The 72089-nt window shown below is 47.3% G+C and overlaps 2 protein-coding genes and 1 long non-coding RNA gene across 3 annotated transcripts in view; 1 reads left to right on the forward strand and 2 right to left on the reverse strand.

Annotated features, from left to right (window-relative positions):
• The window catches only part of LOC127326525 (uncharacterized), a 1624-nt gene extending 820 nt beyond the window's left edge, over window positions 1-804 (reverse strand). Inside the window, exons 1-2 of the mRNA XM_051353371.1 lie at window positions 352-804; window positions 1-151 (exon numbers count right to left, since the gene is read on the reverse strand). The exon at window positions 1-151 is cut by the window's left edge and continues 77 nt beyond it. Of these exons, the coding sequence (XP_051209331.1) occupies window positions 1-151; window positions 352-804 (604 nt within the window). The remainder of the gene's footprint in view (window positions 152-351) is intronic.
• A 24849-nt stretch (window positions 805-25653) lies between these two features.
• LOC139832058 (uncharacterized) lies at window positions 25654-26307 on the reverse strand. The gene is made up of 2 exons (XR_011746556.1): window positions 26214-26307; window positions 25654-26139 (listed from the first exon to the last, which is right to left on the reverse strand). It is a non-coding gene; the product is annotated as an uncharacterized lncRNA (long non-coding RNA).
• Window positions 26308-44435: 18128 nt separating this feature from the next.
• On the forward strand, window positions 44436-47486 carry LOC127326438 (sugar transport protein MST1). The gene is made up of 3 exons (XM_051353292.2): window positions 44436-44689; window positions 45866-46185; window positions 46302-47486. Exons 1-3 carry the CDS (start codon window positions 44554-44556, stop codon window positions 47382-47384), a joined length of 1539 nt encoding a protein of 512 aa, XP_051209252.1. The 5' UTR covers window positions 44436-44553; the 3' UTR covers window positions 47385-47486.
• Window positions 47487-72089: the final 24603 nt, after the last annotated feature.

A 72089-nucleotide genomic window follows, 5' to 3' on the forward strand; every position in this document is an offset into this window, starting at 1 on the left:
GTTTGATGATGTTCCATCGGCCTTCAAGGGAGCGGTAGGATCTGTCCGCCATGCTCTTCGTGCGAGGCTTCAGCTGGTGGTACAGATTCTCAATGCGCTGCCAATAGCGCTTGCCGCCTTGGTCCACTCCGGTGCATGCATCCATCCCCACCTTGCTCCAAGCACGAACAAGATGGCGTCTTCGATATCGCTGTAGTTCGCCGTGCGTGGCTTCGGCGTCGACGAAGAACCGGCGGCAGCCGGATCAACCTCAACCACCTCCTCCTCGTCACCCTCATCCTCCTCCTCGTCATCAATCTCTTTGACGTTGCACTCCCCATCGAATGCATCGATACCGGTGTCCAAATTCACCGTGGAACCGTTGAGCATGTCCATGTAGGATGTTGTGGACTCAAGATCGAACACCTTGTTTACGTCCATGGTGGGTGGCGGCGGCGCGGGCGGCGCATCGGACGTAACGGAGGGAGGAGAGGGCGTGGCCTTGGAGGGCGGTGGAGGCGCGAGGCCGATGTGGCTGATTGCCTTTGTCCGCACCTTGGCCGGCGCGGTGCCCCTCGGCCCGGCCGCCTTGGTCTTCATCCTGCCCGCCTTCTTGGCAGCCGGCGGGGCTTCGCCCGGCGAAGCTGCCGCCGCCGCAGGAGCTTCGAAGAATTGCTTCGGAAACCTCTTCCTCTTCGATGGGATGGTGGCGGAGATCATGGCCGACACGACGCCGGCGTTCGGCGCACCTCCGACGGGGACATCGACCACCGCGGCCGGAGGAGATGCATCGCCGGCGGTAGGCGGCTCTTGCGGACGATCCATGGCAGCGGGATCCGGCCGGGAAGAGCGCGGCGGAGGAGATCGGGCGGCGGCGGCGGCGGTTGGCTTCAGCGAAACCCTTCGCGCGCAGTGGAGTGGGCGATACCGGTTTGACCCTCTATCCCCGCTCCCACCCCGCACAAGTAGGGGGCGACGACCCGCCCCGTAATCGAAAACAGGAAAAAACGATGCGGGGGCCGTTTTTACGGGGCGTGCTAGACGGCCGGGTAGAGCCGAAACCCGTATATCGGCGATTATTATACGGGTTTGCCCCTTTTAAGGGATCTGTTGGACATGCTCTAAGATACGGAGAAGCATACTTGCCTCGATGGCACGGGGGCTAGACACTTACAGTATCATGATTTTCTATGCTCCGATGTAATGCATGGAACCAGGGAGCGAACCCTGGAGATCTAAAAAATATATTCTATGCTCTACCTAGTTTGCCGTTTTTCTTTGCAATTTTTTATATGAATGCTACCATAGCGATTTAGTTGTGTCCATCTGTATGGAAAGGGCGGGAATAACATTTAGCACAACATACGTCGATATTTTCCAGTTATCTTCTCCTCTGCCTGATCCCTTTCTAGCTGCCCCCCAAAGCAGCGCCCGACAGGTCGCCGGTGCATGCTAGCTACCTTCCAACGTGGTAATCAGTGCTTGGCCGTGCCACTTCTCCTCCAGCTTGATCATGCGGCAAAAACAACAAATCTGACCCTGACACGAAAGTTCAGCACAAAATGAACCCTTTTCGAAAGTTTAGCCGCATCTAACCCTTTTTAGTACCGCTCAACATACAGACGGTAGGGTACACGAGGTACCGCCGTTGTCATCGGCGGTAGCCGTCCAGGTCCATGGTCCGCCAGTGCCGGTTGACCGCGCTGATGTGGCACCGTACCGCCGCGTCAACTGGTGGTATACTGCGTGGGGTACCGCCGCCCACCCTGGCGGTACGCTTCGAAGAATTAAGTTGCCCCCCGGCCCAGCAAGCACGCTGTCAAGACCCGATGGTCTTTGACATGCCGATCTGAGGGAGGAAGGAAGAGGAGCTCCGGTGGCTCAATCTAAGCAACTAAGGATTGTATCTGCGTTAGTCTCCCTTTAGTATATGAATTCGGCCCAAGCCTCCGGCGACGGGCCTCGCTCCGCTCGTCAGAAGTTAGCCTCCCTTTAGTATATGAATTTGGATCACAATATAACAAACTCCACCTTGAGACAAATTCCTTGTAGCATGAACTTCAACAATCACCTGAATCAACAAAGAAAACACTTGCTGGAGCCAATAGCCACTTGGGCTAAACAGTTATACCAACCAAGCTTGAGCAAAGCTCAAACTTGAACACAGGGATAGGGTTAGTTATCATATCAGCGGGATTATCATGAGTACTAATCTTGCATACCTTCACTTTACCTTTTGCAACCACATCTCTGATTGCGTGGTACTTAATATCAATGTGCTTTGTCCTCTCATGGAACATCTGATCTTTAGTAAGATAAATAGCACTTTGACTGTCACTGAACAACTTAATGCAAGAATTATCTCCACAAAGCTCAGCATATAAACCTTTCAGCCAAACAGCCTCTTTACCTGCCTCAGCAATAGCCATGTACTCAGCCTCAGTAGTAGATTGTGCAACAACATCCTGCAAAGTAGCCTTCCAGCTAACAGCACATCCACCAACAGTAAACACATAACCTGTGAGGGACCTTCTCTTATCCAAATCGCCAGCATAATCTGAATCCACATATCCGGCGAGCCCCTCACCAATCCTGCCAAACCTCAAGCAAGCTTTTGATGTGCCGCGAAGGTACCTGAAAATCCACTGAACAACTTTCCAATGTTCTTTACCAGGATTAGCCATGTATCGACTGACCAAACTCATAGCATATGACAGATCAGGACGTGAACAAACCATGGCATACATCAAGGAACCAACATCACTAGAATAGGGAACTCGAGACATGTACTCAATATCATCTTCAGAGCTAGGATATTGCAAAGCTGACAACTTGAAATGAGAAGCAATAGGAGTAGTAACTGACTTTGCATCATGCATATTAAAACGATGAAGAACTTTCTCAATGTACTTTTCCTGACTAAGAAACAACAAACTAGACTTTCTATCCATTTTAATTTCCATGCCTAGTATTTTCTTAGCAGGACCAAGATCCTTCATCTCAAACTCACTACTTAATTGATTCTTTAAAATAGTGATCTCTTTCATGCTCTTGGCAGCAATCAACATATCATCAACATATAGCAGCAAATAAATAGGTGATCCATTAACAAACTTGATATACACACAGCTATCATACTGAGATCTCTCAAAACCATGTGTAAGCATAAATGAATCAAACCTTTTATACCACTGTCGTGGCGACTGTTTCAGACCATAAAGGGACCTCTTTAATTTGCAAACAAGATCCTCCTTACCAGGCACAACATAACCTTCAGGTTGGTCCATATATATCTCCTCCTCCAACTCACCATGCAGAAAAGCAGTCTTTACATCTAGCTGCTCAAGCTCAAGATCATGCATAGCAACAATACCAAAGAAAGCACGAATAGAACTATGCTTCACAACCGGGGAGAATACATCATTATAATCAACACCTGGAATTTGGCTGAAACCTTTTGCTACTAACCTTGCCTTAAACCGCGGAGGCTCATTAGGAGACAAACCTTCCTTTCTTTTAAATATCCACTTTCAGCGGACAGCCTTCTTTTGTTTAGGCAAGTGCACAACATCCCATGTGCCATTATTCTCAAGCGATTGCATCTCTTCTTGCATCGCACCTACCCACTTCTCTTTATCAACCGAAGCAATGGCTTCAATATATGTAGCTGGTTCAATATCATGCTCCACCTGTTCAGCACAACTCAAAGCATAATCAACAATGTCACATTCTTGAATTAATTGGGTAGGAGGTGTAATATTTCTCTTAGGGAGGTCAGCAGCAATAGACCGTCCTTGTCGCTGAACAATAGGTGGTGAAGGTGGAACATCATTATCATCATTGTTGGTTTCAGGAACCATATTTTCATTCTCCTTTGCGTGCTCCACCTGCACGCCAATTCTGTGCTGCTCATCATCAGAAATATCAGGAGAATCAATAGCATCAGAAATATCAGTAGACGGACTATCATTAAACATAACCGCCTCATTAAAAACGACATTCCTGCTCAACACAATTTTCTTAGTTTCAGGATTCCATAATCTATATGCCTTAACTCCTGAACCATAACCAAGGAAGATGCACTTAATAGCCTTGGCTCCAACTTTCCATTATCAACATGAGCGTAAGCAGTGCAACCAAAAACTCTCAAATCTAAATAATCAGCAGGCGAACCAGACCATACCTCAATTGGAGTTTTCTTATCAAGTGGAACAGAAGGTGACCTGTTGATGAGATAACATGCGGTGGAGGCTGCTTCATCCCAAAAACTTCTATGCATCTTTGCATTAGACAACATGCAGCGAGCCCTCGAAATAATGGTCCTGTTCATGCGTTCAGCCACGCCATTCTGTTGAGGGGTGTACGAAATGGTATAATGTCTTACCATCCCATCATTGCTGCAAAACTCATCAAATTCATTTGAACAAAATTCCATACCATTGTCAGTACGGAGTATCTTAACCTTCTTTTCAGTTTGGGTTTCTACCATAACTTTCCACTTCTTAAAAGCATTAAAAACATCAGATTTATGTTTCAGGAAATATGGCCACACTTTCCTTGAGTAATCATCAATAATAGTAAGCATGTAATTAGCACCACAATTAGAAGTTCTACGGGATGGACCCCAAACATCAACGTGTACATAATCTAAAATGCCTTTGGTGGTATGAACGGGAAGCATTAAATTTTACTCTTTTATGCTTACCAAAGATGCAGTGCTCACAGAACTCAAGATTACCTAAATTGCAGCCATCAATTAGCTCTCTCTTTGCCAATTCTTCCATGCCAAGTTCACTCATATGTCCAAGACGCTTATGCCAAAGGTTAGTCTTACTAGTTTCATCAGAACTAACAACAGCAGCAATACCAGGCAAAGTGCTACCTCTAAGGACATATAATTTCCCAGAATTCATATCACCAATCATAATAATGAGAGAACCTGATGATACCTTCAAAAGTTTGTTCCCACCTTTGTACCTGTACCTGTCACAATCAAGGGTACTCAAAGAGATCAAATTCCTCGCCATGGAGGGTATGTGTTTCACTCCTGTCAACGTGCATGTCATCCCATCATGGGTCTTGATCTGAACAGAACCAATGCCAACAATGCTGCACTGGTTGTCATTCCCCACACGCACAAAATCTCCACTCTGCACAGACTCATAAGAACTGAACCAATCTTTGTTACAGCAAATATGAAATGAACATGCAGTATCAAGAATCCATTCATCATCACGTGAAACACATGCAGCCAAGACAGCTAAGCAATCTCCATCAGAACTATCACTACCAGCAACAACAGCAGCCTCACCCTTACCGGTGAAAACGGCAGCCTTACCATTACCATCATTATTTTTCGGTTGGTAAGTTCCGTTCCTTTTCTCCTTGTTCTGCAGCTTCGAACAATCATCAATATTGTGGTTAGATTTCTTACAATACCTGCAGAACTTGTCACGTCCTTTGGACTTTGAGCGACCTCTGTCGCCCTTGCTCTTATCTCTGTTGTTGTGGTAGTAGTTATCTCGCTGCTCAGGCCTGCCACGGACCTCTAATGCCTCCGCCTTGGAGGACGAACTTTCAGCCTGCACCATAGATTTCATTTTCTCCTTTTGTTGGAGAGCATCATAAACTTCCGCGAGAGTTAGTTTGTCGCGGCTCAATAATATGGTGTCACGAAAATTACTGAAAGAATTAGGCAGCGAGCATAAAAGAAGAAGACCTAAATCCTCATCCTCATACTTAACTTCTATAGACTGCAAATCAGAAACAATCTCTTTCCAGGAAGATAGGTGATTCATCACCGAACCCCCCTCTTGCAACTTATGCGAGAACAGCTTCATCTTCACGTGCAATCTTCCCATGAGATCCTTGGACAAACAGATCTCCTCTAGTTTGACCCATAACTCGGCGGTGGTTTTCTCCTGCAGCACTTCCCGCAGAATATTATTGGACAGATGGAGTTGAATCAACGATAAAGCCTTACGGTCTTTTCGCTTCTCCGCATCGGTCCAGGTATCCTTCGCTTTCTCGCCGAAAGCATCGATCGCTTCATCCAGATCTGAAGATTGGGCGAGAATCGCCCTCATCTTCACTTGCCACAAAGCAAATCTCGTGGTGTAGTCCAGCTGCGGTAGATCGAACTTCAGTGACGACATCTTCTAAACCCTAGATCCAAAGAACACGGGCTCTGACACCACTTGTTATAATCGAGATGCACAATAAACGAAGAACGAAAAGTAAAACACTGCAGGGGACACGAGATTTTAACATGGAAAACCCTTGCAACCCACAAGGGAAAAACCACGGGCACCAGCCAGCAAAACTTCACTATTTCGGTGGTGTTTACAAACGCCGTGGATGTACAATGATGCGATAAAACCCTAGCGGTGGCTTACAGGGAATATATATAGACGGTGGCAACGGGCCTCGCTCCGCTCGTCAGAAGTTAGCCTCCCTTTAGTATATGAATTTGGATCACAATATAACAATAAGGACAGGACCACACATTATTACAGCATTCCATAATAGTTCTTAGTTCACTAATCAATAGAATTTAACAACTAAGAAGAAAGACATCCAGCCATTGAACTGTTACTTGTCATCCAGGCCGTTCGCTAACTGACGGAGGAAGAATAGCAGATAGAATCCTGACAGTGCCCTCCCCTTAAGACAATACTTCAAGGATTGAAATGTGGGAAGGTTTCTTGGATGAATTCCGCATCTTCCCAGGTTGCTTCATCTATAGTCATGTCTTGCCAGTGTATCAGCCATTTCACCACGGCGACCTCATAATCACCTGTATTTCTTGGGACTTGCCGACGCTCGAGAATAGCTAGAGGATAAAGTTTGAGCTTACCAGATGGAGCAACCAGAGGAAGGTTTCTGTTAGGGACAGCCAGCGGACCCAAGTGCTTCTTCAGTTGGTTAACATGAAAGACGTCATGTATTTGTGTGCCTTCCGGTAATTGTAGCTTGTAAGCTCGCTTGCCAACTGCCTGAAGAATTTTGTATGGACAATACCATTTAGAGGACAATTTTAATGGATTGCCCTGCCCCAAGGCATTCTCCCTGTAACTCTCACTAGTAGGAAAAGCCTCATCAGTGGCGCACCAAAAATGGATTCTGTGGCGCATGGGAGGTGCGCCACAGAAACGTCACCACAAAAATAAGGTTTCTGTGGCGCACCTGCCCATGCGCCACAGAACTAAGGTTTCTGTGGCGCACTTGTTCTTAGGTGCGCCACAGAAAAGGGTGCGCCACAAAATTGGTTCTAAGTGCGCCACATAATTTGCTTGTATTATACACGATTTTGTGCTGCCTGCTATACATATGCAGTTTATACACAGCAATACAGATACACAATACAGATACACAGGTTATATACAGCAACATTCAGATATAATATAAATATCATGTACATTGCACAGATATAACATAGACATCATCATCACATTACTTAGAGCCCGATCGAGATACATATATAGTGGCAAGTGTCAAATGTTTTGCATACAACTCTTAATTCATACAAAATTCACAATTTCGAGATACAAAGTAGTCTTCATCCGGTTCCTCCTTTGCTCCGTCATCTCTACCCACCAGGCTCGCTTGCATCGGGGTCCTTCATCCAGTTCCTACTATGATGAAAATGGAAGAAAGTGAGACCAACAAGTCCGATGCACAAGAGAAATGGAATAAATGCCTCATACATTGTTGGTCAACACAAATATTAACATTCAGGGACGGTGTAAGTGAGACCAAGTCCGATGCACAAGAGATTGATATTTGTGCTATCTTACCAGACTCACTTACGCCGCCCCCGAGTGTACGGTGACCAAACATTTTAATCATCGGCATTTTGAAAATCTCAAAGCAAATGGAATGACAAAATGGAATAAGTGCCTCATACATTGTTGGTCAACACAAATATTAACATTTAGGGATGGTGTCAGTGAGGCCAAGTCCGATGCACAAGAGATTGATATTTGTGCTATCTTACCAGGCTCACTTACGCCACCCCCAAGTGTACGGTGACCAAACATTTTAATCATCGGCATTTTGAAAATCTCAAAGCAAATGGAATGACAAAATGGAATAAGTGCCTCATACATTGTTGGTCAACACAAATATTAACATTTAGGGATGGTGTAAGCGAGGCCAGGTAGGATGCACAAGAGATTGATATTTGTGCTATCTTACCGAGCTCACTTACGCCACCCCAAGTGTACGGTGACCAAACATTTTAATCATCGGCATTTTGAAAATCTCAAAGCAAATGGAATGACAAAATAGAATATGTGCCTCATACATTGTTGGTCAACACAAATACTATGGTCAGAAACCATAGTTGCAGTATACACCGCCGTATACTTTGCAGAAGGGCCCCCTTTCCCCGGTCGGCGTTCCGTCAACGGGTGCTTGACGACACAACAACGCCGATCTGCATCTCCGGCGCAGAACCACGCCAGTCCCTCGCTGTCCAGTGAACGAGTCCTTGATGCAAAGACCGTGCCGGCCTGCCCAACATTATGCCGGGCCGTGTTGCCACGCTTCAAGCCGTGTGTCCCGCGCCTGCAGAGAGTACAGGGCGCGTGATCGACACGGCCTGAAGCGCGACAACAGGGTCGGCATGATGCTAGGGAGGCTGGCACCGTCTTGGCATTAAGGACTCGTTCACGTGCGGACGGCGAGAGAAGAAAAGTGGTGATGCGCGGAGAGGCATGTCGGCGTTGTTGTCTCGTCAAGGACTCGTTCACGGAACGGTGGCCGAGGAAAGGGGGCTCGTCTACAAAGTATATTGCGGCGTATAGGTGACCAAACATTCTAATCATCGGCACTAAAATGGAAGAAAGAGCCAAGTGGTATCTCAACTAGATATCATATGCCTCATACTTTGTTGGTCGAAAGAAATATTAACATTCCGGGATGGGGTCAGTGAGGCCAGGTAGGATGCACAAGAGATTGATATTTGTGCCATCGCACCAGGCTCACTGGCCCCACCCCAGAGTGTACAAGTGACCAAACAATTTAATCATCGGCACTAAAATGGAAGAAAGGCCAATGCAATTAAGAAGTAGCTAGTATATATGAACTAAATGGAATGCCTCATACTTTGTTGGTCGAAACAAATATTAACATCCAGGGATGGAGTAAGTGAGGCCAGGTAGGATGCACAAGATATTGATATTTGTGCCATCACACCAAGCCTCAATTGATCCTCCACCGAGTGTACGAGTGATCGACCAACCATCTAATCATCGACAAGTAAATCACTTGGGGTAATGTTAAAATGTTTGTCTCCATATTTGGGAGACATTTTTAATATTGGAGTCTAGCTAATGGAAATCAAGAACTAGTCTTGATCTCCAAATGGTGATTAGAGGAATTTATTCATCTTAAGCAACATTAGGGACAAATGGGATCATGCAAGGGACTTGGGTCATTTGGATCATAAGGCATCAATTAAGGAGGCAACCAGGGACAAAGGGAAACATTTGATGATCCATTATCATAGGCAACAAAGCAGCAACTTTTTCCCCTCTAATCTAGCTAGAGTCCTTAAAAGAAATCCATCATAAGCATGGTCAAATACACATATATAGCATTTGGAGAGCAAACAAGCAGTAGCCATATCACTCAATCCAATAATATAGTAATTTGGATCATAAGGCATCAATTAAGGAGGCAACCAGGGACAAATTAAGGGAAACATTTGATGATCCAGTAAGTGCATGACACTTTGAGCTACCCAAGAATAAAGGCCAACAGTGGATAAACATCTGCTCAACCATTTCTTGCACTAGAGGAAAAGTAACCAACATTGAAACTTGAATAGTCAAGTGACACTACAAGCAGCTCACACACACATGCAAACACATGTGTTGACAGTAACTAAACAGCAGAAAAACACCACCAGATATTCATGGGTACTTAGGATCAGTAGGGAATTGATAAAGTACAGTGAGGAGCAAGCATACCATCAGAAACTGTCAATTTGAGAGAAATAACATTGGGGTAATGTTAAAATGTTTGTCTCCATATTTGGGAGACATTTTTAATATTGGAGTCTAGCTAATGGATATCAAGAACTAGTCTTGATCTCCAAATGGTGATTAGAGGGAATTTATTCATCTTAATTAAGCAACATTAGGGACAAATGGGATCATGCAAGGGACTTGGATCATTTGGATCATAAGGCATCAATTAAGGAGGCAACCAGGGACAAAGGGAAACATTTGATGATCCATTATCATAGGGACATAAGTCAAGATGCTCAAACACACATAGCATGCATGGAGCAGATGCTCCAAAGGGATTATTCATCACTTGGTATATAGACCAAGTGATCTTGCAAAAGAGGCCAATCAAGAACCAGTAAATCCAGTAAGTGATAGATATGCCTAAACAAGCAACAACACATAGCATATCCCAGCTAACCAGATGAGACAAGTCTTGGTAGCCAACTGAATCACCTAGCACCACCTAGCCTTTTAAAACCATCAGAAACAGTCCTTTTTCTTCAAAGGATACCACAGTGGCATTCATTTACATGATCCCCTACTGTGGATATCTCTATTTTCATCAAAGCCAACACAAGAAATAGAAATTTATCATTACTCAGTTGAGTTCAAAACAAAGCTGGGGTACCATAAGGGATTATTCATCACTTGGTAGTAACCATCATAAGCATTCCATTTAAATCACACATTTTAGTATATTTTCTTATCCAAGTTTTTGCCTCAGCCTTTGCATCATTGGCTGAGCTAAGACATCAAGCTTACGGCCAGGGAGCATTCTTTATTTTTAGGGAACTATATGAACTATATGCACATGATCCAGTAAGCATCCCCACTAATCGAGCATTATAAGCATACCATAAGCTCACAAGAATCCATCAAGTAAATCATCAGGGGTCCAAAAAACTTGGGGTCCAGAAAACTAATCCCAACAGAGAATTACTTGGGGTCCAGAAAACTAATCCCAGGCCAACCAAGAGCAACTATAAATATGTATGTATACAAGCCCACCAGTAGCATTTCATACATTTAAATTCCTATGAACCAGTTAACCTCACTGAGCACAACAAGCATTTAAATGAACAGTAGCATCAAATTCCTATGAACCCATCAAGAAAATTGTTAACAGTTAACCTCACTGAGCACAACAAATGAACCAGTAGTAATAAGCCATCAAGATTAACAGTTAACCTCACTGAGCACAACAAATGAACCAGTAGCATCAAATGAACCAGTAGCATTTCATTTTTTGCTATGAACCCTAAACCAGGGCATCAAATTCCTATGAACCCTAAACCAGCAGCATAGAAGTGTCACTCATATAGAACACTCCAATAAGCATCACTAGCAGCAATGCATCCAGAGCCAACCGAGCGAGCATTTCGTCGAGCACGTTGTGCTCGCGCGGGGGAGGAAGAGGGAGGGGAGGGGAGGGAGCTCACCGACGATTTGGAGAGTTGTGGAGGAGCTCACCGACGACGACGGTAGGGGTGGAGGTCGCGGCGGCTCCTCCACCTTGACGCGGCGGCGGCTCCTCCACCTTGACGCCGCGCCGGCCCCTCCTCCTCCACGCCGCAGCGGCTTGTGCTGCTGGTGGCGGGGATGGGTGGAGCGTGGCGGCATCCGGCCCTCGCGGAGGAAGGCGGTGGCGCCGGCGACAGCGACGGCAGCGCTCGCCATGGAAGGCGGCGGCGCGGGGAGAGAGGGGAGAGAGGGGAGAGGAACTTCTGTGGCGAGGGAGGGGTACGGCCTTGATATAGGACACGTTATTTCTGTGGCGCACCGAGACAAGTGCGCCACAGAAAACATTATTTCTGTGGCGCACCGAGGCCAGTGCGCCACAGAATACGTTATTTCTGTGGCGCACCAGGTGCAGTGCGCCGTAGAAAAGGTAAAACCAATGGTTGGGCGTGACAGGATGTGGGCCCCACCAAGTTTTTGTGGCGCAGCGTTTCATGGTGCGCCACAAAATTAAGCTATTTCTGTGGCGCACCCAGAATGGTGCGCCACAAAATAATATTCTGTGGCGCATTTTTAGTGGTGCGCCACAGAACTAAGCTTTGCCTATAAGGGTTTTCCTACTAGTGTCTGCATCTTCAAGTAGACCATGTCGCCTACAGTAAAGGAGCGTTCAGTTCTATGCTTTTCTGCAATTTTTTCATAGAACGTTGTGCTTTCTCCAGATTTTTCTCTAGCACCTTGAGCATGTGATCCTTCTCCTGGATTGCTTCTTGAGCTTTAGGAGCCATATCAACTGTAAGGGGCAGAGTCGTGAGCAATGGTGGTGGATACTCCTATAATGCCTCAAAAGGAGACATTTTGATGGCTGTGTGGTAACTGCAATTGTACCACCACTCTGCAGCTGCTAACCAAATCATCAATTTTTTGGGTTCAGAGAAAGTCATGCAGCGGAGGTACTGCTCCAAGCATTGATTCACGCGTTCCATTTGACCATCGGACTCTGGGTGGTATGCCGTGGAGAAGTGCAACTCAATCTGAAGCGATGAGAAGATATCTTTCCATACCTTGCTCTGAAAAATTCTATCCCTATCTGAAGTGATCACTGTCGGGGGACCATGAAGCTTGATTATATTCTTTATAAAAATATCTGCCACTTCCTTCACTGTGTATGGATGAGATAGTGGAATGAAGTGCGAGTATTTGGTGAGCCTATCAACAACAACCAGGATTACATTTTTTCCTTTGGAAGTAGGCAGTCCTTCAACAAAGTCGAGACTAATCTCTGCCCATTTCATGTGAGGAATTGGGAGTGGATCCAAGAGACCGGGATACGGAACTCGCTCCGTCTTGGATATTTGTCATACTGGACATTCTGCTATCTTGTCCGTGAGGTACTTCTTCATTTTTGGCCAATAAAAGAGCTGTTTGAGGCGGTGATATGTTACTCTGTTCCCTGAGTGTCCTCCAAACGCAGATGAATGGAAAGAGTTGAAGATCTTGGATTTAAGTTCGCCACTTGCGCCGATATAAATTTTTCCTTTGTGCCTTAATATGCCAGACTGGAGAGAAAAGTCAGTATGGCTTGTACTGTCAACTGCCAGCTCCTGGAGTAACTTTGTGCAATGTTCATCACCAACGTAGGACAGGGTTATGTCCTGTGTCCATGCAGGTACAACCATGGTTGTAGCTTGACAGAAATAAGGAGTTGAGTCTTGTTCATCCTTGTCTTGATATTGTCGTGAGAGAGCATCGACAACATTGTTTTCGATGCATTTCTTATATTGTATTGTGAAGTCAAACTCCAACAGTTTCAGCATGAGCTTGTGTTGTATTCTTTCCAGCATTTTCTGGCTTGCCAAAAACTTAAGGCTGCTTTGATCAGTCTTGATTATCAGTCTGTTGCCAAGGAAATAGTGTCTCCATTTTTTGAGTGCCTGCAGAATTCCCAAGGCCTCTTTTTCATAAATGGATTTTGCATTGGTGTTGGGACCCAAACTCTTGCTGAAGAAGGCAATGGGTCGGGCGTGTTGCATCAGTACCGCTCCAATCCCGGTAGCACAAGCGTCTGTCTCCAATGTGAATGGGAGAGAGAAATCAGGGAGAGCCAATACTGGAGGAGTGGTCATCACTTTCTTTAGTTCCTCAAAAGCTACTTGTTGTTCTTGACCCCAGAGGAAAGCATTCTTCTTGAGGATGCTATGTAGAGGTTGACATATGTGAGCATAATTTTTTATGAATCTTCTATAGTAACCAGTCAGTCCGAGGAATCCTCTCAGTTTCATAATTGTTTCTGGTACTTGCCACTTGATGATATCCTGAATCTTTGATGGATCAGTTTTAACTCTCTGTCCAGAGATGATATGGCCCAAGTATTCCACTTGTTTCTGCCCAAATTGACATTTGCTGAGCTTTGCCTTGAGAGAGTGATTTCTGAAGGTTTCCATGACTTGAGTTAAGTGTTGTTTGTGTTCCTCTACTGACTTACTGTAGACCAGGATGTCGTCGAAGAAAACTAAGACGAACTTTCTGAGGTATTGAGCAAAAATACCGTTCATGAGTTCCTGGAATGTAGCAGGGGCATTGCACAGGCCGAAGGGCATCACTACATATTCGTAATGACCGAGGTGCGTTCAGAAGGCTGTCTTGTGGATGTCAGACTCTTTCATTCGAATCTGGTGATAGCCAGACCGTAAGTCAAATTTAGAGAAAATAACAGCTCCATGTAACTCATCCAGCAGGTCTTCAATCACCGGAATCGGGAATTTGTTCTTGATTGTCAAGTCATTCAATCCACGGAAATCCACATAGAGTCTCCATGATTTGTCCTTTTTTCTCACAAGTATTGCTGGGGATGAATAAGGACTAGTACGTGCTAAGTCTGATTTCTGCATTTTTTTAGCATTTCCTTAATCAGCTGTTGCACTGCGTCCTTTTGACTATGTGACATTCTGTATGGACGAATGTTTGGTGGTTTGGGCCTGGTTCAAGAGGAATCTGGTGATCACAAGCTCTATGTGGTGGTAACCCGGAAGGAGCTTGAAAGATATCTTGAAATTGGTGGATAAGGTTGGCAATATCATCTGTGACTGCTTGCTGAACTGTGTCACTTGTTGCAGTGTCAGACTGAGTATAGAACAGAGCACATCCGGAAGCACCTTGCTCCAGCAATTTACTGCATTGCTCCGAGGAAATCAAGATTTTGTTTTTTGGAAACATGTGATCTTGGAAAGTGTGTAATAAGCCATCTTTGCCAAGTGTAAGTTGTCGACCAATAAAATCGAAGGTGACAGGGTTATACCTTCTAAACCAATTCACACCTAGGATTATATATGATCCTTGCAACTCAAGAATACGGAAGTCAGTAGTGAATTTCTGTCCTTGGATGAAGAAGCTGCAGTTGTATGCAATTTTGTTGGAAGAAAGAATACCTCCACCTGCCACTTTAACAAATCTGTTGGAGGATTTTGTTAGAGGAATATTGTTCTTGATGGCAAACTGCAGATTCATGAAGGTGTTGGTACTGCCCGTGTCAGCCAGAGTAATGCCATGTGTGTTGCCAATAAGCAGAGCTAACGAGATCGTCGATTCGCTCGGACATCCTCGGTAAGAGGCGGCAGAGATGTTCATTAGCTTCTCCTGAGCTTCTTGTATCGCTTCTTGTACATGAGCATGTGGATCAGCTGCCTGTGCTGGAGGGTCAGGAGGGAATGCCTTATCTGGAATACAGTGTAATTGCAGTTGTTCTTCATCCAATTCATCATCAGAATAACACTGTGTCTGAATGAGGTTGATGGCTTTCAGCATCTGTGGACATTTGTGTCCCAAGACCCAATTTTCAGAGCAATACCAGCATTTCCTTGGGCCACGAGGCCTGTCATTTGCAGGCCTGTTTCCATTATCTCTTGGAGGAGCAGGTCTATTAGGATGGTGCTGGAAAATCCTATTAGGAGGAGGACCTGGTGCTGTCTTTTTGGTAGTAGAGAGGTGTGCTTTCTCATACTGACGAGCATACCAGTAAGCAGAGAGGAGACTGTCAGGCTTCTGACATTGAACTGTATGCTTGATAGTATCCTTGAGGCCGCTAATGAACCTATCAATGAAAAAGTCCTGGGGAAGATAATCCCTTTCTCTCTTCATTTGCGTCATCCAATTCTCATACTGTTCAATGTAAGCATTAACAGAATTTACTTGCTTAAGCATCTGCAACTGGTCCATTGGATCATTCGTCACAGGGTCAGGAAATCTATCTATCAAGACTTGGCTCAGTTCTGCCCAGGAGATTCTGTGTAGTTTTAGGCCGGCGCTATTTAGCCAGGTCTTGGCTTGACCCCTGATGTGGGAAATGCCCCACTTTACTCTATTTTCAGGTGGAATCTGCACCAAGTTGAATATGTCTTCACATTCCAATAACCATGCACGAGGAGCATCACCAGAAAAGGTTGGTAATTCGACATGAGGGGTTCTCAGGTGGGGTTCAGTGTAAGAATTTGTGTTGTGGCTGGTATAGTGGTCATTGGGAGGGGGTTGGGTATGGGGAGGAGGCGAGGGTTGTGGATAGTAGGTGCTGGGTATGGGTTTGGTTGATAAGGAGGTTGGTAATATGGGTAATATGGTGGCGGAGGTGGGTAGTAGGGTGGTGGGTATTGTTGCTGGTATGGGCCATAGTTGGAAGGTTGATCGGTCATGGTGCTCGCTGGGGGTATAGTGGTGTGGATGTGATGTTGGGTTCATGGTTTGTATCCGATGTGAGGTGGATGCTGCTTGTGGCATGGTGGTGGTGGTGACAACATCGGTAGTGTATATGGGTTGGGCATTTATTCGAGCAGGTGGTGGGTGTTTGTGTAATGGTGGCACATGAAGTTGGGATGGTGTTAATTGACCGAGGTTTGGCGGAAACGACGGCGGTGGAGCAGGTGGTGTTGCTGCCGGCGTGGTACCCTCGAGGATGGGCGAGAGTGAATGTTGGGGAAGTGGCGGTGGAGTAGAAAAAGGCTGGTTTTGGGGTGTGGATGGGGCAGGGGACGCTGCTGTAGGAGGGTCAGAAGGTGCTAAGCGACCCAGGATGGAAAACATCGATGGCATCATGTCAGACATGCGCGACATCTCACCTTGGATGGTGTTGATGGCGAGGGAGGTGTCGGCGGCGGTTCTGTCCTGGCGATCCAGGCGACGCCGAAGTGAGCGGACTTCGCGGGGAAGGGCGGCGTGGCGTTGCTCGTCATCCAAGTCGTCCTCCGTTGTCGTTGCTGTAGCGCCATTGACCAGGGCTGTGCTCGATGTGGTTGCCGCTCGTGCCGCGCGCTAGCGTGAGGTGGAGCGAGATCGATCCTCGGGAGGCATGGGCGCGGAGGAGAATTTTCTCGGGATACTGAGGGGATGGTGGCGACGGAAGGGGAGGGAGGGAGGATTTGGCCAAGAGCGGATTGCTCTGATACCACCGTGTCAAGACTCGATGGTCTTTGACATGCCGATCTGAGGGAGGAAGGAAGAGGAGCTCCGGTGGCTCAATCTAAGCAACTAAGGATATAAAAGGGAACAGATAAATTTAGGGATTGTATTCTGCGTGCCTCCCAGCCGCCCTCTCCTGCCCTCTTATAACGATAAGGACAGGACCACACATTATTATTCCATAATAGTTCTTAGTTCACTAATCAACATAATTTAACAACTAAGAAGAAAGACATCCAGCCAGGCCGTTCGCTAACTGACGGAGGAAGAATAGCAGATAGAGTCCTGACACACGCATCCTTATCTCCTCTTCCTCACTTCGACCGAGCTGCCAAGAACAGAGGGAACGGGATGGCGCGGGCTCTCTATCCCCCTCCACCGGTTCCTCCCCAAATCGGTTGGATTTTGGGGCAGATTTCGGACCCCCGTCCAAGATCAGGTAATCCTCCCTCTTCTTTGTCTTTCTCGCATCGTATGTTCAAACCCTAGATAGGATGTTGTTGTTCTAAATTGGATTTGCCCTCTCTAGTTCATATATATTTGTTTTAGATGTATGGGTTTGGGGCATGTAATTGATGTATATGTATTTGGGGCATAGTAATTACTTTTTTAGGATTACAAAATTTAGAATGTATGAATGTTCATATGTTCATGGATGGTTTTGGATGAATAATTATGTTGTTCATCGTGTACTGGGTCAAAAATGACTACCTTCATTCCAAAATAGTACATGGATATAAATTTAATCAAAGGTAAAATATGAATATAGACCAAATGTATAGAAAAGGACACAATTACAATATTAAATAAATTGATTATGAAAATATATCATGTGGAGAATCTATCTATGGTGATAAGTATTGTACATCTCCGTATACTTTTATATATATACTTGGTAAAACTTGGAAACTATCAAATTTCGACTAAATATATATGCCGATTATTTTGAAACAGAGGAAATGCCATAAATGCAGCGGGGTGGAGAAAAGTGCAGTACATTTGGGATGTGCTTCTTCGTTCACAATTGGTATTGCTAACCACTACCTAAACAAACAATAGTACTACCTCTGTCCATAAATAGATGCCAAAAGTTTGTCTAAATTTGAATGTATCTAGACATGATTTAGTGTATAGATACATCCGAATTTAAATAAATTTTTGGTTTATGGACGGAGGGAGTACTAGGTTATGCTTACACACACTCCTAAATTTTTTGCCGTAGGCAATATTTGCTCGTCGTGCAGCTTTCATGCTCCAACCGTGTATGCTTAATTAGTTAGGCCCAACGTGCACTTAATAATTAGCTTAAGATATAGCACGGTGGTTGCACAAATCACATGCACGTTCCAGCAATTATATGTGTCCCCCTCGCAATTGTATATGTTTGTGGGTTTGTCGCTGCATCGCAAAGAGAAGTGGCAACATTCTGTACCCTCATATCCATGGTAAATGTCGTGGGTTTAGTTCCATTTTAGTTAAATTCAAACTAAACCTCGATATTTATTTTAGATCGGAGGGAGTAGATTGCATGCCGATACGAGACATGGTTGGCTGATTGCAAGCAAGAGGGGGTATTCCCTAACCTAGCAGCAGGCAGTGCGCGCAGTGTTTGATTTATATCCTACTCCCTTGAAAAATGCTTGCCTCCAACACCTGGCCAAGAGTAGTGACGATGACGAATTGACGATGATGAAGCGAGAACTCGTTCAGCTGAGCAGATACGTTCGCCCGACAGAGCCAACATATCCTTCTTCTCCCTTGAAAAATGCTTGCCTCCAACACCTGGCCAAATCACAATCTGAAGGCGACCTGACTGTCACTCTTTACCGCCAACATCCTACTCACGTGTCGGCACGTATCTTTCACCTTTTTCACCCTTCCCAAATCGCCGACGAGTATATACGTGTCGACAAGTAACAGCATCTTGGCGATGCTCCCATGGGTGCACGATGCAGCTGAATCAATGCGTTTCTTTTAATTTGGTTCGCGGACAGGCTGAAAATGCTTATTTTAGAAGTGGAAACAAATGATTTCTTTGCGCACTAGACCATGAGCTAGAGATCCAACGAAAGCCATGCTCGTGAGGGACTACTGATCGATGGTGAGCAGCCTCGCCGGAGCGCCGCGCCCAGCCTGCGGATGGTGACCGCCGCAACTTCCGCAACAACGACAGGCGCGATGATGATGATGACAGGCGCGGCCGCCCCGACGACCGCACGACCTGGGCTGGTCGCCTGTTCCGTAGCCGCTCACGAGCCGATGGTGGTCCAAGAGACGCAGGCGACCGACGTCGCGATGCTGGGCGCCGTGATGAGCGCCGCGACGGCCATGGCGACAACAGGCATGAAGACCGCCGCGACAGGCGCATGGCCGAGCTGCCCATTCGCGATCACCGACGCGTCGACCCGAAGCTTTTCCAGCGGCTCAAGGATGGCTCGGTCATCCCTGCCTCGGGCTCGCGCCGCCGGGGCCGAGATGCTTCGCCTCCGTCCGCCCGCTGCAAGGAGGGGCACGACCAGGGGCACTTTGGCGCTGCGGTGCGCGGCCGATCGCCACCTCCTAGACGCCTCACCTCCATCATCTGCTTGGGCGCTGATGGGCCAACGTTCCAGGCCCCTTCGCAGCCTCGGTGCGCTCCTGGCTCCAGCATCTCTCCTCCGCCCGGCTCCACGGCTCGCCTGGCTCGCCGGAGCCTCTCCTGCGCCAGGTGCCTCGACTTCACGCCGGCCACAACCGTGTCCTCCCCGGCACTGGCCTCCGCCTTCAGCACGCCCGTCGGCGACATTGCCGGCGTCTCGCCGTCCGAGGCTGGCTCCACACCGGTCCACGGCGATGGCGCCTCGCCCGCGCGCACTCCGCCTGACAGCGCAGCTCACCCTCAAGCTGCGTCTATTGGCAGGGTGCTCTTCAACAAGTTGCAGCTGCCCCTGCTTCCGAGGCCATCCTCGCCTTCGCCTCGCCCAACTCCGCCCGTCGCCCGCCGCAAAACCCTTGCCGGCGTCAAGGGCTTCAACTTGCAGCGCTCCAGCGCTCGCCTCAAGACGAAGGGCAAGCGTGCCCCTATGGCTCTGCTGGCCGAACAGCTGCTCTGCAAGCGCCTTGGCATCCTCAAAGATGGCGAGTGCATGACTGAAGCTGCTATTGCAAAGTTTGTTGCTATGTTCCAGGGGAAGCTACCTGCACTTGCCGTCGACGCCCTCCGCGCCCTGTTCCGCCTCGACTGCGACCTGGCTGCTGCTGTGGAAGATGCCCTGCTCGCTCACGGCGGTGCTGCGGCGGTGGAGCTCGCTCATGATGCTGCCGGACTGGATGAGGATGATGGTGTCGCGCCAACTGGGGCGACTGGGCAGCAGATAGCTACCTGATCGCTGCGCGTGCTCCTCCGATCAGCTGGGTCCATTTAGTTCCTAATGTTAGACTCATTTCCACCAAGTTTGCTTATGTTTGCCCGGCTTGTGGGCATCCAGACTTATTTACGTGTTACATCCTGCCAGCTGCTGCTCTCCACACTTGTGCGAGACTGCTTGTTGATAGCTGCTCTTTGCTGTTGGACTACCGCCACTAATGTTGTGCCTGAAGCAAGTCTTCTCCAGTTTCATGCTGCTTGCCTCTGCACTCTGTCTGGGTCTCATCGTGTTGCAAATGATTGACTACGCCATTAATGTTGCAAACTGGAATGTGCGCGGCTTGAACGATCCTGATCGACGATCCACTGTGCTCGAGACCATCTCCGACACCTCTTGTCATATTGTTTGTCTGCAAGAGACCAAGCTTGCAAATGTCGACCCCTTTATCGCGGCCTCCATCGGCGGTCTGCGATTCCAAGGCTTTGCCTACAAGCCTGCCATTGGTACCCGAGGCGGGATCCTCATCCTTTGGGACCAAGACGCGGTTGATCTCCATGGCTTTGACATCCGCACTTTCTCTCTTTCGGCCACGGTGAAGTCTAGGAGAGACGATGATGTTTTCAAAATCACGGTGGTTTACGGGCCTACGGACAATGCTCTCAAGAACGATTTCTTCCAGGAGCTTATTGAGCTTAAGCCGGCACCTGGGTCTAAGTGGCTTGCTCTCGGTGATTTCAACCAAATCCGTCGTGCACAAGACAAGAACAACAACAACATTGATAGAAATAGAATCAATAGATTCCGCGACGCTCTAAACTCATGTGACCTCAAAGAGATTCACCTCCAAAACCGCAAGTTCACTTGGACTAATGGCCAAGACACTCCCACCATGTCTAGGATTGATGCCTTCTTTTGTAATGAGGATTGGGACACCTCGCATGATGACCACATCCTCCATGCCCTCTCCTCCTCGCTCTCCGATCATTCCCCTCTCCTCCTCGCTAGTTGTCGAGGACCGAGGAATCCACACACGTTTCGCTTTGAAGAATTTTGGGCCCGTATGCCGGGGTTCTCCGAGGTGGTCCAAAAGGCTTGGCTTGAACCTTCCACTCACTCGGACCCTTACCATATCCTCCATCACAAGCTTCTTCTTACCGGTGTGCGCCTTAAACATTGGAGTAGGAGCCTCTTCTCCAACACAAAGCTTCAACTTCACATGGCTCTTCATGTCATTCTACAACTTGACTTGGCGATGGAGAGAAGACAACTTTCCCCGGAGGAGCGTGACATTCGCGCAAGGCTTAAAAGAAGAGTGATTGGCTTGGCGGCTCTCGAAAGGGCGAGAAAGAGACAAACGGCCCGCATCAATAACCTTCGACATGGGGATGCTAACACGAAATTCTTTCATAGGAAGGTGAATGCTCGAAGGAGGAAAAACTTCATCGTCAAGCTTAGGCGTAACAACGGTTGGGCTACCTCCCATGATGACAAGCAATCTATTGCCCAAAATCACTTCTCCTCGGCGTATGGTCGGCCAATTCCTCGCACTACTTACTTCAATTGGGAGTCCATTGACCTCCCAACGCCGACCTTGGACGGGTTGGATGATCCTTTCACGGAGGATGAGGTGAAGGATGCCATTTGGGACATGCCTTCCGATAAGGCTCCCGGGCCGGATGGGTTCAATGGAAAATTCTTCAAGGCTTGTTGGGATATTATTAAACATGACATCATGGCGGTTGTACAACGCTTCTCCAATCTCCACACCAACCACCTACATTGGCTTAACACCGCCAACATTGTCCTTCTTCCAAAGAAAGATGGGGCGGAGGAAATCACCGACTTTAGACCCATTAGCCTCATCCATGGTTTTGCAAAGATCGTGGCCAAAGTCCTCTCCCGCCGTTTGGCCCCTCGTATGAATGACATCGTTTCCCACTCCCAAAGCGCTTTCATCAAGTCGAGGAGCATTCATGACAACTTCATGTTTGTCCGCAACTATGCGCGATGGCTTCACCGAAGAAAAAAGGCGACTCTCCTCTTCAAGCTTGACATCGAAAAGGCCTTCGACCATGTCCGTTGGGACTACATACTTGATCTTCTTGAACGACTTGGCTTTCCACCGCACTTCCGTGATTGGCTTACGGCCCTTCTTTGCACCGCTTCATCGAGAGTTCTCCTCAATGGCATTCTGGGGGACCCTATCAAGCATGGGCGTGGCCTACGGCCCTTCTTTCCCCGTTACTCTTCGATATCGCCATTGACCCTCTACAACGCGTCCTCCAAGTGGCCACCGACCGCGGCTTCCTAAGTCGTCTCCCCGGAAGAGGGGCTAGGTTTCGCACATCTCTTTACGCCGACGATGCGGCCATTTTCTTGCCCCCCAACCTTGCGGAGGTTTCCAACCTTGCGCGTATTTTGAACAACTTTGGTAATGTTACCGGCCTCTTCACCAACTTTGAGAAGAGCCTTGTTGCACCTATCCGGTGCAATGAGGTGGACCTTGTGCATGTCCTTCAAGATCTTCCGGCTACCGTCACTACCTTTCCAATGAAATACCTTGGTCTCCCTCTTGCGGTGAAGCGCCTCAAAAGATCGCACTTCCAATACATCGAAGACAAAGCGGCGGCGCGCCTCGCGCCTCTCCATGGAAGATATTTCAACATTGCCGGGGGGATGGCGCTTGTCAAATCGGTTCTCTCCTCGCAAGCCATCTACCCTCTCACGGCCATAGAGGTCCCCGTGGAGCCCCTTCAAGCTATCATTAAGCTAATCCGGAGCTTCTTTTGGGCGGGCAATGAAAATGCCACCGGTGGAAAGTGTAAAGTAAATTGGACCGCGGTTTGCCGCCCTACCTATCTTGGCGGTTTGGGTATCCTTAATATGGAGAAGTTTGCGAGGGCCCTTCGCCTCCGTTGGCCATGGCTTGCTTGGACTTCACCGGATAAGCCTTGGGTTGGAATGGAGAACCCCTGCAACAAGGAGGGTGATGGAAATAAGGCTAGCTTCTGGGATGATCCGTGGGCTGATGGTCTATGCCCCAAATGCATTGCGCCTTCCATCTATGCTATCTCTAAGAAGAAGACTTGGAACGTGCGAAAGTCTATCAATAATGATGCTTGGATTCTCCATCTTGACATTTCCGCGGGCCTTTCGGCCCAAAACCTTCTTGAGTTTACCTTGCTTTGGCAACATACCTCGCATATTGCTCTCCAAGACGGTGTGCCGGACTCAATTGTTTGGAAGCTCACCGCGAACGGGGCATACTCTTGCTCGTCGGCCTACAAGGCGCAATTCGCCGGTACCATACGCTCTTCCATGGAGTTGGTCGTTTGGAAGGCTTGGGCACCACCAAAATGCAAGCTTTTCTCTTGGCTTATCATACAAAACCGGGTTTGGACGGCGGACCGCCTCCAGAGACGCGGGTGGCCTAATGGGAGGATTTGCCCCCTTTGTCGTTGCCATGACGAATCGGCGGCCCATCTTATCTTCAAATGCCGCCTCTCCATCCGTATTTGGACCATGATCAAGGATTGGCTTCACATCCACGATTTTGACCCCGCCTCTTGGCATGAGTTCGATAGTGTGGAGCATTGGTGGACTTCCATGGTTCTTTCTCATGGCGGAAGAAGGAAGGCCATGGCCTCCCTCCTTATGCTCGTCGCTTGGGAGATTTGGAATGAGAGGAATGCGAGAACCTTCAACAACAAAAGTACTTTGCCGGCCATCATTTTCGATAGAATTAAGTCCGAAGCTAGAACTTGGGTTGTGGCCGGTGCAAAACATTTGGGCCTTTTAATTGCGGGAGAGTAGGCTTTGGCCTCGTTGCAGTTGTATTTCTAAAACTTTGTTCCATGACTTCTCCTTAATTAATGAATTAAGGCAAATCTTTTGCCTTTCTTTAAACTGATCGATGGTTTGAGCAGAGTAGGCAGCATCTTACTTATCATTTGAGCATAATCGGTATAAACATCTCTGTATTTTTTCTGTACATTCAAACGAAACTGAAGTTGAACCCATACATTTCGAAATTCCATTGAAACTGAATTTGAACCCATACATTTGGAAATTCCAATGAAACTGAATTCGAACCTATGCATTTGGGAATTCCAAATAAACTGAATGTGTACAATGGCACATCTGCAGGTCGGTACCTGCACTGGCTCTCCATTGATGACAGCAACTTGCAGGTCTTCGACGGCCAAGACGGCAAGATCGTGGACTTGAACCAGTTCCCCAACACCGCCGCCTGCATCCTCGAGCTCCAGCAGCACCGGCGGAGCGCGGGAGGCCACTGTCGGCGTGCGGCGCGAGAGATCGCCGGAGCGGAGGCCGTCCGCCCGCGTGCGCAAGACTGCGTGGGAGCGGCGCGATTCCGGCGGCGGTCGACAGCGAGGGGCGCGCGATTCCGGCGGCAGTCGACTGCGAGGGGCGCGTGAGCTTCCGGCGGGAAGCTCCAATCCTGAGCGTGAGTCCGCCGGCCGGAGGCTCTGATCCCGACCGCGCGAGTCCGCCAGCACCCGCAAATTCCTGGTTAGATTGGAGATGCATTGGTGATGATTTCGAAATACAAAGGGTGAAAATGCAAAACTTCATTTACACTAGCGCTGCGACAGGTAATTCGTGACGGAGGGAGTAGTACAATTTTTAGTAAGATCTTTTAAATCATGGAGACATCATTTTCGGATATTCTGCTTTTATGTAGTGCACTGTCACTACAGGAATCGACTTAGACGCCGACGGCCGGCTGCCCTCGGCGTAGCCACGCCTGGCCCTCGGCGTAGGCTACGCCGACGGCAGCCCTCGGCGTACCTCGTCGGCGTCCAGGTCCCTCGGCGTAGCCCGGCCCGCCCTCGGCGTAGAAGTAGCCGTCGGCGTCCTCGCTCTATGCCGACGGGGAAGAAGACCCTCGGCGTCGTTGCCGTCGGCGTCTGGCCACGGAGCGCCGTCGCCGTTAACGGAGGTGATCCAGACGCCGACGGCTTCCCCCTCGGCGTATCCACGCCATCTGGGGGCCGTGGGGCGACGTGGCCAGACGCGAGGCTGCCACGTTCGGCGTCTACGCCGACGGCCGGGCCCTCGGCGTCTGCATGGCCATGCAGTGGACACGCGGCACACGCGGGCGAGGCTCCCAGGTGAGGCCATACGCCGAGGGCAAGGCCCTCGGCATAGAGAGCTCCTCCTGGCGACGGGCGGGACACGTGGCGCGCGCTGGTGCTGCCAGGTGAGGCCATACGCCGAGGGCAACCCCTCGGCATAGGCTCGACCATAGGGTCATGCCAGGGGCCGATGCCGACGGCATTGCCCTCGGCGTATGGCCTACCATTTGGTTTTTTCGATTAAAATTGGGTTCCAATTCATCTAAATTCAGTTCAGCAGGTCCAATACATCCAAATACATCGAAATTCATCCAAATTCACCATAATTCACATAAATAGCATGAAATCCACATAGTAGCATACAAATACATCCAAATTCATCCATAATTCACATAAATAGCATGAAATCCACATAGTAGCATACATGGTGCATGTAGTAGCATACAAGAGGAGAGTGCCATGTCATCCAATACATAGTAGTAGGTAGCAAATGATGGCAAGCAAGAAGCCCGGTGCCGACTAGCGGAGGAAGGACCCGGGCGGGGTGTGTCCGCCCACATCGTTGGCGAAACGAGGAGCCCGGGGTTTCGCTCCGGTAGAAGCTGCAGAAGAACCACCTGGAGAAGGACCGGTAGCACGCCCAGGAGAAGTCGACGGAGAGGCACCGGGAGTAGTCCCGGGGAGTAGTCGACGGAGAGGCACCAGCAGAACGCCAGGAGACCGACCACCTTCATGAACCGGTGTGACCTCGCGCCCACCCGGCGATGCCTGGTTCCCGGACCATCCCGTTCCCTACGTGTTCCCTACATGTTAGCAACTTGCGAGGCAAAGGAAAGTGGTAACTACCGGTTTGGCAAAGAACTTACCTCCGGTGTGGATCCGTAGTAAGTCGCAGCGAAAGCTGCCCTCGATGGCATGATAGGCATGTCCCCCGCCACGGTAACTCGATCCGGTGGCGGTGTACCATTTGACATAGAGTTCATCATTTCCTGCAAGATAGGTTACAAGTTAGGCTTTGCAGAAATAAAGCATCAAAGTGAGACTTGTCATCTACTTGCGCGAGAAGGAAGATTCAGACTTAGTGATAAATCCGTCATATCGGCCGTATTCTGCCTATTCCACCGGGCAACGGCCTGCTGATACGCTTCATTGCAGGCTTCGAAGGCCGCCTCGAAGTCGAGCTACAATTTCAGAAACAATGAATCTCGTAAACACTTAGCCATGTAGGAAGGAAAACCGGAAAGAGGATGAAAATGAGGAAACTTACATCGTAGGCGGGTGGACGAGCAGGCCGTGGACGAGGCTGGGGGCTGTCGGCGGTGAGGGTATGCTTGAGGCGCGTGTAGCTCGTGGAGTGGGTAGGCTTGACCGCCTTATTCATCCAAGGGAAACGGCCATGCGGACGCCCGTGCCCCGACAGGACCAACGACTCCTCGTCGACCGGAATGCTCAAGGGGTCATCCACCTCGGGGTGACGAGACTTGACCATGTCGCAGTAGTCCTCCTTGGCGGCCTTGGCATTGCCGTAGTACTGTGGCTGAGGCAATGCGGGATTGGGCTTCTGCTTCGTCCGCATCATGTCATATATCTGGGCATCATGAAGCACCACCTGGGGTGGTGCCTCGGCCACCGCATCGCGAAAAGAAAAGTTAAGCGTACCACAAATGAGACATGGCGGGAAATGAATGAAGGTCGTTCCATGTATATACATACCTTTTTCCCCTTGAAGCGGGTGTAGTCGCGGTTTCCCGCGCAGTGTGTGCCACCGGTGCCTCGGTTCTCCATGTTACGCCTCGACACGGCTGCAAACTCCTCGTCCTGCCTGAGCCACCTCGCCCTAATCAGCTCCTCCCATGCCTCCCTATGCTGCTCGGCCCACTCCGGACAAACCTGAAAACGCAATAGTCAGCTCAAGATAATTCAATGAAAACTTAGCAGCAATGTAGAATCTCATTGACATTTTACTCACCGACATGTACTCCTCAATGGTCATTGCCCATTCCTCCGTAGGCTCGTTACCAACAAAGTACTCCTTCTTGACCCTCTTACCCTTGTTAGCCGAGAAGGCACTAGCGCTGGTGAACTTTTGGTTGTACCACTTCTGCGGTGTCAACCTCTCGCAAGCGCCACGCAAAGTGAGACGCGCCTGCGTGTCATGCTCCGGGTCCACACGATAGAAGCACTTCAATCATGCATAAATCAGTTGTGAAAGTCATGAGTTAGCACATTAGGGTCATCAACTATGAACGGTGCTCGAGAAATATATGCCTTACCCAGAACTTGGTGGTCACGGCCTCGGCGGTGTCGCGAAGCCTACGGCGAGGGCATCCTCATAGTCCGCCCAAGTAGTGGCTAGCTTCGTCGGGCCACCGGGGACCGTGCTAAGGGGAGTGTATCTGCCGGGCCAGAACTTCTTAATCAGAGCCCCAAGCAAGCTGTTAGGCATGCGGGGGGGCTTGGCATCCCATGTCCGATTCTTTGCAAATAAATCACACATTAGTACACATGCCAAATTGTTTATTATGCCCAAGATGAAAATACATGTTCGAAATTTCTGAAGTAGTACACTTACTCATCGCTCGAAGGAATGATAAGGGCCTTGTCATCATGGGTCTTCGGCTCCTTCCTCGCATCGGGGACTCCAGCTTCTCCACGAAGCTTCAAGGGCTTCGGCGCACCCCCATCCTCCATCACCTCCAACTCAGCCCTAGAGTCCGACTCGTGTGTAGACTCCGTCTCCATCTCCACCTCCCCACTAGACGGACCCTCTAGGTACAACTCAGGAGCCACGTCGCCAGAAGCGGAGGGTGGCTCGTCAAAGTCCATGTGTACCCCGCCGCCACCTCGTCCTCCACCTCGTCCTCCTCGTCCTCGTCCTCGACCTCCACCTCGTCCTCCTCGTCCTCGTCCTCCATCGGTACCATCGGCGTAACGCGGATTTTGCACCGGGGCTCGATCACTCCGTCTAGTGGGTCTAGGAATATTCCTCTTCACCTGCGCCAGCGTCTTAAGCAAGCTCTCGGAGTCTGCCTTGCCGCTGCTCATATTGTCCAACACCGGCATTGAGAAGAATAAAACAGTTAAGCACAAAGACATATTATATGAAGATACTAAGAATAAAAGGCACAATGCAATTAAGAAGCATGTTGACATAATAAAATGAAGATACTAAGAATAAAAGGCACAATGCAATTAAGAAGCATGTTGACATAATAAAATGAAGATACTAACAATAAAAGGCACAATGCAATTAAGAAGCATGTTGACATAATAAAATGAAGATACTAACAATAAAAGGCACAATGCAATTAAGAAGCATGTTGACATAATAAATACTAAGAATAAAAGACCCTCACCAGCCAGACTTTCTCGGGGATATACCCTCGAAGCATCACCGGCATGAGCCGCTGAATCCATATATGATAGTCGTGACTCTTGAGCCCGGTGACTTTTCCCGTCGAAAGATTAACTCCCTTACTCATATTCGAGCAATAACCATCCGGGAACATCACGACGTATTTGAGCCACGCGAATGCCTCCTTCTTTTGGATGGAATCAAGGCAGAAGTTGGCATGCGGCTTGAACCAATTCTTTTGACGGCCAATAGGACGCTTCATGTGTAATTTTTCCCTATCACAGAGGATCTCAATATCGACTCTAGCCTTGACATTATCCTTTGACTTCCCGGGAATGTTCAGGCATGTGTGAAAGACGGACTCCGCGACATTCTTTACAGTGTGCATCACATCGATGTTATGGGGAAGTTCGAGGTCCTTGTAATACTCGAGCTTCGTTAAAGCCGCCTCGTGAGTCCAGTTGTGCGTTACACCATATCCCTCAAATTGATGGCCAGTTGGCGTCGCTGCCGGCACGAGAGCACGTAGCTCGGCTTCAACAAGTGTACCATCAAACTTCGGCACATCTTTTTTTTCATGCACAACTTTGCCCTTCTTGAAGTTCTTTTTGTCTTCTCTAAACGGATGCCTCCTTTTGAGGAACTGTCGATTCGTGTCAAACGCAACATACTTGCGACCCTTCTGTAGCCAAAGGAACTCAAGCCGATGCACTGCACAGGCATGGCCACTTACCAGCTGTACACCATCCACATGTTAGGGCGTACCCGGGCATGTCATGCATGGTATACTGCAACCAAACTCTCATGCAGAAGTTTGTCTTCGATGCTCGGTCGTACGTCAATGTCCCGTGGTGCCAAGAGTGGTTCAAATCTTCCACAATCGGCTGCATGTAGACACTCAAATTCTTCCCCGGGTAATGAGGGCCTGGAATGATCAGCGACAGAAACATGGTCTTCCTCGTCATTAGGACTCCGGGAGGGAGATTGAGCGGAATAACAAACACGGGCCAGCAAGCGTAATTGGCGGTGGACATACCATATGGATTGAAGCCATCTGTTGCTATCGCAATTCGACATTCCGAGCCTCGGCTGCCTTAAGGCGGTGTTTTGTATCGAAGTTCTTCCATGCCGTACCATCGGATGGATGTCCCATCTTCAACTTCTTGTTTTCGTCCACGAATCTCTTCCCATACTTGTGCCACGTCATCTGTTTGGCTGTCTCCTCGTGCATGTAAAGCCGCTGGATTCTTTTTATGAATGGGAGATATCGAAGAATCGACTTTGCGGTGCTTGACTGCCTCACCTGACCATCCTTTCCCGTTACCTCTTCATACCTAGACTGCTTCTGAGATGGGACAGTACTTGTCCTCCGCATCTTGTCTCCAAAATAGAACGCAGCCTTTCGGACAACAGTCTATCCTTTGATAATCCATGTTGAGGTCCTTCATAATTCTCCTCGTCGCGTGCAGGCTTTGAGGCAGACAATGATCTTTGGGCAACATGTTACCAGTTGTTTTCAGACTTGCTTCAAAGCCCTCACGGGTGGTGTTGTACCGGGTCTTGTCGGCTAGACATTGGGAGATGGCATCGAGCTGAGAAATCGCGGCGCCCTCGTACAGAGGCCTCTTAGCCGCGGCAATCATATCATAGAAGGCCTTCGCGGTTGGCTCTGGTTCCTCCGGTTCTGGCGGCGCCTCCGGTTCTGGCGGCGCCTCCGGTTCTGGCGGCGAATCCGGGACATCGGCATGGACGAGATCATCTAGAAAGTCTCTAACTCCATCGTACGCATTGCCATTGAGCCGCTGCCGCATCACCTCACCTCTGTCACGTTCGCGCTCATCAAAGTCGATTTCCGTGACGTACCCATGCATATACCCATATTGCGAAGGTGTCTATACATTTCATCCTTCCCACGACGTTGGCCTTCACGCAGCGAACACGGGGGCAAAGTGCCCGAACCAGCCCCTTTGTACCACGCGCTAACTCATTCACTAGAAAATGGGTCTTCCTTGTCCACTCATCTGTTTTCTCGATCGCACTAACACGCTCATTGTACATCCATCCATTATCAGCCATCCTCTGCTTTATTGGGAGCCAAACCACGAGACATAGCATTTATATCAAATAGGAAATTAAATGCATCATATTTTTATTTATTTTACCGGGCGAAACGCATGCATCAACCTACATCTCTACTAGGTGGGCTCCTAGCAGCCGCCGGATCCGTAGTTGGCTACGTTCTCCATGCTCTACCCCGGTCCAAGTCAGAATTTCGGCAGCTCCTCCCCGCTGCTCTCCCGATACACGTCTCGGCAAAAAGCCGAGAGGATGTGCATCCGGAGAACAACGGGGAGGCGCCGCCGAAATCCTGACTCGGACCGGAGTAGAACATGGAAAACGTAGACAACTACGCATCCGCCGACTGTCCCGTAAATGCCGCAAGCGTTACGGTTCAAAATATGCGGACCACTAATGCATATTTATCCGCGTAACGCTCGCGGACGGGAAGTGACACCTAGGTTACGCAACTTGACTTGGAAATTGAATCTAGTGACATAAGAAAATGCGGAGAAGGGGGGCGATGTTTTAGCTCACCCTCGGCTGTAGAGGAAGTCGTTCAACAACCGAGTGTCGATGTCGGCGACCGTCAAGAAGTGCGTCAAGATGCAGGATCGTCACGTCGGGGTGCTCATGACGAGGCGGTCACCACATGGCCTATTTTTGTTTCAATCAAAACAAAATTACATTGTTAGAACAAATTCACATTTGAACAAATTCACATTTGAATTTCTATTTCCATTATTAAACAAATTCATTTCTATTTCTACTACACATTTCGATTTCATTTCTATTTTTTTCTTCCAAATTTCCACTATTCTATTTCTATTACTATTTCAAATCACATTTGAATCACATTTGAACAAATTCACACAACAATTAAAGCAAATAGAAAAATAAAAGACAGGGAGCTAACCCTAGCTTACCTATGCAGGGAAGAGGGGCCGAGCAGGGAGAGGAGGAGGGCGGCACGGCGAGGAGAGGAGGAGGGGCGGCACGGCAGGGGAGAGGAGGGCGGCCGGCTAGAGGCGATGAGGGGAGGTGGTGGGGCGGCCCGGCGGGGGAGAGGTGGGGGGGGGGGGGGGCGGAGCCTGCGGGGGGCAGTGAGGGGCGGAGGAGGGCAGTGAGGGGAGGAGGGCGGCCGGGGGCAGTGAGGGAGGAGGGTGGTGGCGGGGGCGGAGCCTGCGGCGGGCGGCGGGCAGTGAGGGGAGGAGGAGGGCAGTGAGGGGAGGAGGGCGGCCGGGGGCAGTGAGGGGAGGAGGGTGGCGGCGGGGAGGGGCTGCGGCGGCGGGGAGGGCTGCGGCGGCGGGAGGCGGCACGGGCGGGTTTGGGGAGGAGGAGGGGGTGGAGGCGGCCGGCGGGCAGGCAAGGCGGCGGCGGGCACGAGGTCGGGGGCTGCTCGGGCTCGGGCACGCGCGCGGGGGTTTAGGGCTAGCTGGTGCGGCTGGCTGGTGCAGCTCGACCAAGACCTCTAACCGGTCCGGCGCGCCCCCTATGCCGAGGGCCGGCTATACGCCGAGGGTGGCCCTCGGCATAGACCTTTTTTTTCCTTTTACTTCATATTTCATCTCAATTATAGGTATAAAATTATTTTCTAAATTTTATTAATCTCAGATTATAGTATAACAAATATTAATATAGTTCATAGGAATAAGTATTATGAATAATTATATCATCTTATGTGAAGATTTTTGTATTTAAATTTTATTAATGTCAATTATATTTATTAAATTATATATGTCCATGCAAATTTGTTTTAATCTTCTACATTCCCAAGCTATGCGCATTTGGAAACAAGGATCATCACATATGATCTCAAGTTTCTCTCCGGTTCAACTCCGAGGGAGTTCCCCCCTATACATGCAGAATCTGCCTAAGTGTAGGAACCCCCTGTCCGAGAAGCCGGACACACACAGAGGGGTAGCCTTGGATATAGAACCATCTCAAATCACTTTTGTGCATTCCATGTGGACACACACAAGTTTTGGGGCCATTCCCTAGATCCGATGCTCGATTTCCGACGAAACCCTAGTTACGTTGACCGCGCGGTCTACCCCTTTGATCGCATCCCATCGGGGCTCCCCGGTGGGCATATGCCTCCATTTGAGCTTGGTTAGGTCATATGTACATTTGGAAACAAGGATCATCACATATGATCTCAAGTTTCTCTCCGGTTCAACTCCGAGGGAGTTCCCCCTATACATGCGAGACCGCCTAAGTGTAGGAACCCCTGTCCGAGAAGCCGGACACACACGGGGGTAGCCTTGGATATAGAACCATCTCAAATCACTTTTGTGCATTCCATGTGGACACACACAAGTTTTGGGGCCATTCCCTAGATCCGATGCTCGATTTCCGACGAAACCCTAGTTCTGTTGACCGCGCGGTCTACCCCTTTGACTGCATCCCATCGGGGCTCCCCCGGTGGGCATATGCCTCCATTTGAGCTTGGTTAGGTCATAGGTACATTTGGAAACAAGGATCATCACATATGATCTCAAGTTTCTCTCCGGTTCAACTCCGAGGGAGTTCCCCCTATACATGCAGAATCTGCCTAAGTGTAGGAACCCCCTGTCCGAGAAGCCGGACACACCTGGAGGGGGTAGCCTTGGATATAAAACCATCTCAAATCACTTTTGTGCATTCCATGTGGACACACACAAGTTTTGGGGCCATTCCCTAGATCCGATGCTCGATTTCCGACGAAACCCTAGTTCTGTTGACCGCGCGGTCTACCCCTTTGACTGCATCCCATCGGGGCTCCCCCCGGTGGGCATATGCCTCCATTTGAGCTTGGTTAGGTCATATGTACATTTGGAAACAAGGATCATCACATATGATCTCAAGTTTCTCTCCGGTTCAACTCCGAGGGAGTTCCCCCCTATACATGCAGAATCTGCCTAAGTGTAGGAACCCCCTGTCCGAGAAGCCGGACACACCTGGGGGGGTAGCCTTGGATATAGCACCATGTCAATTCACTTTTGTGAATTCCATGTGGACACACACAAGTTTTGGGGCCATTCCCTAGATCCGATGCTTGATTTTGGACGAAACCCTAGTTCTGGTGACCGCGCGGTCTACCCCTTTGACTGCATCCCATCGGGGCTCCCCCGGTGGGCATATGCCTCCATTTGAGCTTGGTTAGGTCATATGTACATTTGGAAACAAGGATCATCACATATGATCTCAAGTTTCTCTCAGGTTCAACTCAGGGAGTTCCCCCTATACATGCGGGAATGCGCCTAAGTGTAGGAACCCCCTGTCCGAGAAGCCAGGACACACAGGGGGTAGCCTTGGATATAGAACCATCTCAAATCACTTTTGTGCATTCCATGTGGACACACACAAGTTTTGGGGCCATTCCCTAGATCCGATGCTCGATTTCCGACGAAACCCTAGTTACGTTGACCGCGCGGTCTACCCCTTTGATCGCATCCCATCGGGGCTCCCCGGTGGGCATATGCCTCCATTTGAGCTTGGTTAGGTCATATGTACATTTGGAAACAAGGATCATCACATATGATCTCAAGTTTCTCTCCGGTTCAACTCAGGGAGTTCCCCCTATACATGCAGAATGCTGCCTAAGTGTAGGAACCCCTGTCCGAGAAGCCGGACACACAGGGGGTAGCCTTGGATATAGAACCATCTCAAATCACTTTTGTGCATTCCATGTGGACACACACAAGTTTTGGGGCCATTCTCTACATCCGATGCTCGATTTCCGACGAAACCCTAGTTCTGTTGACCGCGCGGTCTACCCCTTTGACTGCATCCCATCGGGGCTCCCCCAGTGGGCATATGCCTCCATTTGAGCTTGGTTAGGTCATATGTACATTTGGAAACAAGGATCATCACATATGATCTCAAGTTTCTCTCCGGTTCAACTCAGGAGTTCCCCCTATACATGCGTAATCGCCTAAGTGTAGGAACCCCCTGTCCGAGAAGCCGGACACACCTGGGGGGGTAGCCTTGGATATAGAACCATCTCAAATCACTTTTGTGCATTCCATGTGGACACACACAAGTTTTGGGGCCATTCTCTACATCCGATGCTCGATTTCCGACGAAACCCTAGTTACGGTGACCGCGCGGTCTACCCCTTTGATCGCATCCCATCGGGGCTCCCCCGGTGGGCATATGCCTCCATTTGAGCTTGGTTAGGTCATATGTACATTTGGAAACAAGGATCATCACATATGATCTCAAGTTTCTCTCCGGTTCACCTCAGGAGTTCCCCCTATACATGCAGAATGCGCCTAAGTGTAGGAACCCCCTGTCCGAGAAGCCGGACACACACAGGGGGTAGCCTTGGATCTACAACCATCTCAAATCACTTTTGTGCATTCCATGTGGACACACACAAGTTTTGGGGCCATTCCCTAGATCCAGATGCTCGATTTTCGACGTAACCCTAGTTACGTTGACCGCGCGGTCTACCCCTTTGACTGCATCCCATCGGGGGTCCCCCGGTGGGCATATGCCTCCATTTGAGCTTGGTTAGGTCATAGGTACATGTGGAAACAAGGATCATCACATATGATCTCAAGTTTCTCTCCGGTTCACCTACGAGGAGTTCCCTATACATGCGTAATCGCCTAAGTGTAGGAACCCCCTGTCCGGGAAGCCGGACACACCTGGGGGGTAGCCTTGGATATAGAACCATCTCAAATCACTTTTGTGCATTCCATGTGGACACACACAAGTTTTGGGGCCATTCCCTAGATCCGATGCTTGATTTTCGACGAAACCCTAGTTCTGTTGACCGCGCGGTCTACCCCTTTGACTGCATCCCATCGGGGCTCCCCCGGTGGGCATATGCCTCCATTTGAGCTTGGTTAGGTCATATGTACATTTGGAAACAAGGATCATCACATATGATCTCAAGTTTCTCTCCGGTTCAACTCGAGGGAGTTCCCCCTATACATGCGGGAATCTGCCTAAGTGTAGGAACCCCCTGTCCTAGAAGCCGGACACACATGGGGGGTAGCCTTGGATATAGAACCATCTCAAATCACTTTTGTGCATTCCATGTGGACACACACAAGTTTTGGGGCCATTCCCTAGATCCGATGCTCGATTTCCGACGAAACCCTAGTTCTGTTGACCGCGCGGTCTACCCCTTTGACTGCATCCCATCGGGGCTCCCCCGGTGGGCATATGCCTCCATTTGAGCTTGGTTAGGTCATATGTACATTTGCAAACAAGGATCATCACATATGATCTCAAGTTTCTCTCCGGTTCAACTCCGAGGGAGTTCCCCCCTATACATGCAGAATCTGCCTAAGTGTAGGAACCCCCTGTCCGAGAAGCCGGACACACCTGGGGGGTAGCCTTGGATATAGAACCATCTCAAATCACTTTTGTGCATTCCATGTGGACACACACAAGTTTTGGGGCCATTCCCTAGATCCGATGCTCGATTTCCGACGAAACCCTAGTTACGTTGACCGCGCGGTCTACCCCTTTGATCGCATCCCATCGGGGCTCCCCGGTGGGCATATGCCTCCATTTGAGCTTGGTTAGGTCATATGTACATTTGGAAACAAGGATCATCACATATGATCTCAAGTTTCTCTCCGGTTCAACTCAGGGAGTTCCCCTATACATGCAGAATACGCCTAAGTGTAGGAACCCCCTGTCCGAGAAGCCGGACACACACGGGGGTAGCCTTGGATATAGAACCATCTCAAATCACTTTTGTGCATTCCATGTGGACACACACAAGTTTTGGGGCCATTCCCTAGATCCGATGCTCGATTTCCGACGAAACCCTAGTTCTGTTGACCGCGCGGTCTACCCCTTTGACTGCATCCCATCGGGGCTCCCCCGGTGGGCATATGCCTCCATTTGAGCTTGGTTAGGTCATAGGTACATTTGCAAACAAGGATCATCACATATGATCTCAAGTTTCTCTCCGGTTCAACTCCGAGGGAGTTCCCCCTATACATGCAGAATCTGCCTAAGTGTAGGAACCCCCTGTCCGAGAAGCCGGACACACAGGGGGTAGCCTTGGATATAGAACCATCTCAAATCACTTTTGTGCATTCCATGTGGACACACACAAGTTTTGGGGCCATTCCCTAGATCCGATGCTCGATTTCCGACGAAACCCTAGTTACGTTGACCGCGCGGTCTACCCCTTTGATCGCATCCCATCGGGGCTCCCCGGTGGGCATATGCCTCCATTTGAGCTTGGTTAGGTCATATGTACATTTGCAAACAAGGATCATCACATATGATCTCAAGTTTCTCTCCGGTTCAACTCCGAGGGAGTTCCCCCCTATACATGCAGAATCTGCCTAAGTGTAGGAACCCCCTGTCCGAGAAGCCGGACACACCTGGGGGGGTAGCCTTGGATATAGAACCATCTCAAATCACTTTTGTGCATTCCATGTGGACACACACAAGTTTTGGGGCCATTCCCTAGATCCGATGCTCGATTTCCGACGAAACCCTAGTTACATTGACCGCGCGGTCTACCCCTTTGATTGCATCCCATCGGGCTCCCCGGTGGGCATATGCCTCCATTTGAGCTTGGTTAGGTCATATGTACATTTGGAAACAAGGATCATCACATATGATCTCAAGTTTCTCTCCGGTTCAACTCAGGGAGTTCCCCTATACATGCAGAATGCCTAAGTGTAGGAACCCCCTGTCCGAGAAGCCGGACACACAGAGGTAGCCTTGGATATAGAACCATCTCAAATCACTTTTGTGCATTCCATGTGGACACACACAAGTTTTGGGGCCATTCTCTACATCCGATGCTCGATTTCCGACGAAACCCTAGTTCTGTTGACCGCGCGGTCTACCCCTTTGACTGCATCCCATCGGGGCTCCCCCGGTGGGCATATGCCTCCATTTGAGCTTGGTTAGGTCATATGTACATTTGGAAACAAGGATCATCACATATGATCTCAAGTTTCTCTCCGGTTCAACTCCGAGGGAGTTCCCCCCTATACATGCAGAATCTGCCTAAGTGTAGGAACCCCCTGTCCGAGAAGCCGGACACACCTGGGGGGGTAGCCTTGGATATAGAACCATCTCAAATCACTTTTGTGCATTCCATGTGGACACACACAAGTTTTGGGGCCATTCCCTAGATCCGATGCTCGATTTCCGACGAAACCCTAGTACCGTTGACCGCGCGGTCTACCCCCTGTACTGCATCCCATCGGGGCTCCCCCGGTGGGCATATGCCTCCATTTGAGCTTGGTTAGGTCATAGGTACATTTGGAAACAAGGATCATCACATATGATCTCAAGTTTCTCTCCGGTTCAACTCCGAGGGAGTTCCCCCCTATACATGCAGAATCTGCCTAAGTGTAGGAACCCCCTGTCCGAGAAGCCGGACACACCTGGGGGGGTAGCCTTGGATATAAAACCATCTCAAATCACTTTTGTGCATTCCATGTGGACACACACAAGTTTTGGGGCCATTCCCTAGATCCGATGCTCGATTTTCGACGAAACCCTAGTTCTGTTGACCGCGCGGTCTACCCCTTTGACTGCATCCCATCGGGGCTCCCCCGGTGGGCATATGCCTCCATTTGAGCTTGGTTAGGTCATATGTACATTTGGAAACAAGGATCATCACATATGATCTCAAGTTTCTCTCAGGTTCAACTCCGAGGGAGTTCCCCCTATACATGCAGAATCTGCCTAAGTGTAGGAACCCCCTGTCCGAGAAGCCGGACACACCTGGGGGGGTAGCCTTGGATATAGAACCATCTCAAATCACTTTTGTGCATTCCATGTGGACACACACAAGTTTTGGGGCCATTCTCTACATCCGATGCTCGATTTCCGACGAAACCCTAGTTACGGTGACCGCGCGGTCTACCCCTTTGACTGCATCCCATCGGGGCTCCCCGGTGGGCATATGCCTCCATTTGAGCTTGGTTAGGTCATATGTACATTTGGAAACAAGGATCATCACATATGATCTCAAGTTTCTCTCCGGTTCAACTCCGAGGGAGTTCCCCCCTATACATGCGAGAATGCCTAAGTGTAGGAACCCCTGTCCGCGAAGCCGGACACACACGGGGGGGTAGCCTTGGATATAGAACCATCTCAAATCACTTTTGTGCATTCCATGTGGACACACACAAGTTTTGGGGCCATTCCCTAGATCCGATGCTCGATTTCCGACGAAACCCTAGTTCTGTTGACCGCGCGGTCTACCCCTTTGACTGCATCCCATCGGGGCTCCCCCGGTGGGCATATGCCTCCATTTGAGCTTGGTTAGGTCATATGTACATTTGGAAACAAGGATCATCACATATGATCTCAAGTTTCTCTCCGGTTCAACTCCGAGGGAGTTCCCCCCTATACATGCCGAATCTGCCTAAGTGTAGGAACCCCCTGTCCGAGAAGCCGGACACACCTGGGGGGGTAGCCTTGGATATAGAACCATCTCAAATCACTTTTGTGCATTCCATGTGGACACACACAAGTTTTGGGGCCATTCTCTACATCCGATGCTCGATTTCCGACGAAACCCTAGTTCTGTTGACCGCGCGGTCTACCCCTTTGAACGCATCCCATCGGGGCTCCCCCCGGTGGGCATATGCCTCCATTTGAGCTTGGTTAGGTCATATGTACATTTGGAAACAAGGATCATCACATATGATCTCAAGTTTCTCTCCGGTTCAACTCAGAGGGAGTTCCCCCCTATACATGCAGAATCTGCCTAAGTGTAGGAACCCCCTGTCCGAGAAGCCGGACACACCTGGGGGGGTAGCCTTGGATATAGAACCATCTCAAATCACTTTTGTGCATTCCATGTGGACACACACAAGTTTTGGGGCCATTCCCTAGATCCGATGCTCGATTTCCGACGAAACCCTAGTTCTGTTGACCGCGCGGTCTACCCCTTTGACTGCATCCCATCGGGGCTCCCCCGGTGGGCATATGCCTCCATTTGAGCTTGGTTAGGTCATAGGTACATTTGGAAACAAGGATCATCACATATGATCTCAAGTTTCTCTCCGGTTCAACTCCGAGGGAGTTCCCCCCTATACATGCAGAATCTGCCTAAGTGTAGGAACCCCCTGTCCGAGAAGCCGGACACACCTGGGGGGGTAGCCTTGGATATAAAACCATCTCAAATCACTTTTGTGCATTCCATGTGGACACACACAAGTTTTGGGGCCATTCCCTAGATCCGATGCTCGATTTTCGACGAAACCCTAGTTCTGTTGACCGCGCGGTCTACCCCTTTGACTGCATCCCATCGGGGCTCCCCCGGTGGGCATATGCCTCCATTTGAGCTTGGTTAGGTCATAGGTACATGTGGAAACAAGGATCATCACATATGATCTCAAGTTTCTCTCCGGTTCAACTCAGGGAGTTCCCCCTATACATGCAGAATGCCTAAGTGTAGGAACCCCCTGTCCGAGAAGCCGGACACACCTGGGGGGGTAGCCTTGGATATAAAACCATCTCAAATCACTTTTGTGCATTCCATGTGGACACACACAAGTTTTGGGGCCATTCCCTAGATCCGATGCTCGATTTTCGACGAAACCCTAGTTCTGTTGACCGCGCGGTCTACCCCTTTGACTGCATCCCATCGGGGCTCCCCCGGTGGGCATATGCCTCCATTTGAGCTTGGTTAGGTCATAGGTACATGTGGAAACAAGGATCATCACATATGATCTCAAGTTTCTCTCCGGTTCACCTCCGAGGGAGTTCCCCCCTATACATGCATAATCTGCCTAAGTGTAGTAACCCCCTGTCCGAGAAGCCGGACACACCTGGGGGGGTAGCCTTGGATATAAAACCATCTCAAATCACTTTTGTGCATGCCATGTGGACACACACAAGTTTTCCAGCGATTCCGACGCTCCGGTGGTCTGTAACTTGGAAAACCCTAGGGCGGGGACCCCACACATCTACCCCTATAGCTTTCTCCGTGCGAGGGTTTACCAGTGGACTTTTTTATTTAGTTTGCTTTGTTTAGGACATATGTACATGGAAACGATAGGTTGGGCATACTTTACCATAAAATAGGCTCCGTTCGAGCCATGGCGGGGGTTTCCACATACAGATCCTGAATTTTACCAACTGGTAGCCCATTATGCGGAAATCGTCAACGCCGGGTACATCCAAGGTTAGCCAAACCTTACATCACACTTGTACATGTATGTTAGGGGCAGAAGCAAGTTTTCCAACAATTCTGACGCTCCGTTGATCTGTTTCTTGTTAAACACTAGTGCGGGACCCCTAGGGTTAGGGTTTTACCAAGTGATCGGTTAGGGTTATAGTTAGGGTTAGCAATGTATGTGGAAACCCTAGGGTTAGGGTTAGAGTTAGGGTTAGGTTAGGGTTAGAGTTAGCAATGTATGTGGAAACCCTAGGGTTAGGGTTAGGGCTAGAGTTAGGGTTAGGGTTAGAGTTAGCAATGTATGTGGAAACCCTAGGGTTAGGGTTAGGGCTAGAGTTAGGGTTAGGGTTAGGGTTAGAGTTAGGGTTAGAGTTAGGGTTAGGGTTAGGGTTAGGGTTAGAGTTAGGGTTAGGGAAACCGTAGGGCGGGGACCCCGCGGATCTACCCATATGTACATCGATAGCAAATGTTGGGCCTAGTGGCTCCGGTTGACCCGTCTGCGAAGAGCGTCACCCGTGGGACCTACATATGCCATCTACGAATTCTTAAAAAATAGAACCATTTTTTACATAATGCATACTAGTAAATAAATAATAGAAACATAATATAAAGTAATATGAGAGAGAGAAAAAATAAAAAATAAAAAAAAAGTCTATATGCCGAGGGTGGCCGTCGGCATAGGGTGGCCATGCCCTATGCCGAGGGTAGCCCTCGGCGTCTGTCTGACGCCGTGAGAGGGCGGTGACGGTGCGGGTGCGGGGGAGGTGATGGATACCTCTACGCCGAGGGCCAGGTAGACGCCGACGGCGGCCCTCGGCGTAGGAGCCTATACGCCGACGGTAACTAGACGCCGACGGTCGGCTTCCGGCGCTGCCCTGGCGAGGCCGTACGCCGACGGCCCCGATAAAATGCCCTCGGCGTAGGGTTTGGCCGTCGGCGTATAGGACCATTCCTGTAGTGTGTGCACCTGATATATTTTTTTTTTGCGGGGGAAATCATTTGAGATTTTATTACTCAGGTATAGAATTACAATTAGCTAGCAAAAGCTGTGACACACACTCTGGAGCAGAACGTACCCAACAAGCAGTACAATCTCCACCTCTACCCAAGTTTGCTAGGCTATGTGCAACTCTATTTTGATCACGATCTTATTTCACCAGTATAATTTCTCAAAGATTCATGAGACGCTTCACTTAATCAAACAACTGACCATATACTGTTCTATTGCGTCCACTCTCCTTCAAAGCCAAAAGGGCCACAGCACAGTCAGATTGGATGATAATAGGCAACTCCGACCACTCATAAGCCGAAGCTAACCCTTCCATCAGAGCACTAACTTCTGATTCCAGCGCATCATTGCAATTATAAAGGACTCGGCAAGCTGAGACGATGACTGTGTCATTAGAATCTCGCAGAATCATACCAGTTCCTGCTCTACCTTCTACATCAAAGGAACCATCTACTGAGAGGGCAGCCCAACCTGGTGCAGGCCTCGGCCATGGGGAACTTGGAGCCTTCCTCGTCTCACAAGCAGGCCGCACCGTAGTAACACATGGTTTTTTCCCTTTGATAATTTCAGATACTGACTGTTGTCGGATCTGACACAGTGTATCATAGTAGCTACAAAGATACCTTTTGGTTACTTCAGTTGGAGGGCAAACCTTTCCGTGAAGAACATCATTTCTCAATTGCCAAATTCTCCATATCACCATAATGATCATGTTCCTTGCATCTTCAGAGACTGAACTCAGCAGATCAAATAACCACTCTTGGCCAGTATGTTGTATAGATGTTGTAGCCGGTATAGGCCAGACCTCCCCCATGCATTCCCATATTTTCATAGCAGTAGGACATAATACTAAAGCATGGTACGAGTCTTCTTCAGTTAGTCTACATAACCGACAGGTGCTGACAGTTTCCAAATGTCGTCTCTGCATATTTGCGTATGTAGCAAGCGCTCCTGTTACTACCTTCCACACGAAGATTTTCATCTTTTGAGGCAGTGTAGATTTCCATACTAAGTTCCACACTGGCCTTCTACCATCAGGCCTAGAACTCGCAGCACCACCCGCATATTGCAAAATATGGTCTGACACCGCCAAATGATATGCACTACGGACAGTAAAGCTTCCCGATGTTTCAGGATGCCAAGCTAGAAAGTCATTCTGCAGACGAGGTGAAGGTCTGATTTTTATAATTGCTTCAACATCTATAGGCCGAAAATATTTTTGCAAACGGCCTATGTTCCAAGAACCATGTACATCCAAGAAGTCAGATACACGGTTATATCTACATTCCCCTTTCTCTGAAATTGGGCGAAATGTTGGGCCTTTCGGAATCCAGGGATCCCTCCAGGCTCGTATATTTCTTCCGTTTCCCACCCTCCATATCATACCTTTTTTCAGGAGAACCAAACCATACTCAATACCTTGCCACACCGTAGACGCATTTCCTGTAAATACAGTATCTAAAATATTACCACTTGGATAATACTTTGCTTTTAGTAGCCCTGCACACAAGCTTTCTGGATTATCAATCAGTCGCCAAGCTTGTTTAGCTAGAAGGGCCTGGTTAAACATTCTCATATCTCTAAAACCCAACCCCCCATGGGTTTTTGGGAGGATCATCTTATCCCATTCAAGCCATGCCATTTTCCGTTTCCCATTTTCCACTCCCCACTAATATTGTCGAACCAATTTTGTAAGTTCACCACATACCGAGGCAGGCAGCTTGAACACACTCATCACATAAGCTGGTATGGCTTGTGCCACTGCCTTGATTAGCACTTCCTTAACTCCCGAAGCCATATACCTTTCAGCCCAGTCAATCAATCTGTTACTCAATCTTGCTTGCAAGGACTCGAATCGACCCTTACGCATACGACCATCAGGGACAGGTAGACCCAAGTATTTAGGATCAAAGACCTCCTGTGATACATCCAATATTTGCTTCACTTCTTGGACTAAATTAGCAGGACACGATTCTGCAAAGAGAATGGAACACTTCCCCGGATTCATAAGTTGCCCGGTTGCCTCCGCATAGGTGTTCAACACATTCTTCACCACAGTAGCTTGCGCTGCATTAGCTTTGAAGAAAAGCATGGTATCATCTGCAAACAGAAGATGAGATATCCCTGGTGCTCTCCGGCAGATCCTTATCGGTTTTAGCAAATTATCCAATGCCGCTCTATGTAACAACCCCGATAAAGCATCAGCAACAAACAGGAATAGGAAAGGTGACAAAGGGTCACCTTGGCGAAGTCCCTGCGTTGGAGAAAATTGATTCAATAACTTCCCATTGAACTTGACCGAATACTTTACAGATTTAATACACTCCATAATCCAGTTTACCCACGTGGCAGAGAAACCCCACTTCAGAAGAGATTTTTCCAAAAAGTCCCAATCCACCCTGTCATAGGCCTTTGATAAGTCCAATTTATAAGCACAATACGGAGAATTTGCATTAGCCTGTTGAATAAAGTGGGTACACTCGAAAGCAATAATTGCATTATCAGTGATTAGCCTCACACCAACACCTTGAACGGTCGGTTGGCGTTTGCACCTTGCTTGCAGGCACCATTATATAATGCTTATCATCCCACAACGTACACCTATGTTCAGACTGCTGAGTAGAGAGATACTAAGGTTGTAAGTTTCAAATCAAACTCTAGAGCTCTGCCTAGAAGATGGCGATGTCTGAAGGAGGAGCACTTGCCGTCGGCACCGGATACGGCGGCAGTGAAATAACATTCACGGTCGTGATGAGCTGCCTCACGGCGGCCTCCAGCGGGCTCATACTTGGGTATGACATCGGAATCACGGGTAAGTTATCCCATCTACCGAATGAATATCTATACTTTCATCCCATGTTTGTGAACCCGTGACACATGTCCTTCCTTGAAAAACAGAAGTTATTATCTCTATGGTGTTCGTTCTTTCCATGTCTTTCCTCCCTCTTCTCCGTTTCCCTGCCTTTACTCGACTGGGTGATGATTTATCTGCTAATTCTTTTTTCAGAAACAGTAGTTTTGACGAAATGGCATAGTTTCCCACACCCAATTCCTGCAAGCATCGACTAATAGCAGACTAAAGGACATCCATCATGTTCAAAAAAATAAAAAACAATATCCATCGAAGGACTTGTTTGTCGTGGCTGAAAATAAGTATGATTTATTTTGTTGAAAAAAGAAATGTGAACTGATGGTGACGCATAGCATGGGATAGGTATGGAAGCTCACTCTGACTAGTGTGGCGGCTTTGACCATCACAGAGCTACATGATGTTGCAATTCTTTTTAAAATTTTCAATGATGTTTTTCCGTATCTGTATAAAATTAAAGACTTAATTAAGCTTAATTAAGGATGCACAGCTATATACTACCTCAATCCCAAAACTTAAGGCTTATATTATTTATAGAAAGTTAAACTAAACTATTTCAAATTTGACTAAGTTTTTACCAAAAAATATTGACATGCAAAATACAAAATTAATATCATTAAATAGATAATGAAATATATTTTCGTATAATATTTTAAAAATTATATTTGTTGATAGATTGTTCTAAAAATTTAGTCAAACTTTACTTGTTTTGACTTTAAAAAAAATATAAGCCTTAAATTTTGAGATGGAGGTAGTATATGTCTATAAGCTGTATGAAAGACCTTCAAATCATGTTTCACCTTTATAAGTTTTAGGATATATATTTATCCAATCATCCTTCTCACATTGACATATACTCCATATAAGCTAAAGACTAGCTAGAAACTGTTTGTGTTTTGCTAAAGTTGTACTTTTAAATATATGCAAGTATAACCTGACTAATATGTAACATTAAGTGACTGAGATTTAGACAAGGAATTTACAAAAAAAATAAAATAGTTCAAACAACTCTCGGCAAACCCTATACTCCCTCTTGAGATGGATCCGTTTCGTGATGTGTTGTTATCTCTGTATGAGTTGGTCATTAGATGATCAATTTTGTGCCCCCATGGATGTCAGGTGGATTGATGCAGATGGAGTCGTTCCTCCAGGCTTTCTTCCCGGAGATCGTGCGAAAAATGTCCAATGCACAGCAGGATGCGTATTGCATCTTCCAAAGCCAGGTGCTCAACGCCTTCGTCTCTTCGTTCTACCTCGCCGGCATGCTCGCCAGCCTGGTCGCCGGCCACGTAACCAGGACGTTGGGCCGGAAGAATTCGATGCTGATAGGTGGTTTGCTGTTTCTCGCCGGCGCTCTCCTCAACTCTGCGGCCATGAACATCAGCATGCTCATCATCGGCCGCATCCTTCTCGGTGTCGCCGTCGGCTTCACCAGGCTGGTGATTAACGCGCGCGATCTTTCATCTATTACTGCACATCAATTTGGCGTAGAGCAGAGCACATTATACAGGACCTGCACTGTAACGGAGGAATAAAACGTGTTTTTCGGTTGCAGTCAGCACCCTTGTACCTGGCGGAGATATCGCCGGCGCGGTGGCGCGGGGCGTTCACAAGCACCTTCCACTTCTTCCTCAACGTGGGGTTCTTCATGGCCGATGTAGTCAACTACGGCACCAACAGCATCCCGAGGTGGGGCTGGCGCGTCTCGCTCGGCGTCGGCATAGTCCCGGCTGCGATCATCATCGTGGGCGCGGCGCTCATTCCGGACACGCCAAACAGCCTGGTGCTGCGCGGGAGGGCCGACGAGGCCCGGGCCTCTCTGCGGCGCATCCGTGGACCGGCCGCCGACGTCGACGCGGAGCTCAAGGACATCATCCAAGCCGCGGAGGAGGACAAGAGGTACGAGTCAGGCGCGCTCCGGCGGCTCGGCCGGCGGGAGTACCGGCCACACCTGGTTATGGCCGTGGCCCTGGCGGTGTTCTTCGAGCTAACGGGCGTGACCGTGGTGTCCCTGTTCACGCCGCTCCTCTTCTACACCGTGGGGTTCACGAGCCAGAAGGCCATCCTGGGCTCCATCATCACCGACGTCGTCAGCCTCGCGTCCATCGCGGCGGCCGCGCTCGCCGTCGACCGGCACGGCCGCCGCTCTCTCTTCTTCGTGGGCGGTGTCGTCATGGTGGTTTCCATGGTGGCCATGGCGTGGATCTTCGGCGCGCAGCTCGGGACAAGTAGCGGGATGCCGCGGGGCTACGCGGCGGCGGTGGTGGTGCTGGTGTGCGTGTACACCGTTGGGTTCGGCGTGTCCTGGGGCCCGCTCTCGTGGGTGGTGACCAGCGAGATGTTCCCGCTGGAGGTGAGGTCGTCGGCGCTGGGGTTGAGCGGGGCGATCGGGGGGCTGCTGTCGTTCGCGCAGTCGCAGTCGTTCGTGGAGATGCTCTGCCGGTTCAAGTACGGCACCTTCGCCTACTACGCCGGCTGGGTGGTCGTCATGACGGTGTTCGTGGCGGTGTTCTTGCCGGAGACGAAAGGCGTGCGCATCGAATCCATGGGCGCTGTGTGGGCGCAGCACTGGTACTGGAAGCGCTTCGTCAAGCCTGCAGTGCCGGCGCCGGCAAAGCAGTCTGACGGGCCAGCTTGATGCGTTGTGTACTTGCGTTTGTACACAGTTTTGTGACAAACGGCATGGTTGCACACCGTCCGGGCAAATTTCGCTCAGGCATGCGGCTTGTTTGACTCAGTATACACTGCATGGGGACACGCTAAGAGCATCTCTAGCGTATACTGCAAACCGCAAAGCTAAAAACGGCGAATGCAGACCGAAAAAATCGACATTTGCAGGTCTAAAAAATGCTCGGGCGGAGCAGATACGGCATACAAAACTGGAAAAGCAAGAATTTTCGCGGGAACAAGCACGATCATACATTTCAGTTTGATTTTAAGCTAAAACATACTACGAATTTAGTTCAGATACTTACAATTAAGCTAAAACATAGGCAAATTAAAACTAAACATACTACGGTCGCCGCCACGGCATGTTTTGAGCAGCAAAATTGGGCTCACCGGAGCCAATGCCGTGGCAGCGACGCCGCGGACCACGCTGCTTCACTCGAGGAAGACCCAGTTTGCGGCGGAGGGTGGCGTCGCGGCGGAGGGTGGTGTCGCGGTAGACGGTGGGGTCGCGGCGGAGGGTGGCGTCGCGGTGGCGGTGATGTAATCGACGGACTGGACCATCTGCTCGAGGATCTCGTCGCGGACGAAATCCTCGGGCTCAAGCGTCGGTGCGTCCGCCAGCGCGGCGATGACTCGCTCGAGGTCAGCGTCGGCGATGTAGTCGCCCTCGCGACCCGGGAGCATCTCCGGCTCCGGCTCCGGCGGCGGAGGTGCCGCGCGCGAGGACGAACGCGTGCGCCGCGGACCGGCATCCCGCGTGTCAATCACATCCGCGTAGCGGATGGATTCGCGGCGGTAGTACGCCGGCGGCACCGGCATCCCGAGGTTGACGTAGCGGCGGGCGGCGCGCATGCGGGCGAGGTCGGAGCTGCGCCGCGCGGCCTCCGTCCGCTCCGCTCCACCGGATTTCAGTGGCGCCGGAGGAGCGCGGGAGGAGCTGGGGCTCGCCGGATTTCAGTGGCGGTGGCGACGGAGGAGGGGAGGAGGCAGCTGCGAGGGGATGGGGACCGGCCTGCATCGACGCTCTCGGCCGCCATATATGTGGTTTTTCGGCGGCCGAGAGCGGGGACCTGCAACGCTTTTGTGGGCTGGCCGCGCTTGCGGTGTCTGCTCAGGGACGTTTTCGCGCAGAAAACCCCATACCGGCCTATGCAGGCCGGGTTTGCGGGATCTGCTAGAGATGCTCTAACCTGCCCATAAATTTTCCTATACACTGCATTGCACGATAACTACTTTTTTAAACAGGACAAAAGCCTTGCTCCATTTGATTAGTTAAGAAAGAAATTCGAACAAGAAGTAACAAGTGTTATATTACAAAAGGTTTTAGTCCCCTCAAATTAAATAACTCATGCGCTGGCCGCTAGGCAGCCGCAGCCACCCAAAGCTTTGTCTCTATTTTGATATTATCAAAAACAACCGCGGAGGGCGAAAATGCTGGATTAAGGAATGCTTCATACGGACTGAACCTACGGGACAGCGAGTGTTGATCGTGGACTGATGCAAAAGTACCCACCTTCTGTGATTTGATGCCAGTTATTGCTCCACCACTCTCCAGGTCACTCCGTATGAAGGAATCAGTAGAAATCACTCCATATGTGTAGCATTACTCACGGAGGGGCGTGCATTGTTCTCTAGAAATTATTGCGTTATGCTCATTCCATATTTTCCAAGACGCAAGGAAACTGATGGATGCAAAATCCTTGTGCTCTTTCATAGAGATACACAAAGAGTTTACTGATTGGTAGCCCAACTATTGGTTTTGATGAAGGGAAGGCCAAGCTAATCCATGATTTGTCCCCAAAGCCTTTTTGTGAACCTACAATGGATAAAAAGATGTTTCACCAACTCCGGGGCTTGGATGCAAAGGAGGCACAACCCATAATTTGGTCATCCTCTTCCTTGAAGACAGTTGGTGTCCACAATCTATTTTGGATGACAAATGTCGGTGTAGTGGAACTAGGTTACCACGCTACACCTGTTGCTAGGCCTGTAAAACTCAATGTATCGATCAGGCAGGTTTAGACTACTCGGATGATCTTCCGAGGCTCTCATCATGGGTTTATATAGTAGGTTACAATACGTGTCGTAATCACAACGGATTCTATACTAATCCTAGTCTCATACGTTTTACAACTCTATCTCTAACATCCTCCCTTAATCACAACTTCGACAAATTGAGATTATACTTAAAATCTTCAAAGGCTCGGTAAGGAAGCGGTTTGGTAAACCCGTCAGCAACTTGATCTTTTGAGGGAATAAACCTCACCTCCAATTGCCTTTTCAACACCCGTTCTCTGACGAAGTGAAAATCGATCTCAATATGCTTAGCTCTTGCATGGAAGACTGGATTAGCAGATAAATATGTTGCTCCAAGATTATCACACCATAAACATGGTCTTTGTGTTAGCCGAACTCCCAATTCAGTAAGGAGTGACTGTACCCAAATCAGTTCATCTGTTGCATTTGCTAGAGACTTGTACTCTGCTTCAGTGCTGTACCTGGACACTGTATTCTGCTTCTTAGCACTCCAAGAAACCAAGTTTGGTCCAACAAATACAGCAAATCCCCCCGTGGACCGACGGTCATCAACACTCCCTGCCCAGTCAGCATCAGAAAAGGCACTAACTAGAGTGGAAGTAGACTTTGAAAAGGTAAGTCCAACTGTGAGAGTATGCTTAACATAGCGTAAGATGCGCTTAGCAGCAGTCCAATGTACTGTAGTAGGCGCATGTAGATACTGACATACTTTGTTAACTGCATAGGAGATATCTGGGCGAGTGAGAGTAAGATACTACAGGGCGCCAACAATGCTTCGATACTTTGAACTATCAGCCGGTCCTAGAGGATCACCTTGATGAGCTGAAATTTTCTCAGAGGAGGACAATGGAGTAGGCATACCTTGGCAATTAACCATGCCAACACGGGTAAGCAAATCTTGAGCATATTTAGCCTGATTAAGAACAAGACCATCAGCAACCCGTGCTACCTCAATGCCCAAGAAATAGTGAATATCTCCAAGATCCTTGAGAGCAAACTCCTTATGCAGATCTGTAAGCAGAGCATCTGTAGCAGCTTGAGAGGAACTAGCAACAATAATGTCATCTACATAGATAAGCATAAAAATACTGACATTGAACTTGCGATAGATAAACAATGACATATCAGACTTGGAAGCAACAAATCCAAGGGAAAGCAACTTGGCACTCAACCGCGAATACCATGCACGAGGTGCCTGTTTCAGTCCATATAGAGCCTTGTCAAGTTTGCAAATATAGCCTGGTTGTCGTTGATCCTCATACCCAGGTGGTTGTCTCATATACACTTCCTCTTCCAGAACGCCATGAAGAAACGCGTTCTTGACATCCAACTGACGCAAGCTCCAGCCACGAGAAACAGCAATAGACAGGACAAGACGAACAGTAGCAATTTTGACAACTGGACTGAACGTGTCTTCATAATCAATCCCATAACGTTGTTTAAATCCTTTGGCAACCAGACGAGCCTTGTATCTATCAATCGACCCATCTGCATTGTGTTTGACCTTGTAAATCCATCGACAGTCAATAACATTTTTGCCATAGCCCGGAGGAACCAAACGCCATGTCTTGTTCTTCATAAGGGCATTAAACTCATCATCCATAGCCCCTTTCCAATTAGGGCCAGCAAGAGCAGACTGAAGATTGGTAGGCTCACCAGACGTGCACGAGAGAAGCCAGCGAACCGTGCCATCTTTGTATTCACGAGGACAAACAATTCCAGATGACGCGCGTGTAGTGGGGCGAGTCTGAACAGCAGCTTGGGGCACAGGGCGGGCGGGTGATGACCCACAAGTATAGGGGATCGCAGCAGTCTTCGCGGGTAGTATAACCCAATTTATTGATTCGACACAAGGGGAGACAAAGAACACTTGGAAGCCTTAACAGCGGAGTTGTCAATTCAGCTGCACCTGGAAACAGACTTGCTCGCAAGAGTTTATCAGTAGTAACAGTTTTATAGCAGTAGCAGTAGTGAAATAACAGCAGCAGAGTAACAAAGACAGCAGTAGTGATTATAGTAAACAGCAGGATTAAAATACTGTAGGCACGGGGACGGATGAACGGGTGTTGCATGGATGAGAGAAACTCATGTAACAATCATAGCAGGGCATTTGCAGATAATAATAAAATGGTGTCCAAGTACAAAGCAATCAATAGGCATGTGTTCCAATTATAGTCGTACGTGCTCGCAATGAGAAACTTGCACAACATCTTTTGTCCTACCAGCCGGTGGCAGTCGGGCCTCAAGGGAAACTACTGGATATTAAGGTACTCCTTTTAATAGAGTACCGGAGCAAAGCATTAACACTCCGTGAACACATGTGATCCTCACATCACTGCCATCCCCTCCGGTTGTCTCGATTTCTGTCACTTCGGGGCCATTGGTTCCGGACAGCGACATGTGTATACAACTTGCAGGTAAGATCATAAAACAATGAATATCATGATGAAACAATAACATGTTCAGATCTGAGATCATGGCACTCGGGCCCTAGTGACAAGCATTAAGCCTAGCAAGTTGCAACAATATCATCAAAGTACCAATTACGGACACTAGGCGCTATGCCCTAACAATCTTATGCTATTACATGACCAATCTCATCCAATCCCTACCATCCCCTTCGGCCTACAGCGGGGGAATTACTCACACATGGATGGGGGAAGCATGGCTGGTTGATGTAGAGGCGTTGGCGGTGATGATGGCGATGATCTCCTCCAATTCCACGTCCCGGCGGAGTGCCAGAACGGAGACTTCTGGCTCCCGCGACGGAGTTTCGCGATGTGGCGGCGTTCTGGAGGGTTTCTGGCGACTTCGACTTCTCTCCGTGCGTTTTTAGGTCGAGGCCGATAAGTAGTTCGAAGGAGGGCGTCGGAGGCCGGCCGAGGGGGCCACACCATAGGGCCGCGCGGGCCCCCCCTAGGCCGCACCGCCTTATGGTGTGGGGCCCTCAGGCCTCCACCTTACTTGACCTTCTGGCTCCGTCAGTATTCTGGGAAAATAGGGCCTTCTGCATAAATTCCGAGGATTTTCCCGAAAGTTGGATTTCTGCACAAAAACGAGACACCAGAATAGTTCTGCTGAAAACAGCATTAGTCCGTGTTAGTTGTATCCAAAATACACAAATTAGAGGCAAAACAATAGCAAAAGTGTTCGGGAAAGTAGATACATTTTGGACGTATCAACTCCCCCCAAGCTTAGCTTATTGCTTGTCCTCAAGCAATTCAGTTAACAACTGAGCGATAAAAGAACTTTCACGAACACATTTGCTCATATGATGTATATATTCTCATGCTACGGCTAATACTTAAGTAGTTCATAGTGAGATACATGCAAATAAGATCATCTAACAGCTATGTCAATCATGAAGAGGTACCAACAATTAATAATAAGCATCATGAATCATGTATGTAAGCAGGATTGCAATGTTCATAAGAGAGTATGATAAAGTGGTATCTCGCTTGCCCGTATTTGATCGGCAAAACATAAATGCTCAGGCACCTCTGGAGTTCATAGAAAGACTAGAAGTAGTGATTATCAAAGATAAAAGCATCAAAGTTATACCACAATCAATCATATTTTGAGACAAGCATATTATACTAAGAATGACAGTTGTGCTCTCAAGATAGTGCTCAAAGAAATAATGGAGACACAACATAGAAGTAAAAGATTGACCCTTCGCAGAGGGAAGCAGGGATTAACATGCGCTAGAGCTTTTCATTTTTGAAATCAGGAGTAAAATCATTTTGAGAGGTGTTTGTTGTTGTCAACGAATGGTAATGGGTACACCAACTACCTCGCCAACCGGACTTTCAAGAGCGGCTCCCATGAATTATTTGCATATTTATGTGGCACTCCTTCCAACCATTCTTACACAAACCATGGCTAACCGAATCCTCGGGTGCCTGCCAACAATCTCATACCATGAAGGAGTGCCTTTTTATTTTAGTTTTATTATGATGATGACACTCCCCCCAACCTTTGCTTACACAAGCCATGGCTAACCGAATCCTTCGGGTGCCGTCCATCAATCACAAACCATGGAGGAGTGTCTATTTAAGTTAATTAATTTGGGACTGGGAATCCCATTGCCAGCTCTTTTTGCAAAATTATTGGATAAGCGGATGTGCCACTAGTCCATATGAGAGTCCGTCAAAAGTAAATGACAAGGTTGAAAGCTAAACACCACATACTTCCTCATGAGCTATGAAACATAAACACAAATTGGGAAGCATTTTGAAGGTTTTAAAGGTAGCGCATGAGAATTTACTTGGAATGGTTTGAAATGCCATGCATAGGTATTTATGGTGGACACTCTGGAATAACTTGGTTTTCATGTGTTTGGAAGCACGAGCAGCGTTCCCGCTCAGTACAAGTGAAGGCTAGCAAAAGACTAGGGAGCGACAAATCAAGAGAGCAGTAACTGCCATAATCATGCTTGCGGCAAAATAAATTAACAGAGGCATAAAAGTGATACAAGAACTCTGAAGCAATATAAATCATCGAGGCTTAATTGACTTTTTGTTCAGTCATATGCATGCGTGAGCATGTGCCAAGTCGATATAAATGAATTATTCAGAGGAGGATACCACAATGCCATACTTACTTATGAATAAAACAATGCAAGCAAACATCCATGACATGCTACTCATATTAATAAATTGGAGCTAAACATGAGAGATCATGAACTACTAGACTTTCTCAAATAACATATACCTCACATGAACCAACTAAGCATGCTCACATGGATGAGTATATGTACAAAAATGAAAACAAATAGAGTTCATACCAGCCTCTCACCACAATCAGATTGTCGTAGATCGTCATTATTGCCTTTTCACTTGTGTAGCTTGGATAATATGAAATGAAAACCACGCTCCAGCCACCGAAGACCATTGAACTCATAAAGAACTTTACAAACCAAAGAAGAACAGCAAATATTTTTGGTGTTTTCGAATTAGAAACAAGAACAAAAGGAAACAAGCAAACAAAGCAAAATCTTTTTGGGTTTTCTTGTAGCAAACTAGCAATAGCAAATAAAGCGAAACAAATACAAGAAACCAAAGCAAACAAATGGTGAAGAGAAACAACAGAAATAGTTTTGGTCTTTTTGTGTTTTGGAAAGGAAACAAAGCAAAAACAAGAAATAGCAAACTAGAAGAAACACAGAAAAGCGAGATGGCAGAAATCTGCCAAAACCTGACAGCAGTACAGAAATCGATTTTTACAAAAATCTTACGTTGCTCAGCTCAAAAAGTGTTCAACTAATGAAAGTTAGATAACAACCTGGGGAACCTGCACAAAAATTGGCAGCTCAAAATAACGTTCTGGCTGTGCGCACGAATTTTTCTAGTAACAGTCCAGAATCTGTTTTCAGGCAGCACTTCCCCAAATATCATCTCCTTCTCATTAGAAAACCACTCAAAGAGACTAAACAAGTATGTGCAAGTATCCAGCAACCATAATATGCAAAGAATGAGTGATGCCGGTATACCTCCCCCCCAAGCTTAGGCTTTTGGCCTAAGTGGAGTTCAACCCCAACGAGGGTCGCTGTTCCTCACCGGTGGATAATTCATGGCGTAGTCATAGTAAAGTTCCTGTGCAGAAGAAAAGCGTGGAGGCTCCACATGCCCAACATGTTGATGTGAGGAACTTGCTGCATCGGACGATGAGTCGAGGTGTTCCTCGGTCTCCGTGTCGTCTCTTGCATGATGGCCTCCTCCCTCTATGTGTGCATCCAGTGCACCTTCTGTGACCGACCAATCTTCCCTGGAATCAAGGTTAGACAGAACAGGCGCAGGCAATCTTACTAGTTTCTCAGTTTTCTTAGTTATTCTCCAGACTTTCTTATAAAATGTCATCTTGTAAAACAGGTTACCCAAGTTGGAGGAATCAGAAACAAATTCATGTTTAATCATAGAGGCTATGTCAAGTTTTTCTATGGAGAATGGAATATCAAAATGATGAGGTTCTACATTATGAAAAGCTAGTAAACGAGAGGCGATGAGACCTCCACAAATTCCACCTTTCTCACGGTTAGTAGCGAGTCTATAAGCTATCAAGGCCCCCAAATTATAAGTCCTACTACTTTGCAGTGCCGCAGCTAGAAAAGCTAAATCCGGGATAGAAAGTTTACCACCAATCTTTCTAGCAAGAACGTATTTAGTAATGAAATAGGCAAAGTAGCGGATAGCTGGGAGCTGAATGCTAGTGATTTTACCACTATCCTCTGAGAAACTCCTTCCATAGCAAATCATCTTGAAGAGGCTTAAGAGTTCTTGCGGCGATCCCCTTATCTTCTCGCATGATCCCCATTGCGGTACTCTAATTGCTGCACAAAAATCACTGAATGGCAAGTTGACAGCTTTATTGTAAATTTTATACTGAACCGTGGGGTTAGATCGCGACCAATTGAACTTAAAGTCCTGCACAAAAGACATAGTTAATTTTGCATATTGTCTTGGCTCTCCTTCAACAAAATCACTCAGCCCTGCTCGAGAAATTAGACTCCGAACATCTTCCAATATTCCCGCGCTTCTCATGAAATCCGCGCACGGGTAGTAAGAGGGGTATACTCCCTCTTCACGATTCACTCTCATAACTTGTTGGACCTCCAATTCTTGTTGGTTAAGTTGATATCTACTCCACTCCATTTTCTGAAATTTTCAACAAACAATATAAAATTTGATTTGGTGACATATAATCAAGGGGAACTACTATAGGAACTTGCTAGAGTACTAATCATGCATCAAAACTAGTTTATACAACTTAGAACAAGCATGCAAGCTCACTAAACATGTTACCTACAGTAGCAAAATATTCAAGATATACTCAACCAAACAAAATTCTACTTGGATAGGTGGAGGAGTCACATACTGGAGAGCAAATGTGCCAAATTTCAGACAGAAATCTGGGCTGAGCAAAGAGATCGAAAAATCCTGAGCTCTTGAGCAAAAATGCGAGTGAGAGAAAGCTGGTTCGAGTTTTTCGGGAGAGAGAAGATGCTGGGAGAAAGAGATGAAGTAGTGGGGCAAGGAGGGGCCCACACCACAGGGTGGCGCGCCCCCCTCCTTGGCCGCGCCGGCCTGTGGTGTGGCACCCTGTGGTGCCCCACAGGTCATCCTCTGGTGCTCCCAGGTGCCTCGTCGAAAAATAGGACCAACGGTATAATTTTTGTGAATTTTTGAAAACTTTGAAAAATGCACATTTCTGGGTATTAAGTTTATTATTACTGGCCAGGAAAATTTTTGAAATCTCCAATTAAGTAAGGAACTTTGCAAATTAAAAGTGCTACAGCAACTAGAGCAAGTGGAGGAAGAAAGAGATGTTGTTTACCTCCTCTATGCATATAAAAAGTATTTGTTAACAAGTTTGATCAAGTCTTGCCACCAAATAAATTTTACATAGCATAAGAAGAAATAAACCTCAAATCAATCATGTTACCTTGAATTGTATTGATATGGATCCAATCACGAGAGTTTGATATTCTTCTTTAGGCTCATATATAGGACAATCAATAGTTCCCACTTTGATAGTTCTCACATTAGAAATAGTATTAACTCCACACGCTTTCTCAATCCTCTTGGGAAAATAAACGGTATGCTCCCTATCATCAACATTGAAAGTAACCTTTCCTTTATTGCAATCAATAACAGCCCCTGCGGTGTTAAGAAAAGGTCTCCCAAGAATAATAGACATATTATCATCTTCAGGCATTTCCAACACAACAAAATCAGTTAATATCAAGCAGTTATTAGTAACTTGAACAGGAACATCCTCACATATACCAACAGGAATAGCAGTAGATTTATCAGCCATTTGCAAAGATATATCAGTAGGTATCAACTTATCTAAGTAAAGTCTCTTATAAAGAGAAAAAGGCATAACACTAACACCGGCTCCCAAGTCACATAGAGCAGTTTTAACATAATTATTCTTAATAGAACAAGGAATAGTAGGTATACCTGGATCGCCCAACTTCTTTGGAACTTTGCCATTGAAAGAGTAATTAGCAAGCATAGTGGAAATTTCCTCATTGGGGATTTTCCTTTTGTTAGTAACAATATCTTTCATATACTTTGAATAAGGAGGCAATTTAATAGCATCAGTCAAAGGGATTTGCAAGAATAAAGGTTTCATCCAATCACAAAATTTATTATAGTGTTCTTCTTCCTTTGATTTTAGTTTCTTAGCAGGAAAAGGCATTTTCTTTTGAACCCAAGGTTCTCTTTCATTACCATGTTTCTCAGCAATAAAATCTTCTTTAGTGTACTTTTTATTTTTAGCATGCTTTTCAGGTTCTTCTTCAACATCTTCTTTATCAGAAGCATCATTCTTATCATTATCTTTATCATGTTCATTACCACTTTCAGTTTCAGCATCAGAAATAGAAATACTATTAGGATCATTAACAGGTTCAGAGGATTCTACAACATTCTTATGTTTCTTTTTCTTTTTCTTAGATGGAGCACTAGTTTTAGTTCGTTGAGAATCTTGTTCAACTCTTTTGGGATGTCCCTCAGGATATAAAGGATCCTGAGTAGAAACACCGCCTCTAGTTGTTACTTCATAAGCATGTTTTTCTTTAGAATTATTCCCCAACAAGTCATTTTGCACTTTAGTGAGTTGATCAATTTGAGTTTGAACCATATGAAAATGTTTAACAAGCATCTTAACATCATTGGAGGTTCTCTCTACAATATCATGCAATTCACTAATAGCTCGAGAATTTTCCATTAAATGATTCTCTACTCTCATATTAAAATTTTCTTGCTTAACAATATAATTATCAAACTCATCTAAGCATTGTGCAGGAGGTTTTGAATACGGAATATCTTCCCTAGTAAAGCGCTGAAGGGAGTTTACCTCAATCATGGATGAAGGGGGAATTATCTCACATATATCTTCTATGGGAGGAAGATTCTTCACATCTTCAGATTTAATACCTTTCTCCTTGAGAGACTTCTTGGCTTCCCTCATATCTTCATCATTCAATTTAATTAAACCCCTCTTCTTTAATATTGGCGTTGGAGTTGGTTCAGGCGTAGTCCAATCATCATGATTCCGGCCTATTTTAGCCAATAATTCTTCAGCGTCGTCTGGAGTTCTTTTCCTGAAAACACAACCAGCACAACTATCCAGGTATGCCCTAGACTCAATGGTTAGTCCACTATAAAATATATCAAGTAAATCATGCTTTTCCAAATCATGGTCAGGCCGAGCTCTAATAAGAGAGCAAAATCTCGCCCAAGCCTCAGGCAATTTCTCTCCATCTTCCTGGTCAAAATTATAGATTCTCTGCAAAGCAATATGTTGAGCACTAGCAGGAAAGTATTTACGGAAGAAAACATCAAGCAATTCTTTTGGACTTTTAATAGAATTAGGTGGCAAACTATTATACCAAGTTTTAGCGTCATCCTTTAATGAAAATGGAAAGATTTTAGCAACAAAGTAAGTACGCTTCTTAACATCATCAGAAAACAAGCTACTTAGAGTAGATAACTCAATCATGTGTTCAACAGCACTTTCTTTTTCAGTACCACAAAAGGGTGTTTTCTCAACAATAGCTATATGAGATAGATCAAGAGAAAAATCATAATCTTTATCCTTAATGTTTATAGGAGATGTGGCAAATTTAGGATCAGGAGACAGTTTATATCTAACAGCATGTTCTGCAAGCAACTTTTTAATTTTTCTTGCATCAGTAGTAGCATTGCATTTTTCAATAAAATCATCATTAAGCTCCACATAATCTTCATCAGGATCATCACTAAAATAATCAAGTTTAGGTGAATTAACAGGTGTAGTAGCATTTTCATTAGGAGTTTCAGTATTTTCAATTTGTCTAGACCTAGCAATTGTAGCATCTAGAAAAGATCCCAATGAACCACTATCATCAAGCACAGCAGAAATATTATCAATATTATGAGAGTTTTCAGATTCAGCAGAAGTACCCGCATGTGAAGCATGTGGCGGTGAAACAAGTTTATCAATCACAGATGGTGAATCAAGAGCAGCAGAGGTACTCAGAGTTGTACCTTTTCTTGTAGTGGATGGTAATATGGCGACCTTAGTATCGCGAGGTTTACCCATGATGGAGAATTTGCAGCGAACAATATCAATCCAAGTGAACTTCCAAATAAAGCTATGCTCCCCGGCAACGGCGCCAGAAAACAGTCTTGATGACCCACAAGTATAGGGGATCGCAGCAGTCTTCGCGGGTAGTATAACCCAATTTATTGATTCGACACAAGGGGAGACAAAGAACACTTGGAAGCCTTAACAGCGGAGTTGTCAATTCAGCTGCACCTGGAAACAGACTTGCTCGCAAGAGTTTATCAGTAGTAACAGTTTTATAGCTGTAGCGATAGTGAAATAACGACGCAGAGTAACAAAGACAGCAGTAGTGATTATAGTAAACAGCAGGATTAAAATACTGTAGGCACGGGGACGGATGAACGGGCGTTGCATGGATGAGAGAAACTCATGTAACAATCATAGCAGGGCATTTGCAGATAATAATAAAACGGTGTCCAAGTACAAAGCAATCAATAGGCATGTGTTCCAATTATAGTCGTACGTGCTCGCAATGAGAAACTTGCACAACATCTTTTGTCCTACCAGCCGGTGGCAGCCGGGCCTCAAGGGAAACTACTGGATATTAAGGTACTCCTTTTAATAGAGTACGGGAGCAAAGCATTAACACTCCGTGAACACATGTGATCCTCACATCACTGCCATCCCCTCCGGTTGTCCCGATTTCTGTCACTTCGGGGCCATTGGTTCCGGACAGCGACATGTGTATACAACTTGCAGGTAAGATCATAAAACAATGAATATCATGATGAAACAATAACATGTTCAGATCTGAGATCATGGCACTCGGGCCCTAGTGACAAGCATTAAGCATAGCAAGTTGCAACAATATCATCAAAGTACCAATTACGGACACTAGGCGCTATGCCCTAACAATCTTATGCTATTACATGACCAATCTCATCCAATCCCTACCATCCCCTTCGGCCTACAGCGGGGGAATTACTCACACATGGATGGGGAAGCATGGCTGGTTGATGTAGAGGCGTTGGCGGTGATGATGGCGATGATCTCCTCCAATTCCCCGTCCCGGCGGAGTGCCAGAACGGAGACTTCTGGCTCCCGCGACGGAGTTTCGCGATGTGGCGGCGTTCTGGAGGGTTTCTGGCGACTTCGACTTCTCTCCGTGCGTTTTTAGGTCGAGGCCGATAAGTAGTCCGAAGGAGGGCGTCGGAGGCCGGCTGAGGGGGCCACACCATAGGGCCGCACGGCCCCCCCTAGGCCGCGCCGCCTTATGGTGTGGGGCCCTCGGGCCTCCACCTTACTTGACCTTCTGGCTCCGTCAGTATTCTGGGAAAATAGGGCCTTCTGCATAAATTCCGAGGATTTTCCCGAAAGTTGGATTTCTGCACAAAAACGAGACACCAGAACATTTCTGCTGAAAACAACGTTAGTCCGTGTTAGTTGTATCCAAAATACACAAATTAGAGGCAAAACAATAGCAAAAGTGTTCGGGAAAGTAGATACGTTTTGGACGTATCAGCGGGCACAGAAGATTCGGCCGGGGAGACAGCGCCAGACGATGCAGAGTCGGCCGCAGAGGGCGCAGGCGAGCTGCTGAGCGCGGGATCCGCTGTGGCGGAAGATTCCCTTGGTGTGGCGCTGGCCGACGGTGAGGAAGATGTACGAGGCGCAGACAATCCGCGAGCCGCAGGGGACGGAGTCACGCAGGGACCGGCAGCACGTCCAGCTGCAGGCGGGGTCCCCACCGAATCTGGGCGGTCAGCGCTGGCAGCGCGTGATCCGACGTGGCGGGTCGATCCCGAGGTAGATTCTGGCGGCAGATCCTCCTCGTGTCCAGCGTTTCTGTCATTTTCTGCAGAAAATTCAAAAGAGCCATATGACCAGCTAGAGGCACCGTGTGAATTGGAATTTTCACCAACATGATTGTCTCATGGTTCTACATCCTGCACAAGAGGCACAACAGGTCTAGCAACAGGGTTAGTAGTATGAGCATCCTCAACATGTGAATCATTAGTAGTAACGTGTTCCTGCTCAAAAATTTGTAGGGAAGGATCAAGAAGTAGAATTTGTTTGCGGAGAAGAGCACCCGCATTTGGGTGAAGGTGTTTGAAGGGAAACACGGTCTCATCAAAGACAACATCCCGAGAAATATAGACCCGTCCACTAGAGACTTCAAGACATTTAACCCCTTTGTGGCGAGGACTGTAGCCGATGAAAGCACATTGGGTAGAGTGAAACGCAAGTTTGCGTTTGTTATAAGGTCTCAGGTTGGGCCAACAGGCACAACCAAAAACTCGTAAGGATGAGTAGTTAGGACGGATACCCAAGAGACGATGAACGGGAGTATCATTATTTATGACCCTGCTAGGAAGCATATAGATAAGATATGTGGCTGTGAGAAAGGCTTCATCCCAAAATTTTAAGGGCATACCAGCATGAGCAAGAAGTGCTAGACCAACTTCAACAATGTGACGGTGCTTTCTCTCTGCGGCACCATTTTGTTGATGAGCGTGAGGGCAAGAGACAAGATGTGTAATTCCTTGTGTTTGAAATAAAGAGTTTAATTTTATGTATTCACCCCCCCCCCCAATCAGACTGAACAGTGATAATTTTCCTATTGAACTTGCGTTCAACAAGAGTCTGAAAGGTAACAATGGCAGCTAATGCATCAGATTTGCGTTTAAGAAGATAGATCCATGTAAATTTGCTATAATCACCAATAAAACTTATATAATAAGCATGACGACCAACAGAGGTAGGTGCAGGACCCCATACATCAGAGAATACTAACTGTAGAGGTACTGTAGATACACTGGTGGAAATAGGGTATGGAAGTTGATGACTCTTAGCCTGTTGACAGGGATCACAAATAGACTCACTGCTAGAATCACTAACACAAGGAAGTTTATTCTTGCTAATAATTTGCCTAACAATTACTATAGAAGGATGACCTAAACGACTGTGCCACTGGTATTGAGAGGGCTTGGCGGCAACAAAGGCAAACTTGGATGGCGTGGAGGACGCCAAGGATGCAATGAGGGGATACAAGCCGCCAACACACCTCCCTCTATGGACGATTCTCCTGGTAGCCAGATCCTTTATAGAAAAGAAGAAAGGGTGAAACTCAATAAAGACATGGTTATTGATGCGTGTAGTTGACACGTCCGTTGGGAACCCCAAGAGGAAGGTGTGATGCGCACAGCGGCAAGTTTCCCTCAGTAAGAAACCAAGGTTTAATCGAACCAGTAGGAGTCAAGAAGCACGTTGAAGGTTGATGGCGGTGGGATGTAGTGCGGCGCAACACCAGAGATTCCGGCGCCAACGTGGAACCTGCACAACACAACCAAAGTACTTTGCCCCAACGAAACAGTGAGGTTGTCAATCTCACCGGCTTGCTGTAACAAATGATTAACCATATTGTGTGGAAGATGATTGTTTGCAGAAAACAGTAAAACAAGTATTGCAGTAGATTGTATGCGATGTAAAGAATAGGACCGGGGTCCACAGTTCACTAGAGGTGTCTCTCCCATAAGATAAACAGCATGTTGGGTGAACAAATTACAGTTGGGCAATTGACAAATAGAGAGGGCATGACCATGCACATACAAATAGAGAGGGCATGACCATCCCCAAGCTTAGACGCTTGAGTCTTCTTAGAATATGCAGGGGTGAACCACCGGGGCATCCCCAAGCTTAGAGCTTTCACTCTCCTTGATCATGTTGTATCATCTCCCTCTCTTGATCCTTGAAAACTTCCTCCACACCAAACTCGAAACAACTCATTAGAGGGTTAGTGCACAATCAAAATATACATGTTCAGAGGTGACATAATCATTCTTAACACTTATGGACATTTCACAAAGCTACTGAAAGTCAATGGAATCGAAATATCCATCGAACATAACAAAACTGGCAATGCGAAATAAAAGGCAGAATCTGTCAAAAACAGAACAGTCCGTAAAGATGGATTTTATTGAGGCACCAGACTTGCTCAAATGAAAATTCCCAAATTGAATGAAAGTTGCGTACATATCTGAGGATCACGCACGTAAATTGGCTTAATTTTCTGAGCTACCTACAGGGAGACAGGTCGAAATTCGTGACAGCAAAGAAATCTGAAACTGCGCAGTAATCCAAATCTAATATGAACTTTACTATCAAAGACTTTACTTGGCACAACAAAACACTAAACTAAGATAAGGAGAGGTTGCTACAGTAGTAAACAACTTCCAAGACACAAAATAAAAACCAAGTACTGTAGTAAAAACATGGGTTGTCTCCCATAAGCGCTTTTCTTTAACGCCTTTCAGCTAGGCGCAGAAAGTGTGTATCAAGTATTATCAAGAGACGAAGTGTCAACATCATAATTTGTTCTAATAATAGAATCAAAAGGTAACTTCATTCTCTTTCTAGGGAAATGTTCCATACCTTTCTTAAGAGGAAATTGATATTTTATATTACCTTCCTTCATATCAATGATAGCACCAACAGTTCGAAGAAAAGGTCTTCCCAATATAATGGGACAAGATGCATTGCATTCAATGTCCAAGACAACAAAATCAACGGGGACAAGGTTATTGCTAACGGTAATGCGAACATTATCAACTTTCCCCAACGGTTTCTTTGTAGAATGATCAGCAAGATTAACATCCAAATAACAATTTTTCAGCGGTGGCAAGTCAAGCATATTATAGATTTTCTTAGGCATAACGGAAATACTTGCACCAAGATCATATAAGGCATTACAATCAAAATCTTTAACCTTCATCTTAATGATGGGCTCCCAACCATCCTCTAGCTTTCTAGGAATAGAGGCTTCGCGCTCTAATTTCTCTTCTCTAGCTTTTATGAGAGCATTTGTAATATGTTGCGTGAAAGCCAAATTTATAGCACTAGCATTAGGACTTTTAGCAAGTTTTTGTAAGAACTTTATAACTTCAGAGATGTGGCAATCATAAAAATTCAAACCATTATAATCTAAAGCAATGGGATCATCATCCCCAATGTTGGAAAAAATTTCAGCAGTTTTATCACGAGCGGTTTCAATGATTTTAGCAGTTTCAGGCAGTTTCTCGCGCTTTGCATTAGAAGTGGAAACATTGCTAACACCAATTCTTTTATTATTAGTAGTAGGAGGTGCAGCAACTTGTGTAGCATTAGCATTACTAGTGGTGGTAATAGTCCAAACTTTAGCTATATTATCTTCTTTTTCATTTTCTTCTCTTTCCCACCTAGCACGCAATTCAGCCATCAATCTTATATTCTCATTAATTCTAACTTGGATGGCATTTGCTGTAGTAACAATTTTATTATTAAGATTCTCATGAGGCATAACTTTAGATTTCAAAAGATCAACATCAGCAGCAAGACTATCGACTTTAGAAGCAAGTATATCAATTTTCCCAAGCTTTTCTTCAACAGATTTGTTAAAAGCAGTTTGTGTACTAATAAATTCTTTAAGCATGGCTTCAAGTCCAGGGGGTGAATACCTATTATTGTTGTAAGAATTCCCATAAGAATTACCATAGCCGTTGCCATTATTATAAGGATTTGGCCTATAGTTGTTCCTAGAATTGTTCCGGTAAGCATTGTTGTTGAAATTATTATTTTTAATGAAGTTTACATCAACATGTTCTTCTTGTGCAACCAATGAAGCTAACGGAACATTATTAGGATCAACATTTGTCCTATCATTCACAAGCATAGACATAATAGCATCAATCTTATCACTCAAGGAAGAGGTTTCTTCGACAGAATTTATCTTCTTACCTTGTGGAGCTCTTTCCGTGTGCCATTCAGAGTAGTTGATCATCATATTATCAAGAAGCTTTGTTGCTTCACCAAGAGTGATGGACATAAAGGTACCTCCAGCAGCTGAATCCAATAGGTTCCGCGAAGAAAAATTCAGTCCTGCATAAAAGGTTTGGATGATCATCCAAGTAGTCAGTCCATGGGTTGGGCAATTTTTAACCAAAGATTTCATTCTTTCCCATGCTTGTGCAACATGCTCAGTATCTAATTGTTTAAAATTCATTATGCTACTCCTCAAAGATATAATTTTAGCAGGGGGATAATATCTACCAATAAAAGCATCCTTGCATTTAGTCCATGAATCAATACTATTCTTAGGCAGAGATAGCAACCAATCTTTAGCTCTTCCTCTTAATGAGAAAGGGAACAATTTTAATTTTATAATGTCACCATCTACATCTTTATATTTTTGCATTTCACACAATTCAACAAAATTATTAAGATGCGCAGCAGCATCATCAGAACTAACACCAGAAAATTGCTCTCGCATAACAAGATTTAGTAAAGCAGGTTTAATTTCAAAGAATTCTGCTGTAGTAGTAGGTGGAGCAATAGGTGTGCATAAGAAATCATTATTATTTGTGGTTGTGAAATCACACAACTTAGTATTTTCAGGGGTGGCCATTTTAGCAGTAGTAAATAAAGCAAACTAGATAAAGTAAATGCAAGTAACTAATTTTTTTGTGTTTTTGATATAGAGTGCAAGACAGTAAATAAAGTAAAGCTAGCAACTAATTTTTTTTGTGTTTTGATATAATGCAGCAAACAAAGTAGTAAATAAAATAAAGCAAGACAAAAACAAAGTAAAGAGATTGGGATGTGGAGACTCCCCTTGCAGCGTGTCTTGATCTCCCCGGCAACGGCGCCAGAAATTTGCTTGATGCGTGTAGTTGACACGTCCGTTGGGAACCCCAAGAGGAAGGTGTGATGCGCACAGCGGCAAGTTTCCCTCAGTAAGAAACCAAGGTTTAATCGAACCAGTAGGAGTCAAGAAGCACGTTGAAGGTTGATGGCGGCGGGATGTAGTGCGGCGCAACACCAGAGATTCCGGCGCCAACGTGGAACCTGCACAACACAACCAAAGTACTTTGCCCCAACGAAACAGTGAGGTTGTCAATCTCACCGGCTTGCTGTAACAAAGGATTAACCGTATTGTGTGGAAGATGATTGTTTGCAGAAAACAGTAAAACAAGTATTGCAGTAGATTGTATGCGATGTAAAGAATAGGACCGGGGTCCACAGTTCACTAGAGGTGTCTCTCCCATAAGATAAACAGCATGTTGGGTGAACAAATTACAGTTGGGCAATTGACAAATAGAGAGGGCATGACCATGCACATACATATTATCAGTGATAGCAGTGGCACACCACTAGTGCGCCACTGATGGGTAAAAGTGGTGCGCCACTGATTGCCCTTTTTCTAGTAGTGCCACCTTCAGGTTATCATCTGAACCCCCTCCAGTATTAAGTTGCTAACAACAGACAATTGCATTAAGTATTGCGCGTAATGTAATCAGTGACTACATCCTCGAACATAGCACCAATGTTTTATCCCTAGTGGCAACAGCACATCCATAACCTTAGAGGTTCTTGTCACTCCTCCAGATTCACGGAGACATGAACCCACTATCGAGCATAAATACTCCCTCTTGGAGTTACTAGCATCAACTTGGCCAGAGCATCTACTAATAATGGAGAGCATGCAAGATCATAAACAACACATAGACATAAATTGATAATCAACATAACATAGTATTCTCTATTCATCGGATCCCAACAAACGCAACATATAGAATTACAGATAGATGATCTTCATCATGTTTGGCAGCTCACAAGACCCGACAATTAAGCACAATGAGGAGAAGACAACCATCTAGCTACTGCTATGGACCCATAGTCCAGGGGTAGACTACTCACTCATCACTCCGGAGGCGACCATGGCGGTGAAGAGTCCTCCGGGAGATGAATCCCCTCTCCGGCAGGGTGCCGGAGGCGATCTCCTGAATCCCCCGAGATGGGATTGGCGGCGGCGGCGTCTCTGGAAGGTTTTCCGTATCGTGGCTCTCGGTACTGGGGGTTTCGCGACGGAGGCTATTTGTAGGTGGAAGGGCAGGTAAAGAGGCGGCACGAGGGGCCCAGACGATAGGCCGGCGCGGCCAGGGCCTGGGCCGCGCCACCCTGTGGTTTGGCCACCTCGTGGCCCCACTTCGACTCTCCTTCGGTCTTCTGGAAGCTTCGTGGCAAAATAGGACCCTGGGCGTTGATTTCGTCCAATTCCGAGAATATTTCGTTACTAGGATTTCTGAAACCAAAAACAGCAGAAAACAGCAACTGGCTCTTCAGCATCTTGTTAATAGGTTAGTTCCAGAAAATGCACGAATATGACATAAAGTGTGCATAAAACATGTAGATATCATCAATAATGTGGCATGGAACACAAGAAATTATCGATACGTCGGAGACGTATCAGTTATCATATGTGAAGCGATGAACATATAGCAAGTTTTTAGAGGCATTGGGAACATATAGCGATGAAAATCTTGAGTAGGATTACGTACTACTGAATGACCAATGTGAGAAATATTCATACCTTGCCCATTGGCGGTGTTGACCGTGTCATGTCCCTTGTAGGCATCACGAAGAGTGAGATTGTTTAGCTCTCCCATGATGTGATGGGTAGCACCTGAATCCTGGTACCAATTTGTGTCCACGCCATAGGCAGCATGGACCTCCTTCTCGCCATAGTCATCATGGTTGGAGTATCGATACCAACAATCTTTGGCATAGTGCCCCTCCTTGTTGCATATCTGGCACGTGACATCAGCCCAGGGAGTAGTCCTGCGACGTCCACGGCCACGGCCGCGCCCCCCTCCAGGGTTGCCACGACCCCCACCGCGCCCCTGTTGAAAGGAGCGATCATCACGCCGAGCGTCGTGACGGTCATCACGGTGGTCTTCTCGGCGGTCACCACGGGACCGTCCGTTGTAGTTGTGATGGTCATCATTGCGAGGACGCCATTTCCTAGAGGCAGCATTGGCCGAGGACTTGAACTCCGGTGGAGTGGGCTCGGCAAGGAGGAGCTGTCGCTGATCGTATGCCAGCAATTGAGAGTACAGCCGGCTGAGGGTGATCGGGGTAGTCGCCACACCAAGAGCTGCGACAAGAGCATTGTAATCTTTGCCGAGGCCGACCAGAATATAAGAGACCAACTGGCGGTCAGGAAGAGGGTGGCCGGCGGCGATCAATTCGTCCGCAAACCCTTGCATCTTCGCAAGGTACTCAGCAGTGGACATCTGGAGCTTCTTAGTTGTGGCGAGGGTGACCAGCAGATTGTCGACCTTGGCTTCACTCTGGGCGGAGAACATCTCCTCGACGGCGCGCCAAACGCCATGAGAACTTTCAATGCGATGTACATGAGGCAGGACCTCTAGGGATAGAGACTGCAAGAGGTAGGAGATGACGAGCTGGTCGCGCGCGATCCAATCTGCATAGAGAGGGTTGGCCTTCATCTTCGCCGGCGTTTTGGTGGCGGTGTCAGCCGGCACATCAATGACCTCTGGTGGCGGAGCGCTGTCGACGCCGGTGATCAAGCCGACCTGTTGCACGCCGCGAATAGCTGGCAGAACTTGGGATCGCCAGATCGGGTAGTTGTCCCGCGTCAACTGGGTGCGCGGAGGTGGGCCGAGGGAAATCGGCGGGTTCGAAGTAGAGGACGCCATGGCCGATGAGGGCGGCGGCGCCGAAGCTTGCGACGAAATCGATGGACAGGTTATCGCCGGAAGAGGCGGCCTGATACCATGTAAAACTCAATGTATCGATCAGGTAGGTTTAGACTACTCGGATGATCTTCCGAGGCTCTCATCATGGGTTTATATAGTAGGTTACAATACGTGTCGTAATCACAACGGATTCTATACTAATCCTAGTCTCATACGTTTTACAACTCTATCTCTAACAAGGCCCTCACGGCGGCTGATACGTCTCCAACGTATCTATAATTTCTGATGTTCCATGCTTGTTTTATGACAATACCAACATGTTTTGTTCACACTTTATGTCATATTTATGCGTTTTCCGGAACTAACCTATTGACGAGATGCCGAAAGGCCAGTTGCTGTTTTCTGCTATTTTTGGTTTCAGAAATCCTAGTAAGGAAATATTTTCGGAATCGGACGAAATCAACACCGAAAGTCTTAGAATTCCCGGAAGCTTCCGGAACACCGAAGGAGAGTCAGAGGCGGGCAGCAGGGGGCCCACACCATAAGGCGGCGCGGGTGGCCCCCTGGCCGCGCCAGCCTATGGTGTGGGGGCCCCAGCCGCCTCCTTGCGCCGCCTCTCCGCCTATATATTCGTCCCTGACCTAAAAACATCGACCAGATCGACGAAACCCACAGAAACCTTCCAGAGCCGCCGCCATCGCGAAGCCAAGATCTGGGGGACAGGAGTCTCTGTTCCGGCACGAAGCCGGAACGGGGAAGTGCCCCCGGAAGGCTCCTCCATCGACACCGCTGCCATCTCCACCGTCATCTTCATCACTGCTGCTGCTCCCATGAGGAGGGAGTAGTTCTCCGTCAAGGCTCGGGGCTGTACCGGTAGCTATGTGGTTCATCTCTCTCCTATGTACTTCAATACAATAATCTCATGAGCTGCCTTACATGATTGAGATTCATATGATGATGCTTGTAATCTAGATGTCTGTAGGAAAACGTTGCATAGAAAACAAAAATTTTCCTACCGCGAACACGCAATCCAAGCCAAGATGCAATCTAGAAGATGGTAGCAACGAGGGGATTATCGAGTCTCACCCTTGAAGAGATTCCAAAGCCTACAAGAGTAGGCTCTTGTTGCTGCGGTAGACGATCACTTGCCGCTTGCAAAAGCGCGTAGAAGATCTTGATCACGATCGCTTCCGGCGCCACGAACGGGCAGCACCTCCGTACTCGGTCACACGTTCGGTTGTTGATGAAGACGACGTCCACCTCCCCGTTCCAGCGGGCAGCGGAAGTAGTAGCTCCTCTTGAATCCGACAGCACGACGGCGTGGTGTCGGTGGCGGTGAAGAAGTCCGGCGGAGCTTCGCTAAGCTACGCGGGCTATATGGAGGAGAGGGGGGCGGCTAGGGTTTGGGAGGGGGTGGACGGCCACTCAAGGGGGGCGGCCAGCTTGTGGTCTTGGGGTGGCCGGCCCCCTCCCTTGGCCCCTCATTATATAGGTGGATCCCCAAGTGTTGGTGTCCAAGTCTTCGAATAAGACCCGAACAAAAAACCTTCCATAAGAGGGGGAAACCTAGCCCAACTAGGACTCCCACCCAAAGGTGGGATTTCCACCTCCCATGTGGGGGGTGGCCGGCCCCCTATGGGGGAGTCCACTTGGGACTCCTCCCCACCTAGGGTTGGCCGGCCATGGAGGTGGAGTCCCATGTGGACTCCACTTTCCTTGGTGGTTTCTTCCGGACTTTTCTAGAACCTTCTAGAACCTTCCATAGAACCTTCCGCGACATTTTATTTCACATAAAATGACATCCTATATATGAATCTTATTCTCCGGACCATTCCGGAACTCCTCGTGATGTCCGGGATCTCATCCGGGACTCCGAACAAATATTCGAACTCCATTCCATATTCAAGTACTACCATTTCAACATCCAACTTTAAGTGTGTCACCCTACGGTTCGAGAACTATGCGGACATGGTTGAGTACTCACTCCGACCAATAACCAATAGCGGGATCTGGAGATCCATAATGGCTCCCACATATTCAACGATGACTTTAGTGATCGAATGAACCATTCACATACATTACCAATTCCCTTTGTCTCGCGATATTTTACTTGTCCGAGGTTTGATCTTCGGTATCACTCTATACCTTGTTCAACCTCGTCTCCTGACAAGTACTCTTTACTCGTACCGTGGTATGTGGTCTCTTATGAACTCATTCATATGCTTGCAAGACATCAGACGACATTCCACCGAGAGGGCCCAGAGTATATCTATCCGTCATCGGGATGGACAAATCCCACTGTTGATCCATATGCCTCAACTCATACTTTCCGGATACTTAATCCCACCTTTATAGCCACCCATTTACGCAGTGGTGTTTGGTGTAATCAAAGTACCTTTCCGGTATAAGTGATTTATATGATCTCATGGTCATAAGGACTAGGTAACTATGTATCGAAAGCTTATAGCAAATAACTTAATGACGAGATCTTATGCTACGCTTAATTGGGTGTGTCCATTACATCATTCACACAATGACATAACCTTGTTATTAATAACATCCAATGTTCATGATTATGAAACTAATCATCCATTAATCAACAAGCTAGTTTAAGAGGCATACTAGGGACTTCTTGTTTGTCTACATATCACACATGTACTAATGTTTCGGTTAATACAATTCTAGCATGATATATAAACATTTATCATAAACATAAAGATATAAATAATAACCACTTTATTATTGCCTCTAGGGCATATCTCCTTCAGTCTCCCACTTGCACTAGAGTCAATAATCTAGATTACATTGTAATGTACCTAACACCCATGGCATTCTGGTGTTGGTCATACTTTGCCCTAGGGAAAGTTTTAGTCAACAGTTCTGACACACTCAGAAACGTATGTATTTTGCAATTCATTTGCGTCTTCACGCATCACTCATTTTCCAAATGAGTTGGCATTAAATATGTTTGGTCTTCTGGTGGAACCTTAATTCCGCGGTCTGAAATATGTCACTAATATTGTCATACACAATATAGCTTCAAAGTTCTG

This window comes from Lolium perenne, chromosome 6 (assembly GCF_019359855.2).
Source record: "Lolium perenne isolate Kyuss_39 chromosome 6, Kyuss_2.0, whole genome shotgun sequence".
Lineage (NCBI taxonomy): Eukaryota > Viridiplantae > Streptophyta > Magnoliopsida > Poales > Poaceae > Lolium > Lolium perenne.

Coding starts and splice junctions, on each gene's coding strand:
- LOC127326438 (XM_051353292.2), top strand. CDS start 44,554: ATGGCGATGTCTGAAGGAGGAGCACTTGCCGTCGGCACCGGATACGGC. Junction 44,690..45,865: donor GTATGACATCGGAATCACGG/GTAAGTTATCCC, acceptor CATGGATGTCAG/GTGGATTGATGCAGATGGAG. Junction 46,186..46,301: donor CCGTCGGCTTCACCAGGCTG/GTGATTAACGCG, acceptor TTTCGGTTGCAG/TCAGCACCCTTGTACCTGGC.